Consider the following 60948-nt stretch of genomic DNA (forward strand, 5'->3'; position numbering starts at 1 on the left):
ATCCTGCAACCAGAGTCCAGCAAATTGGTTAAATTACAAATTTTTCTCTGCATCTTTCAAAAGAACAATTGCAAAAGCCAAAAGGACTGTAACCTAAATTTGAACACTTATCTTTCAAATCCTCGTAATCCAAAGGCCCTGTATAGATTTATGGAACGGTAACACGAGTTCTCCAGTCCCTCACCTTACTTCTTCAACAGTGTTATCACCCCAACAGGCTCAGGAAACCCTGGATAGTATTGCTCAGGGACTAGCGGTACGTTTCCAGACTCAAAGAAATGTCCCTCTGCGCGCAATCACACCCACTTCAGATTATACCAAGGTTGATGCGTCAGAGCTCCTTTCAGTCCTGGCAATGATGCACCCTGCAGCTCCCGGACAAGATGGTGTCACTGTTGGTATGATTAAAATTTTAGCCCAGGATTTCACAAGAAACCTCTTAGATATTGTCAATACTTCATTGAACAATCCATGGATTCCAACCATTTGGAAGATAGCGAAAATTATTTTATTGAGGAAAGATGCAGGTAAAGGGTACGTTTTAGATAATATTCGGCCAATTGCGCTAACTTCAAATTTAGTCAAATTAATTGAAAGGGTAGTGCACAGTCGTCTAACAAAACATGTTCAGGATGTTAATGGCCTTAGCCCAGCACAGATTGGCTTTCGTCGCGGATGCTCTATATGGACCGCGCATGTGGATCTAGAGAGTAGAATCCGGCTCTCGATACGCAGAAGAGAAGTTTCAGCTTTGGTGACTCTTGATGTAGCAAAGGCCTATGATAGTGTAGAACATACTATTTTACTTGAAAGACTTGCGCAGTTACATCCTCCAACCTACATTTATGCATGGATATCTGAATTTCTAAAGGACAGATACTTTTACTGCGCAGTTGGGTACCCTATGTTCTAATACTTACCATCAATCAAGAGGAGTGCCGCAAGGTTCGGTACTATCACCGCTGCTTTTTAATATTTTGGTCAGTGACATCCCCATACGTCCTGATGTAAAAGTTATTGTGTATGCAGATGACATAGCTTTTTTCGCCTCGGCCATGGATATCCATTCCCTTTACCAGATTCTGCAGGGATATTTGGATGCTCTTGGAGTTTGGTTGCACCGTATTAATTTATCCCTGAATGTTAACAAATGTGGCACACTGGTATTTCCTCCAGACACGCCTTTGTACATTTCATTAGCCCATAACTCTAATCTGATTCCACAAGTGGAATCTGTTACATATCTAGGTGTTACTTACCATCCAACCTTAGATTGGAGCCTTCATATCAAGAACAACGTGCGTAAAGGAGAACGCGCTCTAGGCCGGCTGACAAGAATCGCCAATAAAAGATTTGGGATGCGCCGCGAGACATTATTGTTACTATACAAAGCTTATGTAAGACCTATACTTCAATTTGGTTGCATTTTGCTCTCGGGTAGCGCAAACTACAAGGTTCAACCCTTAATCTTACTGGAAAGGCGTGCTCTACGTCTCTGCCTTGGTCTCACAAAATCAGTTTCAAACTCCCTGCTTTATCTCGAAGCCAGTATGCGCGATTTAATTTCCCGCTTTCAAATACTCACGGTGCGAACTTTCCTCAGGTCGTTGGACCCGATGACTAATGTCAGTACTCCTATTTTTGTGTCTCAGCAGGCCTTATTTTTTACCATCATTGGCCACGATATCAAATGCCACAAATTACCTTAACGCAGAAACTTTTAACACCGATTGGTGTTGATCTCAGTTTTTTGCAGTGGGCTGACGACACGCCGGCAGCAGTGGAATTCCATTTTGACCACATCTTCCCATCTCATGCGAAACACATGCCCACAAATATTTTAAGCGGCATTCTTTCTGGTCATATAGCGGAAGTCCCCCATCATGTGGTGCTTTCTACTGATGCCTCCGTCAGCTGCCAAAAAGCTGCAGTTGGCATCTTTTCGCAGGATTTGGCATGGAGCTATTCTGTCCGCATCCCAGATTATATCCCCATATTCTTTGCGGAATGTTTGGCTCTTGGAATGGCCCTGCACAAAATTCCGTGCCATGTATCTCACGTTATCATCCTGGCTGATTGTTTGTCAGTTTCAGTCTCCCTTGAAACTTTCCAAAAAGATTTTTTGTGCCGCTTCCTGCGATTTTTTGCCCCGTCCACTTTAAAGGAGGTCCGTTTTGTCTGGGTTCCTGGTCATGCAGGCATTCATTCCAACGAGGTGGCTGATTATTTAGCAAGGTCAGCTCTTGACGGGCCAGTAACGCACCCCGTCCCGAATTTCAGCCTGCTGGCGATCTCCAGGTTTCAGCGGTTCCAACACATATCAGCCTGGTTACGCGATCCCTTACTAAATACTACTGATTATCAGCACTTACCGTATAAATGGAACGTCCGTTCGTGTAAAACCAGGCAGTATGAGGTATCAATGACGCAACCGCGGTGCAGGATTCCCAGTTTAAATTTATACCCATGCAGATGTGGGTGGTCTCCGACATACCTATGTGACTCATGCGGGGACGTTGAATCTGTGGACCATTTCCTGCTCTACTGTCCAAAGTTCGCACTTCAGAGAAAGATTTACCTGGAGGCCCCTCTCTCCAGGTTAGGGCTCCCGTTGTCTCTGCCAGTGTTGTTATCGTTCGGAGCGAGCGCCAAAGGATTTGCATTGTGTTCAATTTCTGGAAATCCCCATGATTACATAATTGCAACTGGTAGGTTGATTTGCTAACTCCTTTAAAAGTCTCGGAGTTTTTTTATTATTATTATTATTCTCGCCAAAATGTTCTTTGTTATTTCACTTCAACTATGCTTCTATCGTTTTTCATGAATACATTTTTAAAAATTCACGTTTGGCTCCGATATTTTGTCGTAATCCTATGAAAATTTTCTTATGTATACCACTATATCTTGGCCAATCCCCCCACGTGGGTATGTGCCATTATAAAGAGGTGAAGAAGAAGAAGAAGAAGTTCGGTCGCGCTTCTGCTGCGCTCCGTCGTTTTTTTTTAATTTTCTGTCTCTCAGTCGTTTCGTGAGCCCACTAATCTTCGAGTGGCCGAGAAGAGTTCCAGCAGGATTTCGATACGCCGAGTGGAAGGTACGGAGTGCACTCTTTTTGATTTCGCGCATCCGCAGCCATCGCGGTGTTTGGGTACCAACCCCCCAGTATCCACATTCTCATGTTTGAAGAGGTATCCTGGGCATAATGAATGCGATTCTTGGGTTCAGTCAAGTGCCGGGTGGCCATCATGCGGTGAACAACATCCTCGATCCGCCATTACTGGTGCTTGGCGGAGCGGGAGCTATGATAAGGCATACTCCAGCAGAGGATGAAGAAGAGGAAGTGGAGAACAGAAAACCACGCCTCCAGGAAAGTGCCAATTGTATTTCAAGCACGTTACAGGATGTGCAGAGCGAGCCGGAGGTTATAGAGTGTGATGAAGTCCCGTTTACGTTCGTCTCCTACAAGAAAAAGCGACCGGAAGTTATTTCGGTAGTGATCCGTCAGTCTCAAGAGGACCGAAGCTTTTGACAAGTGAACCCAAACAGAGGTTCGTCATAAATTGTTTGTCAGAAAGGGGAAAGTTACGTCATTCAGGGTAAATACAAATTACAGCTTCTCTGTTACTTTTTTAGCATCAGCTAAGTGGCTGGATTAGATGTGATACCTTCCATTCCCGAAGCCTACACAAGAAAAGTTGGTAAAATCCACCACGTTCCTCTCCAGTAGAGCAATGAGCAACTTCTAGAATTTCTGAGGAAAGCCGGAATGATCTCGGCCTACCAACCAACAGACTATGTACCGGCGTCAAGAGGATGGAGCGGTAGAATCCCGTCCCCTATACTCAGCGATTCTCACATTCAGGGAGGTCCGTTCTTAGGCTTCACTAGACATCTTGTGCAAGAACACCTTAGACCAGCACTACGCTGCTTCAACTGTAAGCGATTAGGCCACATGGCAAAGAACTGCCGCGCTTCGCGCCGATGCAAGATTTGTTCGGAGAGCCATCAGCACACCCAGTGCAAATAGCTCCTGCAACCGAAGTGCGCGAACTGTGGTGGTAATCATGCCGCGTCTTTCTCGGGTTGTCCCCAAACTTAGCTGCTTGAAACCTCTGGCGCCACAAAATACTTCATGGCAGGTCGCCTCGCAAAAACGCTCCTCCTCCAAACCCAAAAGCAGTCAATTCAACGCGCCAGAATCAAGTGCAGCATGACAAACACAAAACTTCGAAATCCACAACGTATGCGTCCGCGCTGAAGTAGTGTGCTCGACAAAATTCAAGCATTCAAGTGCAGAATTCTACCTCCAATTCTTCAACCGTGCCGCCCGCTTCCGCGATTAAGAGGCCTACTGGGGAGCCTTCTGGCAGCCAAGTGCAAGGTACTATTTCGGAACCCCCAATTGCCTCAATTCAGCGTTCTTCTGCGTGGCCAGCGCAAGTGGTACCTGAACCAGCCCCAGTTTTTGGAGTCAACTCTTTAATCTCAGTGGTGCAGCTCATTCTACCTATGCTGTTTTCTGCATTTCGATCTACTCTTCCAGAAGTGAAGGCTTTGCTGTCGGTGGAGCCTCTACTTGCTCAGCTTCCTAGGTCCACTATTGGGCATACTTTTTATAACCGTTACCAAAATGTCGCCGTTTTTCAGTGGAATGCAAACAGCTTAAGAGCAAGAAAGTGCAGACTTTCGCATACTTCTTGAGCAGAAGAATTTTCCTGTGTTGTGCATACAGGAAGCCTGTGTGGGAGACGTTTTACGTCTCCCGAACTATGTGTCATACAAATCATCGCGTCCATCTGGTCTGAGTAGAGCGATGTGTGTGAGGAAGGTCCTACCCTCTTACCTGATCCAGTCCAGTGATTATGATGTCCCGGAGTTCTTGGCCTGCAAATTGTCCTTTGATAACGTCTGCGTTACTGTTATAAGCATTTACTTGCAAGCATCTTGTCGCGTCTCGATTGCCGCTCTATTGAATATCTTTAAAATAGCGGGTTCTCATTTACTCTTTTGCGGTAATTTTAACGCTTATAATACTACTTGGGACAGTGACCACTCTGACGCCCGTGGAAGGGTTGTTGAGTGCCCCGCAGAGAAATGTAACGTGTTCTGAACGGCGGTTCTCCGACCTTTCTACGCGGTTTTACTTATTCGAGCTGTATAGATCGGACTTGTACACTCAAGATCTGGTGTCTGACGTGGAGTGGGACACATACATTAAGACATATGGAAGTGATTACTATCCTCTCCTTGTAAATTATCCGAACTTACGTGGTTAGCGTGGCCGACGAAAATCCATACTTACCAGTTGGAAAGCTTTTCGTCACAAGGTAACTCAACACTTTTCCGTGGACATTAGTATTGACGACTTCACTTTGCTGGTGCCAGATATCCTGAGTCGTTGCGCCAAGGAAGTCCCCATACCTGATGAGTTCACAAGTATTGATCGAAAGGATGAGCGACTGACGGCACTTCCAAGAAATCTGGAAAGGGCTTACCGTCTATCCGGGTCTTTAGAATTGTATCCTGAGGCCCAAAGATTCATTCGTCAATGCCTAAACATCAGCAGCAATTAGGAAGGAAAAAATTGCGTGACTTCTGTAGTACCTAGGATATGGATGATGGTTTGCTCCTTATAGCAGGCCTGTTACTCAGAATAACCCTTTCAGAGCCCTTGAAATGGCAGAGGAAACTGTAGAAACGGAACTGGTTAATGAGTTTTGTCAGCTTATTCATCGTCCCGGCGTTTCATTAGACTGCGAGGTATTTAGGAACTCAGCTATATATGCGCAGCAAAAAGTTAGTGCTTGCTTCAATTGGCAACGTGCCTATTTGGATTCTTTATTCACAATCGGTGAACTTTAAAGTGCTCTTGCGTTGTGCCGCCTGAAGACTGCTGCTGGGCCTGACGCAATTTTTTATGGAATGCTTCAAAATCTTGGGCCCAAGGGCATTGCAGTTATTTTGGGGATATGTAACAATGTGTGGCTCAGTGAGTTTGTTCCCAGACATGGAAGATTGCGCATGTCATTCCTGTTTTAAAGCCCTGTAAGCCCCCTTTGATTTTCAATCCCTTTTGCCGAGTGAGCCTGACTAGGTGCTTATGCCAATTCATGACGAAGATGATTGACGCGAGGCTTTAGTGGAGGTGTGATGAAACAGAAGTGTTTTCTGAGTTCATGACTGGATTTCATAGACGTAGATGCATTATGGATGCAATTATGAACTAGTAACATGTGTGGACCATGAGCGTAGCAAAGGCAATATCACTATCGAAGTATTTTGGATATCAAGCTTGCATTCTATACTGTAAGTCATATTAATATCCTCTCACGTTTGCTAGACCACGGTTTGAGTTGAAGACCGCTACGTTGGATTTCCCACTTTTTAGATGGCCGGAAAGTATTCATGCAGAGGAGTGCCCAAAAAAGCGCGGAACATAGCCTAATGCATGCGGTGCCGCAGGACAGCGTGCTAAGCCCTTTTCTTTTTAACTGCGTGATGATGGATGCGTCCTGAAAGCTCCCTTCTGGTTTACACTGTTCGATATACACCGCCGATGGCGGAATTAGGGTTTGTGGCAAAACTGCAGGCCTCATCAGTCTACCTTGCAAGAAGGCTTAGATACCATTGATTGCTTTTTAAAAGAACCAGGGATGATGCTGTCTCACGCAAAAACAGCCGTTCTGCCTTTTACTCGAAAGACTGAAAGATTTCCGACTCTGCCTCAGCGGTCAACCTTTAGTGTCTGTTAAGTAGCACCGTTTTCTTGGTGTAGTTCTTGAGAGACAACTTTCTTGGGCTCCTCATAGAAATCTATTGAAGACCTTGTCAACAGTGTTGTGAACATGCTTCGCAGGATTGCAGGTACGTCTTGTGGCTGTTCTTCGTCATCTCTGCTTACAGTTCACACTGCATTCATATATAAAAAAATTGCGTACTCTTCGCCTATTCTTCACAGTCTAGCGCGAACCTCGGAGGAACGCCTGCAGAGACTGTGAGCTAGGGGTCTACGTAAAATCATGGAACGTGACAAAATTAGCCCCCGAATTAACCCACTATTTAAGACACCACGTGACATTGTTGTAATTCCTGATTTTGAACGAATATTACTCTATATTAATGGCCCAAGTTTTCCTGCACAGCTTCAGGTTACTTTCGCTCATCAGAGGCGCATTATTGGATTGCGCAAGATACTGCAAATAGCGAGAGCGCTCAAAAGTAATCATCAGCGAGGCTGATGCGACAGTTATCCACGAATTGGATTCCACGAAATAACGGATAATGATTCACTATTCATGTAATAGCGGATCTTTCCACGAATAACAATCCCTGCAGTGAATCATCCTCCCAATTTTGACTGGAGCATATGCTTAGAGGATCTGCTATCAAGTTCAAAAATTTGCTCTTGTGTTGTTGCTTCCACTCTCCTAAGAACGAAATAAGACTAATGGTCTCAAATTAATAAGGAGGAGGAGGAGAATGAAAGGAGGAGAATAAACCGGTTTGCTACCTTGCACTGCGGGAAAGAGATGAGGGGATATAACGATGAAGGAAACTAGGCAGTAGAAAGAAAATAAAGTCAGCATGCAAAGTCAGCAAGCGTTTGGTAAAGTCACAACCAATCGTGCAGGCCAGATGTCCTCATGAAGCGGAGCAGTGCCTTGGAGGCCTTCACGGCCGACGATCGCCGCGGCCAGTGGCCGAGAATCTTCATTGCCGTCAGTGGGCGTGGATCTAGACGCCTCGTCGCACTCGAAAACAGGCCATGCAGAGCTATTAGCCATACCGATTACCAACGAGTAATGGTTGGCGAAAGCTACACCGAACCACAGGCGACACAGCAGAGTTGTTTCACTTCGTGGTAGGCCGGATAGAAGCAGGAGGTTCAGATCAGGGTCCAGGGATTTTGAACCAAATTAATAAAATTTGTAAATACTCACAGAAGAAGGAATGCTTCTTGCCCCTGGATAGGCATAAATAATTGATTAAATTGTGCAACATTCAAAGCAGCCTAATAAAAAAAGTGGCTGGGTGACGTTTGTTTCTACTTTATTGGGAGAACAGTTTATGCGTATTGGAAACAAAATGACAGTCACAATTGGAGCAGACACTTGAGCTTTGCTTTAAGGGTATGAAGTGATAGCGTTAATGTGTTAATGCTCATAAATGAGGATTTGCACTCTTTTCTGTACAATCACAGATCCTTAATTTTACTGATGCCATTCCTGGCGCAGTGGTGCAGCGGTTAAGCGATGAGCCACTGTCCTGCGATGACAGGTGCTGCCACTGATGCGGCTTGAGCGACGCAGGTTGCTGTTCCCGAGCAACCAATCCTTAATTTAACTGCCAAGGTGATCACTCCGACGACGCCGACGCTGACGACGCCCACGCCGACAACTCCGGATTCGTTGCAGAAGGAGAGCCTTAACGCTATCGCGTTAAAATAAACGTAGAAAAAAAAGGATATCAGTAGCAGCGGTTCACAAAGTGCCGCAAAAATGTAATGAATAATTGACATTTATAGCAGACGACGAGAAATGTAAAAAAGGTGTGCACATTGCAGTGCCAGGGCCTTTACGATTCGTCCGATCTAACTGCAGGTAATAATTGTAATAAGGAATCTTTGCACTCAGTGGTTGACATTCAGAATAAGACTACTGCTTGTTTTATAACTGCTATAAAACGCTTACTCGTCGCCTTTGCCGGTCATAATCAAAGGTGAATCAAGGTGTGTTTGACCAGGCCTCGGTGGTGGTGGACCAGGTCATTTTCGTCGGAAAACTTTGGGGGGGGGGGGGGAGGCTTCGTTGGGATAAGTATTGTGGAAGAGAAAGTTCCAAGAAGAATACGGTGTTTCGTCTCGCTCAGCTGGTAGAGAGCAGAGCAGTCAGCCACCATAGACAGAGAGCTGCTGGCATCTGTTCGCGTAGTATACTAATTATGATTAGTTCACGATGGGCTGGCTTGCTGCGTCGAGTCGTTACTTAATAGACGGCCGCAGCACTCTATATTAAGATACTGTTACCTCCCGCTGCCACCTCAATAACAGAGTAAGCACAGGATGCAATCAGATGAGCCGTCATTGCGTGCCACGTTTCCACGTCCACCTCTCTGCATCAAGAACCAAGAAGTCCGATTACGACCACCGACAACGGGGCGCCCAAATTCTCCACAGCGTCCCTCGTCCTACTCTCCTGTGGTGGCACTCTCGCCGCATCAGACTCTGAAAAGCTTCCGCCTCTGTAGACCGGCCCTCATCGCATTCTCCTCCAGGTGTCTGACATGCAGGTACCGGATTGGTCAAAAGTTCCCAGGCCACCATCATCGGCTTCCAGGCTTCCAGTTCCCAGGCTTTTCATCATTATATCCTGGCACTTCAGATCCCGATAAAGCTATCAAGGTACTCAGAGGTTACAATGATACTTCTTCCATCCTCTACACATATTTTGAGCTTCAGGGATGTCGTAACTGCTTGACTATACTGCTCAAAAGCAGAGCCTGTGGCCTGGGAACTTTTTACCGGCTCTGTACATGAGCAAAGAGCACCCGATACACGAATTTGCCTAGCCTCATCACCTCCCGCCCCCCTTGGCGTCACCCACTTTCACCCTTCAGAGGTCGGCGCAGCAGCGGCACGGAAAGGTAACCCTGAAATCAAATTCAAAGACGTAATGAGGAGTCGACCATTGTGAAGCGAAAGGCAAAAAGCACCCTGCTATTGCATCTTCACCGCATCAGTGCATATGGACCTCCGTAATTTCCTTTTTGTTTTCGGTGAAAGCCAGGCTATCTTGCAAAACGACTAAGGAGGAGCGGTTGCTTGGCCGAGCGCTATCATGAAATTACGGGGTGGGGGAATTCCCGTCCTCTTTATTCGCTACCCGCACCTCTTGGTTAGATACCTGCCATGCGTGCGAGCAAGTTTCACTGCACTTACCGCTGGATCTTACAGACATATAAGTTCTCACCCAACAATGCTGCGCACTACATATGGAGTTCAGCGACAGCGTTAGGCGGGTGCACCGGCCGAAAATCCGGCTTCGAAGGGGGGTCGTGTCAAGCCCCTTCATCCTCCCCCGTTAGTAGAGTTCACCTCAGGTCACTATCGAAAAACCCTGCCTACGTGCCTGGCGACACGACATGAACATAGCCCTCTCTATTTTCGTCGTCGTCCACCCGCCGTATGACCTCTGTCGTTGACGTTGCTAGGCTCAAATCATGCAACACACATACTGCGGTCTTTACTTAGCACCCGTCCGGGGCTTTTTGGGCCGAGGGTTTTGCCACGGCCTTAGTCTTAGACTACTAAGAGAACGAAGGGCAGTGGTCTTATTAGACGCCATTTGCCTGTCGTTATCGGCTCTTGTGTACATTTGTTCATTCCCATTGTGCAAATATAATTTCCCGTTAGATTACTGACACAAAACTTGTACTGAACTTTCTTTAAACGTTTTTTTTTTATTTCAAGCGCAGCGTGCATGAATTGGCAAGGCTTTTAGAGCACTCCTAATGGTAGATTAACGGCACATGACACGCCGCGGTGACTGCGTTGTTACGACGCTCGGCAGCTGAGCCAAAGGTTGCGTGTATGGATCCCTGCTGCGGCGACCACGTTTCTATGAAGACGAAATCTGAACGCGCCCGAGTGCTTTTAACGTGCATGCCCGCATGCTCGTTACAGAACTCCAGGGTGCCCGAAATAATTTGGATTTCGAGCCCCCGCCACACCGTCTCTCAGGGTCCACGTACAACTTCGGGACAAGAAAGGCCACTTGCCATGCAGTACCGTCGTACACCATACCATACCATACCATACCATACCATACCATACCATACCATACCATACCATACCATACCATTTCGTACCATACCATACCATACCATACCATACCATACCATACCATACCATACCATACCATACCATACCGTACCGTACCGTACCGTACCGTACCATACCGTACCATACCATACCATACCATACCATACCATACCATGCCATACCACACGTTACCGCAATATATGTTACCATATCTTCCTCTCGCGGTAAGTACATGCCTTTACATGTCTGGCAAGGATGTTAGACCACAGCATTCAGGCAGATGACGCCGCCTTTTTTCTTGTCAGTAGATTGCGACTAATAAAAGAACGTCATCTATTCTTGCAGTGCAAGCAATTTAATGTACCCAATTTTCTCAATTTAGCGTCGCACAATGACGACTCGTCCGTAATGTGATGTCATTCAATAAACTGAAAGCACGCAACTACACCCTAAGGTAACCTTGCCAAGATTACCGTAGGTGTCCGAACGTAACCTCATTGCCGTCATGCATGGCCACCTCTGATATAACGAATGTTAGACCCAGGTTTACTCTTCCCTAGCAACCTCTCGGGAGTATTCATTGTTTTTACTGCCACCTGCACGATGGGCAATCGCAGATGACGCGTGACGCGGTGCGAACCTTGTGACGTCATCACAACCTAGTCATCGTGGCAGTTGGCAGTTAAATTAATGGTTGGTCGCTAGAGGTCGATCGGGAATAACAACCTGTTTCTCACAAGCCCCACAGGGCAGGACATGGCGTCACGGGGCAGTGGCACATAGTTTAACCATTGCAGCACAGCGCCAGGAGTGGCGCGAGGACTCCCAGCGGTCGATGAATGCGAAGCAGAGAATGGACAACTTCGCATACATGACCATTAACCCGTTAACCCTTTCTCGTCATGCCCTTAAAGCAGAACTACAAGAGAATCAGCAGAAACAGAAAAATACTAGCGCATTCGAACGATCTACCAATGGTAAACTAAGATTTGTTATTTTGTTTATCGTTTATTGTCCATTTACTGTAGTTATGACAGCTCACTGCATATTAGTTGTTTCCCATTTACTGTTAACATTCCTGGCCTGCGCATTGTGTTCTCTAAGTTTTGTATTGCGCATTGTGTATGTCGTGTTTCGTTGCGCTCTAGATTGCCATTTTTGTGCGATTTCTTCCGCTTGCGATAAGCGGTAGCCGGCACAGCTCGCAAATCTTCCTTGACATTGCATGTAAATAACAATAACAAAAAATGGGAGCAGCGCATTTACTTCCTGTTTTGGCACGCCTTATAGGCGCCACAGTATCGACGCAGGTCAAAGTCGCTGCTTATCTGCCCGCAGTGAGGTATTCCATTTCGATCATAATTGTAATCGTCGTGTCGTAATCTTAAACCAGTCAAACTCATCCGAATCTGACCTATATTTCAACGAGCGTTCGATACAGATCTAATCTAACCAGCTATACTCGCTGACACGACATTTCGATAGCATCGCCCTTGGACCTTCCCAGTGCCCGCAGCTAGCGATACAGGCGTCCCGGCGCACGCGAAACCATCTTATACGTCAGTGGTGTGTGCAACAATGATTTTCTTTTTCCTTATGCGTCCAACGGGCGTGCACGGCTATTACACAATATGCGTGCCCCTGAGTGGCTGTGGTCGTTAGCGCAGCGTTAGTATGCGGCGGGTCTCGTACAAAATCGATCCCGCGTCTTTTGTTTTGACGCTTTGACACGCACTTACAGCCGGGATACTGCGTCCGTGTGGATGCTCGTGCGTGCGCATCGAAGCAATCTGCGCGCGTTCACGTAACGCATGGCCGTGGAACTTTCGATGCACGTGCCCACCGCACCGAGATCGGTGCCCCGTTCGACGCCGTTTCGAGAGGAAAAGGATACTGCATGCACGCGAGGAAGGTCCGATTATGTTTTTTTTTCTTTTTTTTTCCAGACGTTCGTTGATCTCACAAGTACATCAGGGATTTCGCTGACGCATGTAGAGCACGTGTGTTCCTGCCATCGCGTTTTCTTTTTAACTTTTTTTTTTTCTGAGTAGACCTTGTTTTGTTTGGGACTCATATGCGTCATGGAACACGTGTTCGTGGGAAAATGATGCCTTGCTTTCTGTTGTTGTCCTTCACTTGCAAAGCTTAGTGGTTTTTACTGTTTTAGTGCACATAAAAGGATTTTGATGACTTTACATATCGTGGCTTATCTCGCCCGTGTGGAATGTGTTTGCGTGCCTCGCAAGGCGAACGAGAAAATTAGAGACAAGGACGGTGATATCCGTAAACGATATCTTCCTGTTTTTTTGTCGGCACGTTTCGATTACCTCAGCCATATAGGCGCCATGAGAAGGACAAGCTGACGTACGAACTGACGCGTGTGGCACCAGTGACGCTAACAGCGCGAGTAAAAGGAGCGTAGAAAATCTGCCATTGACACACGTGTGTTGTTAGAACGTGTGCCGTAGGTCTGTTTCCAGACTTGAGCGGCTGCGTTCCGGTGATGGCGACCTGCAAATGTTCACCTGCTGGCATTGTACTAGAGGGGACATGGAATGGTATAACTAGCGTTGTAATGAAAAAGTTATAAAAAAAATTGTTACACGTAAAATATTTCGGATGACTGTGCATTTAATCTCAGAGAAGCCGGCTAGTAGAGTCGAAGCGACCGAAATAGCTTGGCGCATCAGTTTGTTTTTTAGTCCGATGTAAGTAATACTTGAGAGTCTGAGAAGCATGCTCAGTTTCATTTCGTTCTTGCCAGAGATGCACAGTGCCCAGTTTATTCGCGGAGCAAGAGAAAGCGTTTGCAACAGGTGACCTCTTAGCATCTCCCACTCGCTTCACATCGTCCAGCTTGTATGCATGGGGTTCATATCATAATGCTGGAGTTGTGGTTTATTTCCGCCAACATTACTACGTAAACTGGAAATACGAGCTCCGCGGTTCGCAATAATCAGCGCAGGATACCTCCTATACCGATAAGAGAAATCCGATGCTCTGGGTTTCTTCTAAATCTTAAACTATCAAATTTTTGCGGCGTCCCTAGTTTGGCGCTTAAGCTTGGTCGAGGAAAACGCTGCGGTTAGACGCCAAGAAACTGACCAAGAGAAATTTGGCGAGCAAAGTCTGGGCTATATGTCGGTTGTACATCACAAGATGTCACGCTCATCGAATATCTTGCCGGATGTACGACACCTTCAGCAAGCATGTCACCCGCTTACAACACTGTCTTATTGAAACCCTGTGTCTCACTAAACCGGCCTCAATAACTGCGTTTCGCTCCTGCTTGCGCATTTGAGGCAAATTCGCGAGGCATCAACTAGCTAGCTAAGTATGCCAAGTATAGTCTAGCTAGCGACCATTTAAGTTGAGGAAAACGATGCACTTGCCACGAAATAACGCTGCCTAATTTTGTTTTCTCGGTTCCTTCGCTAGTTGTTTTATTATACGCAGACGAACTGCTTTGGAAGTTTTCTGACTGTGACAAGCTGTGGTCTGTGAGCAGTAGCTGAAAGCTCTTCCATACTTTCGGTAAAATTAAGCGCACTGTGTCAAATCCAGTTCAGGGAGGCTTATGCCCAATTCCTTCCGAGGCACGCATACACTAGCTCCCTCGATACTCGTACTTCGTGGACAAAGTCTGCGAGAAAGAGACGACTGACGTCTTTCCTGGTGCACCAGCAGCAGATTTATATTCAACGAACTTCCAGAACCGGTGGGGCACATGAGAGGCAACACGAAAGCGCAGAGTACACCGCGGCTGTACCGGAAGGCATATGCAAAGAAGCATAAAAAATAAGCTTTTTTAGTGAAGAGTCGCAATATAGAAGAGAGCATGGCAATTTCTTCAAACTTTCCTACAACAAGCACCATTTCGCAGGTTCTCCGAAGGGTGGCGCCAACTGCCAATAGCTGCCTGCGTGCGCCTCTCTTCTGGAACTTAAGGGAAGCTGTCTTCAAAAAGAGAAATGGAGGGGGGGTGGGGGGGGGGTGGGGGACAGAGGTTAAAGAGTCGCGAGCCGCACTTCGACCAGCTAGGAGCCGTATGCTGCTCACGAGTCGCAGCTGGTATACGCATTCTGATCCGCGTAAGACTGCAAACCTCATGGTCGCCGAGCTGCTGTGCCGGCATCCCTCAAAAGAGGGCAGCCAGTGCTCACTCTGAATTCTAAAAGCAAATATATAAAGAAGAATCGGCAACGAAATTTGTATGGCATGGCGAAAAAAAAGGGGCAAAGAAAGAACCGGTTCACTTAAGGATTGCAGATTTCTGCCCAACGTCTCGAAATAGAGCCAAACACAACCACTTACATAATCTCTTTATTCACAGCACACTACGCAACTAGCCCCCGCTTCGAGTCTGCTCGCTACTGATTACGGCATGGATTACGGTAATATGCACCACCGAAACGCCTCGCCTTCTGCATGAAAAGCAGCCGAGATTACATTACAAATGTACGGTAGGGTCACCTTCGGAGTCGGATATAATGGAGTAGGGAAAGCAAATTTTGTTTCCTCGTTTTCTGCTTTGTAATCATGTGTAAGAAGGTATAGATGGACCACCACGAGTTATTCGGTTGCGATCGCTGAATAGCTTACAATTGAATTTATCTCAAGCTGTTTCGGTTTCGGTTCCAACTGTCGAACCTACCGTACCTTTCAAGCGAAGGTCAATTTCTGGAAGCTGCTCTCCTCTTCAGTGTCCTTTCTTGGTTACTACCAGCAGTTTGGGCTTCTCCGCTACGCAGGCTAGACCACCGGCGGTGGTGTATGCTTTTACTGTGTCGACGACTTTTGGGCGCGCGACTTGCGTGCTGCTATCTTCCGTGACCGAGATCGTAACGTCGCCTGTATAGAGAGCGTGAAGAATCCGGGGCATGTCCCATTAAGGACGGGAGCTTTGCCTTTTCCACGTTGATGAGGGTCGCTGTGGGAAGCGACTCTTGTAGCATTCTTCGGCTCATGAGAGCGGTCACGTAAACATGGGGAGGAGGCGGAGTTCAGGTCTAATCCCATACACTGTTCAGGTTCCCAGAGGACATGCATTGCAGGGCGCTGGAAAAATTTGAACCCCCCCCCCCTTTCCCCCGCCGCTTCATTCACCTAGGGCGGGGGTCTTTATCGGGTATCCCCGCCAAACAATTTACGCTCTCAGGTGGACGCTACTCAGTGTGACTGCCATGTTGCTGCGTGCCATGGTTGCCTGCGCAGTTGCGCCATACAGTTGACGTGACATGAATAGGGTCTGTAGTTTAAGTGAGGCTTGAAAACTGCGCTATAATTGTTAATTCGTCGTTTTAATTCATGGCAACGCTTAAGCCAGCCTACCTGAAAAGCCGGAATGACAACAAATGAGTAAGCAGCATATGTGTCTCAGGTTTTCATGCCTCACGTGCCTTGTACAAATGCAGACCCCCCCCAGGCAAGGTTTCGATGTTGAAGCCGAGAACGAAACGGGATGAAAGAAATATATTGAGTCGCAAATTACCTACTGCCATTGACGATGCCACTTCGTGATCCGTGTATACTCAGTCTTGCACATCATTACAAAGAAGTAAACATAGAAAGAAGATTTAGTGTCTGTATTCCTTTAGGTTCTGTGTGAAATTAGGTCTTAAGGTTCTGTGTCATTGAATTTCAAACTGGCAAGAGCGAAGAAGGTCGCGCATTGTATTGAAGACCTCTCGTTATTTTGATGTGCGTTGGTCGTCGTATTATCACCGTAGCCTTGTGTGACCGACCAAGACAAATCGCGGCGCTTGCGTGCTTAAAGCTACTTTGAAAGGCTTTCGCACTACGCCGTCTTACCGCGGCTGTGGCTAAGAAAACCTGACAGGCTGATTAGTACGCTTTCAGGCTACCACGTGCTTTATTACTCCGCCGTTAAAGATAAATGAAGAACCAAAGGCTCCGTGAATGACCGACTTGATCGGGAAGATATGGAGAAGCACTCACGTACGGTGCTCAGCACAATCGGTCCGCTTTAACCCCCGCGCACCGAATGTCATGTCTTAGCTTTCTTGCAGCCCCCTTTTTTTTAGCGCTTCCACGGTCTATCTTAAGTGTGTTTCCCGCGTTGTTTTTGCGCCATAATTAACGAATGGCCTTGGGAACTTCGAGAACTGGCCGTGGAGCAGTGCAGCTCCACAAGCTGATTCAGGATAGACTCAATCTATAGACTAAGGGTTACGGACGGTAGATTGCAGAGGTAACGGAAGCAGAACAGTAGAATTGTGTCTGGGTTTATGAAGTACTACCTGCAAAAAGGGAACAGGAAGGGAATTTCATTCTTTGTTTGGGAAAAATTGGACAGCTGCTAGCCGTGAGCCAGACACGTGATTCAATATGTGTATGGTGATGAAATCATGAGAAGTTGCTGCCTGTGTATAAAAACCGCGCTGGTGCTTCAAGAGAGCGGCACGAACGCGTTCAGCGTATGTCCGGGATTCAGTCAACCCCAGTTCATGTAGATGTATATTGACACCAAATTGAAGAGGCACTTACCTGAGTCAGCTGGATATCGGTCGCCGTATGTGTTACGCTGCGCGAATAAGAGGAAAGAGAAATCAGAAAGCCACTCCCGAGGCTCGCTGGCAGACCTGTGCGATCACATTGTTGGCGGTGAAAGCGTTTATTGTTGCTGGACCTGCTCACTGTTTATATAATGCAGGTGGTCATAGTGAGAGCCCGTGACCGTGCGCTGTTCCTTGTGTGACCCAGCGGCACTCTTCTAGAAGACATACCTTTGTTTCCACAGCAGCGAGTTTCCATTTATACCTGCCATCGCCTGGGGCCAGCCAAGTGCACCCTACGTCTTTGCCGCAATGCTCCAGCTACAGCTCTCAAAGAGAGACCCGCTTTCGGAAAGATCGAGGCTCCACCGAATGGACCAATTTGGTGTTTGTCGTCATTCTACGATAGATGTACATTTTACCGGTAAAGCACGGTGCATGTACACTCACTTTCGAAACATTATGTACCTACCCACCACAACTTACACGCACCCAGGGGACATAGGGATATCAGGGTACGGGAGGAAGTTCAAAGGCGCTGACGGTAACCCGCGCTGCAGTTAATCCCACATTAACGTATCTCACTCCCGTCTCTGATCATTTGGCCTGCACCTTCGAATGCACGACAACATCGCAACCAAGTACATAACAAGGACAGCTATTCTCTGACGTATAAGATAAAAGCTTTACCATCAAGTGCGAAGAGAGGGCGATTTTACGCGGCACGCAAACTGTAAAAATTTCCATCACGCACTGCGTTCAGAAACTGTCTCTCTTCTCTTCCTGTTTCTAATCCCGAGATCACCCAAACAGTGTATGCGAACATAATATTGAACGCGTCAACAGTCCCCCTACCCGCCCCCCCCCCCCCCCCTCAGGACAATTAATATTAGGGTCGCCGAAAGCGGCGTATTTGGAATCAATCAATCAATCAATCAATCAATCAATCAATCAATCAATCAATCAATCAATCAATCAATCAATCAATCAATCAATCAATCAATCAATCAATCAATCAATCAATCAATCAATCAATCAATCAATCAATCAATCAATTAATCAATGAATCAATCAATCCCGCTGCGGGGGGCACGTGGTTTGAATACTTACCTCTATGTGGGAGGTGGTTCGGTCCCCAGTGCCGCCGGATACCCATCGGCTTTACAATGAGTACAAGCTTTCTCTGGTTTGGTGATGGCCTTTTTTGCGCTGAAATGCTTAAGGAAATGAATTTTTTACCTGACGTTGAGTAGAGCAAAGCACGTGGTGGCTCTTTTTGGCCAAGCTTCCCTTACGCCACTAATATAAAATCACTTCATAACATTGGCACCATGCCCATCACCTTCAATCAGTCTGGGCACTTCAGTGCACTTTACACTCCTACTTGTCTGGTAACTGTGGCCAAGAAATCTTGGCCCCCATTCGATATGATGGCTGTCCACAGCAAAGTCAGCACAATGCAGGGCTCTTGACATCGGTTTTGTGCTTCGGCTTCTGTAGAAAAAAAAGAAGAGGTAGTGGGTCAGTTAATTTGATGGCTGTCAATGCACTAGAAGTAGGGGTGTGTGAAAATCAAAATTTCGAATACGACTTCAATACGTGCAGCTGCACATACCGATTCTAATGCTGAATAATGAAGCGCTGATACAGTAATTAACAGCAGCTATTCATTTTGACATGCTGCAACATCAAAATCTCTTGCACAATGGTCCAGTAAGCCTTAATGCTAATGGCACGATTTCAGTCAGTAAGATCACAGGTAGAGACAGTGTTGAAAAAAGTTCCGCGTGCGGAGTTTCGTAAGTCTCGAGTGAGAAATAGCTAGGTGAATATGATTCTTAGCTACCTTAGCATGCGATATTTACATACTTCTGGAGTAACCTTCAGAGCCCTAGCCTATCTCCGCTGTCATGTGACCACATTCGCCTGTCTCTACGTATGGGCAACACAAGCACATGCGGGAGTTTAGATTTGGATGACAGGTGATTGGAACAACTCCGGTCACCAGTTCGTGGAATTGCGGCACTCGACAACGCTGTAAGCTTGAATATCAAGCAATATTAGAGCAGCCATTTTGTGAGTTCATTTTCCTGAGGAGACCTCCTTTCACATCGTGCGGAGATGGGAAAGCCTTACTTGTTAAAAAAATGATCCACTTCTTGTGAACGCACTCAGGGATATTTATTTATTTTATTTATTTTGCCCTCAGGGCCTTGGAGGCATTGCAGAGGGGAGTGGGCAGAAAATATGGAGCGAACAATGGAGAAAAGGAAACGGGTACATAAAAGATTAATCATGTGTATACATTGTCAGCTAAGGCAAAAATACACTTGTCTCTATTATTATACTGTCTCTATTATTTATATCGTTTTGAATTCGAATATTCAAGGCACAGGGTAGATTGACCTTACAAATCTAATATGAATATTCGTGTGTAATTATCACTTCCTATCAGAGAATTTTGAATCTTCGCACACCGCTAACTATCGTCTTAATACAGTAAATGCGCTAGATGCAGCAGACAAAAGTTATACACGAGGAGGGTCAGAAATCAGAACACAGTAATGGGGAACCAACTTTTATCTTGTGAGTGATAAGAGATCGCACATTCAGGCTACGCACATATTACGTCTGGGCCGCGCTCTCACTCGAAGGTATTGTGGAGAATAGGCCAAGCTAAAAGTGTCACGTGCTACTTAGTCAGGTTACTCCAGGAAGGATAAAAAAGAGAAAAATTTTGAAATCTTGGTTGCGAACTAATTTGCGAAAAGAAAAAGGCAATGCAATGCGATAAATCGCACATACAGAAAACAAAATAAAAAGAGACAATTCCAAAACAGTGCACTTATTCCCATTCTAGATTTGACAATCCTTCCAAAAAAACGTCTAAAGAAATACAGGTGACAACATCATTCGGCAACGTACTCCAATCTCGGCTGGCTTGCTGAAAGAACGAAAATCTGAATGTGTGACTATGAAATCTGTACTATCTAAGGCACTTTGTAAGATATGCTGCCAAGTTTACCTAGTTAGAAAATGATACTTATTTTTATCTACCTTGAATGCATCAGAGAAAAAGGTTTAATATGAAGATATGAAGAAAGCCAGCGATGAACACCAGCGATGAAGCATAGGTTTGGTTTATTGGGGTTTAACGTCCCAATTCAAGAGAGCACGTTGTTGGGCGAGTCCGTCGTACATACTTAAAGAGGAGAATTGCGCTAAAAAGACACGGACGAGAAAGGACATGGACGGGCGCAAATGTCCTTTCTCGTTAGTGTCTTTTTAGCGCAATTCCCTTCTTTAACGTCCCAAAGCGACTCAGGCTATGAGGGACGCCGTAGTCAAGGGATCCAGAAATTTCGACCCCCTGGGGTTCTTTAACGTGCACTGACATCGCACAGCACACGGGCCTCTAGAATTTCGCCTCCATCGAAATTCGGCCGCCGAGGCCGGGATCGAACCCGCGTCTTTCGGGTCAGCAGCCGAGCGCCGTAACCACTGAGTTACCGCGGCGGGGCGATGAAGGATAGAGGAATGTTTTTTTCAAAATTTAGTAGTGTTCATGAATGGGACATTAGTATTGTAATAATTTTTTACCTTAAATATAACTGATTGGAGACCGTAACAAAAACAACCGCATGTCGCCCATTGGATCTGAGCCTACGAACTCCGTATGCCACACACCGTGCTCTAAAGCTCAGCAATGCAGGCGACTGTCCAATATTCCTCGATATAAATTCAGTTACTTATCTCGAAGTGCTATTCGCAAAATATTGGAGGTTTTTTCGCGTAATGAAAGAGTAGAATCTTTGTGAAAAATCTCGTCCTACAGAGTCTTCCCTTGATAAGTGTGGTAACTAGGGCACTTTCCAGGACGCAGCTCAAATCTGTGGCTTAGGCGTGCCGTTAGCACCCCATTACGCTGATAAACGGCGAACGCTTTGGGCGGGACGCGTTTCCCATAAGTGGCGGATTTGTGTAAGTGGCGGGCACGAAATAAAGATGAGATATTACTGAGCCCTTCAAGAATCCTATGTCCAGCCGTGCTCTGAGATTACAGCGCGGGATGCATAAGAACTGCCAGTGGGATTGCACTTAGTATACTGTTACTCTAAATGCACAAAATATGTGCTGCCATAACAAAGTGGGCTGCAGTATATCGCAGATATTAAAAGGAAACGAGGTAGAAGCCCCGCCATCGTCCTTTGCTTTATCGTCTTTTGAAAGGACTTTTTTTAAAATTCATGTAAAATTAGTAAACATCCGGCTTAGCAATTATAGCCCGCTTTTGAAAAGAAGCAAGTATTTGAATCCAGAAGAAAAGAGCATGACCGCAAAAGGAATTTTGAACGCGAAATGTTTTCATTACGTGACTACTTGGTAATTTTGCGCGATAAGTTTGAAAGAGACAATCCACATGACGTCTGATCAACACACTTTCACCAGCAACTGGTAAATTAGGGCCAGAGTTAGCACGTGAAATCGAGGACTGTTGAAATGCTTGTCCGCGCTCACTGAAGGCTTCGGATGACGAAAATGATAAGGGTAACATGGAGTAGACCTTTTGCAGCAAGACATCTACCTTCCAAGCCGACATTAGTTGTCTTCAATATGCTCTAAATACGCGTCAACACAACCCCTGTTAAAAGCGATAGCATGTTGCGAAGTCTCAAAACGAATTTTACTTGCTCCAAGCGTCCCTCCACATGCCAGGTCTGACGACGGCTAAAGAAGCCGCTGCACCGTTGGTTCCCTGACTACGAGGAAGTCAGGTCTTTCATGAAATGGAAGAGGAGAAAACAGGAACTGCAAATTGCATTCCGTATGTTGCTTGAAAACAAAAACATAAAATGCGTTTCAAAATGCTTTGCTCGTAGTAGTCCCCTCATAGCTAAGGCCATAGAGTTTCTTACTATTACCTAGAGGGAAAGCTGGCAGCCCGTCTATGGGAGTTTGCGTGGAGATCCCTCGAGACCACTTCAGCCACCATGGGCGCTCAAAGCATCATGGGGCGGTGAGCTACCGACTGCAGAACTTCAACTTTTGGACAAAAAATAATGGAAAAATAAATGCTATTCGATAATCAAGAATGTCCTAACATTCAATATCCTGTCTGTAAATTGCAACAAACGAGCAGAAAAGCATTTAAGTGCAAAGTTAGCCCAAAATAAGGGATGGCTAGCTCTCCTATTGGCCAAGTAATGAACACTACAAAAACTAATATTTCGTAATTAACAGGCGCACTTTTAAAAGTAAATATGTTTTAAAAAAAATGTTGTTGCTTAAACACTATAAGAGGTTTTTAGTAGCATTTCAGAACAGTGAAACCTTTTATTGGAGTCGTGTGTCGTTGCGTTTTCACTACTATGGGTTTTGCACACTGCGTTCGCGCGAAAGTCGTCTGCGCACACACGAACAAGCGTTTTCGGAATGTATGTATGTTATTCTATGTATGTATGTATGTTTGTGTATGTATGTATGTATGTATGTATGTATGTATGTATGTATGTATGTATGTATGTATGTATGTATGTATGTATGTATGTATGTATGTATGTATGTATGTATGTATGTATGTATGTATGTATGTATGTATGTATGTATGTATGTATGCATGCATGTGTGTGTGTATGTGTATGTATGTATGTATGTATGTATGTATGTATGTATGTATGTATGTATGTATGTATGTATGTATGTACGTATGTACGTATGTACGTATGTACGTATGTATGTATGTATGTATGTATGTATGTATGTATGTATGTATGTATGTATGTATGTATGTATGTATGTATGTATGTATGTTATTCTATTGTATCTTGAGTTGTGCCTTTTGCATTGTATTCTGCCTGCTCAGTGATTGATGTTTCTAATAATGGCGTCTTGTACAGCATCTTTCTGATTGTTTTGTAACTGCACAGTTTTGCTGCCTCCTCATTCTTTCTTGTTCTTGGCGCGACCGGCCACTTGTATATATCCTGATGCAATATTCCGGAGACGAGGCCTCGTCAGGCGTGCATTAAACGCCTTTTGCCTCGTCTACCTTGGCAGTGCTTTATGCCAATGTGTGTTATTCGGTCTTGTATTGTAACCAGTTCTGTCAAAATAAAATGATCAAACAAACAAACGTCTCAGTAGTGCCACTCCGTGTTCCCGAAAAATTACGACAGTGCCGCACAAAGTAGCTCACCGCCCCATGATGCTTTGAGCGTCCATGGTGGCTGAAGTGCAGCGCCGCCAGCTTTCCCTCTAGGTAATAGTAAGAAACTCTATGGCTAAGGCAGCAGCGAAACAATGCGCGCTGCACACTTCACGACGATCGCCACCTACATCCTACGCCGAGTTTGGAAATGTGCCAGCGTGCAGGGCGACGCGTTATGACGCAACTAGAGCGGTAGCAAGCAACAGCATCGAAAATACGCCTTTAGAGTTTCTTTCGTGACCAGGGCAATCAATTTCTGGTTTCGAGAAGTGCGTCTTTAGCTTTCCTCTGACGCTTATTAGTCCGCACTACGTGTGGCGCAACAGCATTAGAAAAACGAAGTGGCGCAATAAGCTTTTCCACTTTTAGCAAGACAACGTTGCAGTGTCTCTCTCGCTCGAATGCGGCTAAGGCTTTTTCCTTGGCTGTTTTTTTTAAAGTGAGCACGTTTATCCGCTTCCGTGTGGTCGAAAAAACAAGGAAAGAACCGCTGCAAGCCCTTTGCTAGGGATGTCCGATGAACTCGAACCTCAGGGATTACGAAACCTGGTGACTACATCCAGCGGCTACTGAAATTGAGATTTCCGAAGCCCACTTGAGTGTGCGAAAGGGGTTGGGAGCTCTCAATAGCAAGGGTACGTACTCACAACCTCCAGCGACAGCCTGTGAAGCCGGCCGACGTCCTGCGATTGTAAAGAAGAAAATAAATAAATAAAAGGCACGCTACCTCGTCGCGTTCGTCTGCGGATTCGTCTGCGCTTCCAACACGCTCAAGATTTCAAATTACAACACCACAGTCAAAGAGGCGGTTTTATACCGTGAATAAGTGTACGAGCTGACGCTACGCTGGTGATGATGATGAACAGGCACATTCTTTCCTGTGGATGGAAGAATTACTCACCGGGAGCGAGAGAGTTTTTCTGGCAACGTTGGCGAATTTATCCCAAAATACCACTCGAAGCAACTGCTAACCCGATTCGGACCTTAGTTTTGGGTTAAGGTTGTTTTAATTTATAAAAGTTTTTTTACTTGCTATTGCGAAAAATATTTTGCTGTAATCAAGAAAGTCGCTCTAAAAATATGACGCGGTTACCAACTCCAAATGTTCTAGGATCTTCTCCAGCCATTCGTTAGTTTGTAGAGCGCGAGCTACGGCAAATTCATGCAGAGAAACAAGCGGCTAGAGCTTTCGTTTACGCCGCCATTATACCTATAGTGCTATAGCTTTGGGTCGTCACTCCATCTTTCCCAAAATGAAACTAGGTCAAACGTGGATCGAAAGCGCCTAGTGCTCTATGGATTGTGCGCTTGCTATGAGATGTGCTATCTGTTTCGGCCTCGTATCCATAAAATCTATCATATTATCAGTGGGCGCATCGTTTTGGTGGCCGAATGACTCGACTGGTGCATAACAGCGGTCTTGTATATTTGCCAACAAGCCGACGAGGTTATAGTCCCTGCTTAGGCAGCGGTGTCTGGCTTTTCTTAGACTTCGTAGTCAACGATCGGTAACGAATCGTTTCCGATCGACACTTCGAGCTCCCGGAATTTGGCTGAAAGCTGGTTGATGCTGGTGATAAGCGTCTCGCGCGGTAAATCGGTGTGGTCCATTGCTCGAGGGTACATAGCCCAGCACAACGCTGCCTACCTGCTCATATACCAGGTATAGCTGGCACGCACGCGCACACACACATTAATGAATGGATGAAAAATCGCTAATATTGATTGGGTCGCTCAGCGCTTGGCTTCGTCCCCGTGAGAGCCTTGGAAATGGCTGGCTTACCAGCGTTAGTGCAAGTACGTTTCTCAAAAGTGGCAATTTCCGTGTCTCTACCTAAAAAAGAAGCAGCCGCAAGATCAACAGTTCTGCCTCTGAGTTTTCACCATTCCCTCTGCTACGGACCTGCGTGCCTACACAAAAACGCAACGAATTATCGTCTTATGGCGACGTACAGTCGGGGACAAAGGTCTCTGGACCGCACGTTCTGTAACCAAAGCCCATAGCTTTGTTATTAAACTTCCGGCTGGAGATAACACTTCCGGAGTTGAAAGAACAAAATTTTGACTTTCCCATCCACAAGCGTGGTCTAGAGCCGCCACAGATAATAGTAGAGCTATTGGTTTCGTTTGTGGTACACGTGGTCCAGAGACATTTGTGCCCGACTGTACACTTAGTTGAATACATGCAAAACAGAATCGGTATTTAAACCAGAATTACAAATTCTCTCATGTGGTTAAGCACGAACAACTTGGGATCTACCTCGCCGCAGGGCGCAGAACTTTGATTTAGATCAAGCAACCAACATGAAAGGCTGCTCAGTGTGTCCTTGTTGTGAAAAATTTTCTTCAAAAGTTAATTACATTGGAGCATACTGAGTACTTATTTGCAATAAATAGCAGAAAATGCTGCTGAGGCAATGTGTTTAAAAAAATTCGTGAAAGGCAAATCGAGATTACAACATACGCGGCGTCTCATGATTGGTCTTATGATTGGTCTGACGTTGAACTATCATTATCCTAAGTGCAGGCGCGAAAAGGGGCCTGTGACGGGAACAAGAATACTGTGTCGTAAGACCGGCGTGGTCGCTATATTTTGCGTATGCAACTCGAAGAAAATGTCGCCTGAGGCGAAGTGGCTTCGGTGCGATTGGCGTAACTTGAGAGACTCATCTCGCCAACTGCATAACTTGCGCATTATGCAGGAGCGTCCGGAAACGTGGCATGCGTTCCCGTCCAGCCTGTTCTATTGACGTCAATGACAAGACGAATACGAGCTGACCTTGCGGTCAAACCGAGTGCCGACAAGAACTGTGCCGAAATATAGCCTCTGCTCTCTAGTACATATAACTAAAAAAACAAAATTGTATGCGTTCCAGCATGTGTGTAAAACTGGTTTTGTGCACGTCCTACCGCAAGGACATAAGTAGGAAGACAAAGAAGAAAAAGAGAGACAAGAGAAAAGCGCCTACAGCAAGCGAGACAATCTGATCACAGAACTTTACATAATGCTAATCTGTGCTCTCACGTAGCATGCTTCGACATTGCAATTAGTGCCCTCGTGTACATTTCTTCGGCGTATCGGCATAAAAATACTTACAGCCTAACCTGAAACTCAGAAGTTAACTGACTTGCACGTGACGTCAAACGTACCATGATGAGGGACCTCGTTCAGTTTCCACCAAGATTTCGCAATGAAGGCGAAGGTAACGATACGCTCATAGATATTATTCTTGCTCCTCGCTCGTCAGATCAACGATCATTTTGACGTCGTCGGAAGCTACTTAAATTAACAAAACTTTAGCAACCACATTAATTATCATCAATTTCCACTGGTATGCCAGACTCAACTTCTGCTCGTCGAATCGGTCCGCCCGCATGAGAGACTGTGACACGGCCTCTGCGTGCCATCTCGTACGCTAAAGGACACATGACAATTCATTTATCATTATCATCTTCATCATCATAATCAGCCTGACTGCGCCCACTGCAGGGCAAAGGCCTTGCCCATGCCTCTCCAGTTAACCCTCTCCTGTGCCAGCTTCGGCCACCGTACCACCGCAAACTTCTTAATCTCATACGCCCATTTAACTTTCTGCCTCCCCCTGCTACACTTGCCTCATCTAGGAATCCACTCCGTTACTCATAAGGACCAGCGGTTATCTTACCTTCGCACAATATGCCCTGACCAAGCCCAATGGTTATTTATTTCGACTAGGATCGCATTAACCTGCGTTTGTTCTCTCACCCACTCCGCCCCTCTTCCGATCTGTTAACGTTACACCTGCCATCTTTCTTTCCATATCTCGTTGCGTTGTCCTTAACTTAAGCGTAACCCTCTTTGTTAGCCTCCACACTTCTGCCACATAGGTGAGAACCGGTAAGATACAGCTGTTGTATACTTTTCTCTTAAGGGTTATTGGCCAATTGGAATTGATTTCTATTCCTACAGAAGGGGCGCAGTAATCGATTGCACTTGAAGGACACACCGTCTCATCAAGGTAAATAATTTGAGCGGTAGATGGGCGAAGAGATGGCCGCAGATATTAAGTCATTCCGCAGCCGTCGCCTCGTCTCTGGAGAGAAAATCGTGTTCAGAAGCTAACCTTAAGAAAACGGGACGCAAAAATGCATTTCGTGAATAGGCTCCACTAAATAAAGATGGTCACGAAAGGAGCACAATGGCGCAAGAAAACGAGAACCAGGACACTCAAAAGATAGGCAGTACAAGCGCTTGTCAGGCTCCTGTGAGGAAGTACAGGCGCTTGTCCTGTCTTTTGCGTGTTCTGATCTTCGTTTTCTTGCGCCATTGTATTCCTCTTACGATGTCTGTTGGCCAACTAGCTCAAACTAAAGTCTTGCTGTCACTAAAGGCAAACGAAACAATCATGGCCGGAAAAGCGCATAGCGAACCTTGATTAGCACTTATTCACTCATGCCAACTTGCAAGAACGCGCCAGTTAGCGAGTGTGAAATGTCTCGGAAGATGAGGGGTCTGCCTTTATGGGGTATAACGTCCTAAAGTGACTCGGGCTATGAAGAACACCGTAGTGAAGGGCGCCGGATAATATCAACCACCTGGGTACCGTACCATTCACTGTATTCGCACAGTACACGGGCATCTAGCATTTCGCCTCCATCGAAATGCGGCTACCACGGCTGAGATCGAACAAGTGTCTTTCCAGTCAGCAGCCGAGCACCACTGAGCCACCGCGTCGCGTCGGCGTCTTGGAGAGAGATGGAGCGCGATATCGTCAGCAACTGCGCATACTAAATGACAATACCAGGCCTACTGTGTTCGTATACTTTGTATAAGCTGTACACCACAACCTGTGCCATGAAAACGCGGCTTCAGGAAAGGGCTCTTTTATTGCGAAAGCAATACTAGTTGCACTTTCAGCCCGTCGCGTAGCGAGGCCGGTAGCTACCATATTAGCATATTGGATTGGATTGGATTGGATTGTATAACCGATTCATCACCACAAGTCTAACCACAAGCACCACCACCAGCTACACTACCAGCTGAACCGTGGCGTAGCTACGGATATTGCTTTCGCAATTACCGGGCTTAACCAAGCTAAGCCACAGCCATTTTTTGTTTCAGCCCACAACTGTGGTCTTTGAAATAATCGATGTCTACTTTTTGTGTTGTAAAGATGATACATTGTCTTGAGATATTCTGTGGAAGATTTTCAAGGGAGAGGTAGATCCATTTTACCTCATACCTTGTGTAACCTTATTTTGGTTGCTTGCACCTTCAGACATGGTCCATAACCACAAGGGGAGGGGGTTGACCCTAGGTTTGTTATGAAAGCCAAATAAAAGCTGCTCATGTTTTTTAAAGGAACAAGAAGGCCGTAGCCTCTAGTATCGTGACTAATGTAACAAAACACAACTGAAGAAAACAGAATGTATCCAAAACTGTCTGGGGATGACAATAATATCTGAAAACGTTGTAGACAGAATTCGGGAACAGTTTTGGGTGCAGGTAAAAAGAAACCCACCGGTTGTAATAATGAAGTAGTAAAAATATTCACAAATCAAATTCGATGGTTGTCACGCATTTGGCCTGCACCTCCTTAGTTTGCATATACACTGCAAATCATAATTGAAACAATAAAAAATAATAAAACGCACAACCCCTGGCGCTCGCATCCAAAGAAAACAGAAGGGGAAGCGAAAGATTAAGCCGCAACATTGTGAGGGGAGATAAGGAAGATAAGACTCCTCCGATTTGCGAACAGCCAGCGAGAAAGCATGCAATGCTAAAAAGATAAAACTTCCCGCAGAATTCACAAAGGCTTTTCGTTGTGAACTCACTTCTGCATGGATACCAAATTAAATAGGGGATTCTGCATCGTAAGAGATTCACCGAGAGCTCGCATTTCCCAGATATTCATGAACGGAAATTCCAAGGATACATTTAGTGCTGGTAATCCACTCTAGTAAACAACGTACCACTGCTTCGGGTGGCAATACGCTGGTGGCGTCTAAAACGGCCCATTGCTAAAAAAATTGAGGCAACGGACGCTGTATACAACAGATGCACGGAGAGCCCCATTCAGCCAAGAAGTCGTCTACCTCACTTAGTAAAAAAAAACCGCAATGTCCTGGGATCCAGTGAAAACGCACTTCTTTCACATAGAGGGGAACAAAAAAAAAACGAAAAGAGAAGTCCAAAAGAGCATTCCCTCTTGTTTCGAGCGGAACTAAAACAGAGAGGCAATCTGCGAAAATGATAACCTGTGACACAATCCAGAGCACTCCTCGAAGAAGCAGTCCAAGTACCAAAAATTCAGCAAAGAATGTTCGTATGTAATTAAAGGCGCAAACGGAATAACTCCGATGAGCAGCCTGTGTGAATTGACCTCGATCACCTCATTCCGGCTGCTGCAAGAGGCATCAGTAGTGATAACAGTATTAAGGGGGTATTTTTTCTGGGTGTTCAACGGGAAGACCATTCAGGATATCAGCAGGCAAGCGCGTCGCATTAGATTGAAAGTTATGGCGGTGAAAGAGATCCATATCAGCCTTTGAGCAAGCAACGAGTTGTAAAGACGTGAGCGAATGACTGCACTGCGCTTTCATGCTTTTGTTTTTAATTTGCCGTGACAGAAATGCTGTTCATCCTATTTCATGCTATTTTTTTGCTGACTTTATGCGAACTGCCAGGAGGAGGGGGCCTGCGGCCCTGTCAAGCTATCTTTTCCGCAGTTTTTTCAGCAGTTTTACTGCATCATGCAAAATGATGTAAATAAATTAATATTACTATTAGGTTTAAATCAAGTTTTGAGCTCTGCATAAATACAACATGGTGAAGCCGAAACCTTGCCCAATGGTTAGTGAAGAAAAGGTCTAGTTATAAAACAAAAATCATGATGGCCACACCCGGAGGAAGGTCGGGGACGCGAGATGCAGGAAGCGGGAGTTTGTTTCGGGTATACGAGCTTCCAGGTAAAGCACACCGATGAAAACCGATTTTGGGAGCCCGAGGCAGACACGCAGGGCGCACCTTTCTAATAGAAATTTGGGCAACCAGGGACTGTAAGGTACAACGAATTCAGGTTGGACTAACAGGCTATAAAGAAGCAGTGGCGTGTTTTGACGTGTACAAAAATTTTTTATTGCCTATTAGTGTCAGCCTATCAAGAGCACGTTCACATTACTCCTAAGGTGAGTCTCAGTCCAAAATAGATTCGAATAGGACACCAAAATGTCACAGATTTCGCCTGTGGTATTGGATCGGAGCGATACATTAGCGAGATGTGCTATCGGGGACAAAAGTGGTATACTGCACGCGACCGGAGCCGGAGCAACGGAAAACTGCGGCGTTTTGACGAGCTAAAGCACGAAACACTGAAACGAGCCAAGCGACATGCCTGCTGATAATAAAGGCCACGCATTGGCTGTCTCGATCCCAGATGCCGCCTGTAGATGGCGTACCCAAGCATTCAGTTAGCATTGGATATTATATGCGCGATGTGAACGTTCCAAGTTAGATCAGAGCTGATGTGAAGGTGAAGATATTTGTAAGTAGTTACCGGATCCAGCGGTGCGTTAAGAAAATAAACAGGAAGTTCGTTAGCATTTCTTGACACAAGCATATATTTACACTTGCTAACATTTAGTTCCATTAACCATAACTTACACCGTGCATAAACAGCGTTAAGGTCTGATTGGAGCCTGGTTACGTCTTCATCACAAGTTATTTCGGTGAAAATTACACAGTCATCAGCAAATAAGTGAATGTGGGAGGAGACGCAGGAAGAACGAAACAAAACTGCGCTTTGTGTGTGTGTATTCGTGCCTTTGTTTTGTCCCGTCGGCTTCGCGCAGTTTTGTTTCGCTCTAACCATGAACCGACTAGCCCAACATCATGTCTTACAGGAAGGTAAGTCGTTAATATAAATGAGAAATAAAAGGGGCCCAAGCACAGAGCCTTGCGGTACACCCGAGTCAACTGGACATTGCTTCGAGGTTACGTCACTAACTGAGGCAAACTGTGAGAGGTTAGTCAGGAAAACCTCAAGCCAGTACAGAATTTTGGTATCAAGGTTTAGTTGATGCAGTTTGTAGATTAATAAACTATGACACACCTTATTGAATGTTTTTGCAAAATCTAAAAATATTAAGTCAGCTACTGAAGAGTGATCAAGTATTACGTGCAGTTCATGAGTGAACGATACTAGTTGGGTTTCACATGAGTATTTTTTGCGAAAGCCGTGCTGAAATTGTGAAAAAAATGAGTTCGCTTCTAAAAAGTTGGCAGTCTGAGAAAAGAGGATATGTTCAAAAATTTTGCATGATATACTGGTTAAGGAAATGGGCCGATAGTTAAGTGGGCAATGTTTCGTACCTGATTTGTGGAGTGGAATCACCTTCCCAACTTTCCATTCAGCAGGCAGTGAACCTTTGCCAAGTGCTTGCTGAAAAATCTTTGAAAGTATGACGGAACAATATGAGTTAGTATTTTTCAGAAACTTTGGATTAATTAGGTCGCAGCCAGGAGCAGACGGAAGTTTCAGTGATGTGATTACTTTTTCTACGCCGACTGGTTCAATAGATAAAGGGTCCATTACAGTAAAGTCGTAAAAATGTGTAGTTGGATGAGTGGCATAGGTGTGTTTCTGAAAGTTGCGCGTGAAAACCTCATTAAAAATTGATGCAGAATTGGTAGGGGGGATGACGTTTTCAGCGTCATCAACAAGGGTTATTATATCGTCATGCTTCGGGTTAATGGTGCGCCAAAACTTTTTCGTGTCAGTAGATAGCATAGATGGCAATGTGTTTTTTAAAAAGTTATCTTTTGCATTCTTAAGGGCTGTGTTTTATCCTTAATATAGTGTTTTAAATCTGGAAGACAGTACTGTGAAGCGGCATTTCTGCTTTAATACCTTTAAAAGCACCATGATCAAAGTTCTAATATAGACGCTGCAACAGCCTCTCGCAGCACATTGCAGAATTTTGCGGGACCATTTTCGCCTTCACGTGCTTAAGGACAGACTTTGAGGCCCGGGACGAAGCTTGAAGCTTTTGTAGAGGGCATGAAATTTCGTTGTCGATATTGGGAAAAAACACTAACACCTCGGAAGAGATGTTAAGCATGATCTCACCGCAACCGAAAGTGCTTCCTTCACTACTGCCACCATCGATGCTGACAAAGACGCCTCGATACCAGCAACAGACGAGCTCCCGAGGTCGGCGTAAGAACCTATTTTCCGGTCAAGTAGTGCATATGTGTCTCGCTTGGCAAATGTTCGCTCCACACTTTCTTTCTTAGTGGGTTGAAGACAGTGTGAAAAACGCTTATGTTAAAGCAGAGTTTTGAATGTTGTTTCCGAGAAATCCACTTCAGGCAAGTATTTGTTAACATCACAGAACTGTAAGGCAGAGCTCCCTGGAAAACACACTGGCACTCCTTCCTCTTCACTTAACCTTTCCTGCATTCTGGTGCGCAGTTAGACCGAGGTATTTCGTGTTGTCGAGACAATTTATTGCCACTCCCTTATTGACAATGCAAACTGAAAAATGGTTCCAGGAAAGGAAATGGCGCAATAACTGTCTCCTGCATCTCGGTGGACACCTGATCCGCGCCGTCAGGAAGGAATTAAGGGAGGAGTGAAAGAGCGGGAAAAAAAAACACGTGCCGTAGTGGAGGGCTCCCGAATAATTTCGACCACCTGGGGATCATTACTGTGCACCGATATCGAACAGCCCACGGGCGCCTTTTGCGTTTCGCCTCCATCGAAACGCTGCCGCCGCGGTAGGGTTCGAACCCGGGTACAGCGGCTCAGTAGCCGAGCGCGCTAACCACTGAGCCACCGCGGCAGGTCCTTACTGACAATTTATTGGCACCCTCCCCGAGGAACAGGCGCCATGCTTGAAACAGGAGAGGTTGTGCATTGAAATGACACTTATGCCTATCCTTTCCCCTCACAACCCTCCCCCCCCTTTTTTCCACCCCCCACCCCCTGGGCCCATCTGTATCGCCTCCGTAGATCTGCAACAGCAAAGCTTAAAGCTAGAAAGCAAGCTAATAAAACCCGAAGCTCAAGGAAGCTTCGCTGGGATCTTCACGAGATAAGCTTGTCTGGTTAACCTTACTGCCTATCGCTTCTTCTTTCTCTGAGTGGCAGGCGAAATAATTAAAGAAACAAAGATAAAAGTGCATTATGTAATTATATGCCATGTAGCGAAACGATTGCTTTACATCCACAGGGCAAATGACTACGAAGAACATTTTGTTACAACTCGAATTTTCGAGCTAAAAAAAATCGAAATAGAGATAAAGAAAGCTAAACAGGTACAAATGTGCTAGTGCGCCGAAGTCGCATTTAGCTTAACCGGGTAAATCGGGGCCAAATTTTTTTTCTCAGTATTATTTCGAACTGGTGCGTAGCCTACATACTTACATGGATCGGAGCTCACGAGGTAATTGCATGCTTAATGCGTTCGGCGTAAAAGACTGCAGCGGACAGTAAGCATGCGGAACTAGCGATGTCTTCTACTTGCGCTGTGATGCGGTGTGCTTAAAATATCACGTCAATGCATCCCCTATTACTATCACTCGCTATCCACCCCCCCCCCCCCCTCCCCGTCTTAAGCCCCAGCCTCACCGCTTCTGCGCGCGGCGCAGACAGATACCGCTTGAGGTCTCCCTTTCCACTTGGCATTTGCGTCATACTACAGGCGACACGCGACACCCGTCGCATGGTACTCGGTGCTTGCGCAATAACTCCGGTAGACAAGAACAGAAGCGCGATTGAGGGGGGGGGGAGCAGAAGCGGGCCCCTATTCCTGTCGCTGCCTCGTTCTATGGTAAGACTTTACTGCGCCTCCTTTTTCCTCAAAAAGCAATTCTTAATCCCGGCTCGTAGGCGCATTAACGGACGCGGGTGTTAAGACTGCACGCGAAAATGTGATCCGCATTGACGTCATTGTTGCGCGCATATCAATAGGGAAGCGCGGTCGAAGAGTATGCAGCCTGGAGCATGCCCATTTTCATCTGCGACAGTGAAGAAGGAGCGGCACGATTGTTCCAAGAAGTGGTGCTGGGCACTTGAAGAGTCGGGTCATTACAGAGAGCCTGGCGCAATCTTGGCACGGCAGCACAGCACGTGCAACTCGGGCGTTTCGCGCCTCCTCTCGAGGCTATGGGTCCCAATCCACAGCTGACGTCATTGCATAAGGGAGAATTCATAATGAGCTGCTCTCGCTTCTGAAGAGTGTGCGATCGGGGCTATCGGGTGGCAATATACCTTACGTATTGATACTCTCGGCACCCTTTCTGCGTACCACCCTATTTGCGTGCGCAAGCTAGTCAGGTAACATTAAGTTTAAGTCGTCGCGAAAACCGAGACCCGGATGCGGTACGGAGGGAGCTGCCACCGACGTCAGTCTGGTGGCTGTGCTAATGTAGCGTTACTGTGAACTCTGCTGACAAAAGTGATGAAATGAATTCTTCGAAGCACATATAATTATTTATAGGGTAAATGTTTATGCATGATACTGCTGTTTATATATGTTCAGTTGCAAAAGGTTTATAGAATATATTATGCTTTTTATCCCAAAAATTGTGACTTATTTCAAACCAACGGGGCTTACAAGACTAGCGGTCGGCCTTAATTGGCGAACTTCTATACACATCGTTGGGGGAAGGTGTTTGGCGTTGTAGTGGCCTTTCGGTCGGTGGCCTTTATTTTTGTGATCTGCTTTTGCCGATTATGTGTGCGTGCTTGTTCACTGCAGTGGCCACAGTTCCTCTCGCAGGTTCTGGTCATGATGCCCGTGAACCACATCAAGTGGTTTTGTACGAAGAGTACGGTACGGTAATACTGTCTGCTTGGTACTAAGTCATCGTGGAGGGTACAGCGCGAACAAGACGTAGGACGAAGCAAGAAGGCTGCACAGACGAGCGCTGTTTATAGTCTTCTTGCTGCGTCCTTCGTCTTGTTCGCGCTGTACCCCCCCCCCCCCCCCCCCCGCCGATGAATTATTACAAACTCGCCCAGCTGTTTATCCTTCTTGGTACTGAATACTTTTAAGCCGTTGCCACTAGGTGTCTTGCAATTCAAAGAAGCTTAGAAAGCCTATGTGCAAGATGTGGGATGTTAGTTTAGCATGATTGCTTAGTGGTTTGACCAAAAAAGCGCAACATATAATCTGGTAATTTTAGACTTAATGCGCATACGTGCCATTGGCGATGCTGGGTTAAATGAAATAAATGTTTGTGTTGAAAGGGAAGTTTATGAAAAGGGAGTTGTCGTGATCGATGTAAATCAGGCACTGCTTTAAGTCCTAGGATTTGACGCTCATATCTTGCTTGCTTTGTGTCGCCTATCGGTGATGTTGAGAGCACACATTTTACGTACACGCTGCATGTAAATGTTGGCGAATGCTTTGGTCAGCAGACACGTCTATAACCCCACCTCTTCTAAACACGAAGTGAACGCTGCCTTTTTCTTTTACACTGCTTCTCTACGGCCTCTAAAAGCCGTGAATGAAAAATTTTCCACACTATCGGTTGTTTCGTTTATATTTCACTAAAATGATACACCCCTTGCAATCCATCGTTATTGTCCTTGGCTAAAGAAGATATTTTGGAAGGTCATGCGCCGCGTTCCGCTTCCTTTTCACAGATCCCGCTTTTGGAACGTACACAAATCCTTTTAGTGGATTAGGCACACACCACTAATCATTGAGATATATTTGTTACTTCAAAGCTTTGTTCTGGGGTACTGTTATAGAAAATACTCATTTGAGCGTTTCATGCCAAACCTTTAAAGCTTTTTGTACACAGTTGTGTATTTTGTGAACTTAGGCTTTTCTCGGATTCTTTCTGCTCAGCGCTCTCTGGGCTCTTAGCGCTCAGGGAATTTAGCACCCTTCATCTTCCAGACAGATAACTTCAGAAAACTGAACGTGGTACCACGTCCTTCGTCATTTTCTTGCTTACAGGTTTTATTACGGGTACTGATGGCGATTTTTTTTCTGAATTTTTTTCTTCATGCATACTTTAAAAACTGGGAATGACTTTAAGATCCCTGCCGTATTTCCCTCTTAGATTCTGGTGCTTTAATGTTAAAGCACGCGACTCGTTTTAAGTTTCTCAGAAATTTTTTGCCTGCCTATAAATAATTATACATTGGTGTCTTGTGGTGGACACCTTGGGACTTGGGTTTAATACTTCGGTAAAGTATGTATATATACATATTTTTTGAAGTGGTAGAATACCCGAAACTGACAGGGTAAATACATGATGACCCATAGTCGCATTTGCCTATTTTTCTATATATTGGTTCCTCGTTGCATTGGGGCTTGGTCAGATGTTCCGTTTCGTCTGCGCAGCTTTAAATCATCTTCAAGAAACTTTGTCTCACAAGTCTTCGAAAAGGCTGTCCTGATTGCAATAAGAATTCACTGCGCTATTTGCCGCAGCCTTATACCTCCGACGCATTCTGGGCCACTGGCTTATCCAGCTAGCTTGTCTACTTATCTACGTGTGCTCGTGCAGATGTTTACCCTTATCTCGTCGTGTAATTCTGCAAAGTGCTTGTGCATCTCTATTCATCGGTCAAGTTGTGTGCTACGTTGTTTCAAGCGGATGAATTACGACTTTTATTAAAATTTTGCATTACTGCTTCCTTCGTTCATATGCAGAAAACCTCACCAGCACAATATTGTCAGAATCCATTGATCTGCAAACTGGGGCACCTGAAAATAGCTCCTTAGCAAGTAATTTTCTAGGACTGTGCCACTCGGCTTTAAAAGCAATGGGTGGACATTAAGATTCGTTAACGTCTTGAAATTCAGCGCGACACATGGCAGGGGGAGAAAAGATCAAGTCTAGTCCAGTCTAGTCTAGTCTAATCTAGTTTTTAGACTAGTTTTGTGAACTTTCTTCACCCTCATTTCGTGCGCTGCGCAGCATTCTAACTTGTCTGAGCACTTGTTCTCGGCGTAACAGCACCTACATTATGATGCCTGTGCTTTTTTTAAATGACGCCACCGTGTATTTAAATACGCGTAGACATAAGAGATACATATTCATAAAGAATGTCGGAGAGGGGATGGTTCTCTGGCCTGCTGTTCTGCCCTGTGGAAGGCGGAGAGGAAAACAAAAACAGAAACTGGTTAGGGGTGGTGGTGGTACATCTGAGAGGGGGCTCTGAGTGAGCCCCATGAGCCGCCATGTATTTATCGCATGGGCGTAATGCAAAACAGTAGATTGCTCATCGATACGACGACACGCGTCGCGCAAAAAGTGGCGTTACAAAACTCGCGGTTGGTCGAAATGGAGTGAGTCATTGAAGGAGAGAAAACAGGATATGTTAATAGGGAGATTTATCAAAGCGGAGACGTACTTGCGTAGACGTTTACCGTATTACTGGGCGCCTCTTGCGTGCATGCTTCCCCGGTTTAGAGGACGATTCTTGTGCACATGGGCGGAGTGTGTGTGTGTGTGTGTGTGTGTGTGTGTGTGTGTGTGTGTGTGTGTGTGTGTGTGTGTGTGTGTGTGCATATATATATATATATATACACGCACACACCCCAGAAGTGATGCGGTTTCGTGCCAAAGGTTATGGCTCCCCAAATTGCCGCACAAGTGCGGGGCTGGTTGCGTTCAGATTTGCGTGAGACGCAGCACAGGATTGCAAGTCGTAACTTGAGTCAGCCGTCACTTAGGAGTAGACCCCTCCACCAAGAAATTCTACTGTGTCTATAGGAGCGGAACGGCTCCGTATCGCAAGCTAGTTGGTAGACACAAAGCGATTCTACTGCATTGTCACACGTATTCGGCTATTAAAATGTCGTGACTTCTCTCAGATGCTCATACCGGGGCTCCTGATTTCTGGCATCGCCTGCAGCGTCACGTCCAGTGCTAATAAGTTTTGGGCCGGAGCAAAAGTGCTAAAGCACGCTTTAAGGCAAGGTGCACACAAAGTCTGACTATAACGTTCAGCAAGGAAGTCGGAACTCCACCTGCTGAATCGAACACAATATGCAAAAAAAAAAAAACCAACGCCCTGTCATAACTAACCCTACTCTGCAAACAGGCACCAAAGGTGACGTCGTGCGGAATACTCGGACTCATAATACCCAACAGTGCAAACTCTAACGTTGTACGAATTCAAAGAGACTGCCGAAATCTCACACACCTAATCCCAGGGGTCCTTAGCAAAAAAACATTGGCTTCGAACAAGCAACGCATCTCGTCACTGCACTCGTGCATAACAGAGTTCTGTACAGCGCCCCGTATCTAATGTTAACACAAACTAGAAAACTCGAATCATCACGTAACACTCATGTAACACTGCCATTAACTCTCCTTTCTTCCCTTACTCTCCCGCTACTTCCTAGAGTGCTTGGCTTCACCCGGCCTCGGCAGGCCATCAGCGGGCTTTGGCGGTGCAAGCTCTTTTCTTCTCTGGGCCTCAGTGAAGGCCCAAATAAAGTTTTTCCCTTCTCCTCCCTCCTCCTAACTCTGAAGAAAGAGGCCGGTTCGTTTCAAGGCAGAGTTGGGTCTACTTCCCGGGGAAGTCCCGGAGTATCGACACGTTCGTCCTCTGGGAGTACAGCGGCGCCAGGGTCGACTTACCTCAGCCGAAGTGTCTATAGGCCGGCAGGAAAATAACCGTATCCGCGGTTTGTTTTTAGTTTCCTTTTTGACCTTCAGGCTCGGTGCAACGACCATGAATCAACGTCTGAAAAGAAAGAAGAAAAGCCTAGCGTAGTAAACCGACAAGAACAGTTCCCGAATGAGCGCCAGTGCGGGGCAATGATATGAATGATCACAAAATACTGGCACGTTTAAGAGAGCAAGCAAAGGCGGAAGACCGACCGCCCTTGTACTGTTGTGGTGTTGGGGATATCAGACTGCTGCGGTGGCGTGAATTGCCGACGCCGTTCGGGGTGTTGAGCTCTGGGTAGGGTTGTGCTACATGTGTAGCGTTTATGTCTTTGCGCTCGCATATAAATGGCACGGATAAGCCATGGGGGGGGGGGGGGGGGTTCGTTGACTCGTAGGAGGTGGGGGGTGGAGGGGGGTATGGGCGTTACTAGGGGTGCGTCATGCGTGCGACTGTAAGCCGCGCATGGTCACACATAGTAGCTTATCCACGCATATAAGCTGGGCGTCTTGCATGACGTTCACAGTGAGGAAAGCGGGCGAGGCGACGAGGGAAAGAGAGAGAAGGCAGTGAGGAGGCAGAGGGCGCGAATTAAAGCAGAAGAGGTCCTGTACAACTATTTCTTCAAATAAACACGCGATGACGGTTGAACAGATCACAGCTAAATTAGAAATTAAACTCGTGCGTTGCGTTGGAGACGATCTGACGCATAAGGGCAGCGTGATCTTTCCGACAGGTAGAGGCGCCTTTTTTGTGTCCATTACCAGACGCTTCTTGCGCAAGGCACACACCGAACAGATCACGTGCGAGAAGCGTCTGTAGTGTACAGCATCGGGGATGAAAATCTCTAGGACGCGTGAGTGAGAATTGAAGCGGACCACTTTCGTATTAGCCGCTGACTCGTGACCGCATTAGTGGATGTGAACATGAGATTTTCTGTCTCTATTTCGGGGCAGTCAAACGGCGTCATCGTTAGGAATCATAGCAACTATACCACTGGATATTTTTTGGCATGTCCTGGAGATGTTTATCCTCGCTAGTGCGCGGCGTTTTTATAGGACGGCACAACCTTTCTTGATTTACACAGCGCTGCGCGGCAATAACGGGTGTCATACTACTCTGCGAATTTCTGCTTACACGATTTCATGCCTTGCTGAGAAATTGGGACATCGAACGTTTTCCACTCTCTATCTCACTATTTATTTTTTGCACAGCCCATACTACTAAGGCAGTTTACAGTAAACAGGAAAGCCCTAATCATGACGCCCACCTATCGGCATCCATCTTTAGCGAAGCAAACGAGAGCTTCAGAGAAGCCAAGTCACAGTCAAACTGAATGCACGTGAAGTTCGTACCACTGGTTTATCCTGTTCCAACGGCCTCAGATTTAAAAGGAAACTACACAGGCATGAAATATAACTGAAATGAAAAAATTAAATCTTGACCACACCAACTGTACGCACTTTCCCGCGCTTTAGTTTTCCTTTCGAGTACCAAAAGCAACTCTTCCGTATTTCTATTTAACACTTCGGCCAAAGCACCTTGGTTCGTTAGCCTTGGGCGCGACTCGTGCGCTGTCCCTTGCAGATTTTTTTTTCCAAACGGCTCCAGTATATCCGACCCTCACTGAGACTACAGTAGACCACGCCATGAGCGCAGACAGCCGTGAGAAGTTTGGAGGCCGGCACGCTGCCACAGAGTATCATGAACTATAAGCGACCCCATCTTCTCAGCCTCCGCGTGTGGCTTGCCATTAGACGGAGGCTGGACGCTGCGAATCCTATTGCATTTCTTTCTTTCTTTCTTTCTTTCTTTCTTTCTTTCTTTCTTTCTTTCTTTCTTTCTTTCTTTCTTTCTTTCTTTCTTTCTTTCTTTCTTTCTTTCTTTCTTTCTTTCTTTCTTTCTTTCTTTCTTTCTTTCTTTCTTTCTTTCTTTCTTTCTTTCTCTCTTTCTTTCTTTCTTTCTTTCTTTCTTTCTTTCTTTCTTTCTTTCTTTCTTTCTTTCTCTCTCTCTCTCTTTCTTTCTTTCTTTCTTTATTTCTTCCTTTCTTTCTTCCTTTCTTTCTTTCTTTCCTTCTTTCCTTCTTTCTATCTTTCCTTCCTTCCTTCCTTCCTTCCTTCCTTCCTTCTTTCTTTCTTTCTTTCTTTCTTTCTTTCTTTCTTTCCTTCTTTCCTTCTTTCTTTCTTTCTTTCTTCCTTCCTTTCTTTTTTTCTTTCTCGTTCTTTATTCCTCTCTCTCTTTCTTTCCTTCCTTCCTTCTTTCTTCCTTTCTTTGTCTCTTTCCTTCCGTCTTTGCTTCTTTCTTTCTTTCTTTCTTTCTTTCTTTCTTTCTTTCTTTCTTTCTTTCTTTCTTTCTTTCTTCCTTTCTTTCCTTCTTTCCTTCTTTTTTCTTTCTCTCTCTCTTTCTTTCATTCTTTCTTCCTCTCTTTCTTTATATCCTTCTTTCTTCCTTTCTTTGTCTCTTTCTTTCCTTTCTTCTTAGCTTCTTTCTTTTTTACTGGAGACAATTTAATACAAAATGGCTCAGGAGGCAATAGCAAAAGGCCCGGATGGGACCTGACTAGGCTATGCACCCTGAGAGCATAGGCTGCACATGTGTAGATATGATTATACATCACACGCAGACCCATATATAACACATCAGTACATATACAGTAAGATACACAGCGTCGTAGGTTACACTCTAATCTCTCCGTAGAAGGAAAAGGAAAATAACTTATTTGAATATGTCTCACCTACTGCATTAAGTTCATCAGTAAATAAAAATGTTTCACCAAACAAAAATTGGCAACATGCAATGTAATCCATTGTACATACGTAACGAAATATGATCTACATAGTGCACGATGGTAGTATAACATAATACAGGTTAATAGCACCAAGAGTTGCCCGCTTTATTAACACCATGCACCGTGAGCACGGCCAAAGTACGCGAGTAGACGATTTGTATGGGCAATGAAGTGTGCTCAAGAAACGAGCCATACGAGGAAGTCAAACATCGGCAACAAGTTAGTAGGAAAGGGCGCTGAATTTGGCAGCCTTTGGCAGCCTTTCGAACCCCCAATGTGGGACAGCGAAGTGTTGGTGCGCTCTCCTTAGTTGCGTATTTGTCGTGCAAGCAGATGACGAGCTCGTTGTTACGTAATAGAAGAAAAGAATAGGCGGCGCTAACTAAATATGCCAGCACCTGCTCACAAATAACTGTATTTAGAAAAAGTACATAAAAAACACTGGGAAGATGTCAGTCATTTTTCCCCTAGGGCTGCGAAGGAAATGCAAAAAGAAATTGCCTCAGACTGCCCTCTAACACGCATGTTAAAGCAATCAGTAACTTGACTTAAGCAATACGAGAGGAGAGTCAGTGCTTGCCTGTAGTTACACTACAGCAATGCAAACATTTTGAGTCCAATGTTTAGGGGAATCCAACAAGGTGGAGCAGATCTGTATTAATGGAGTAATTGCGCGTTAGCAGCCATATTACAGAAGCATATTACACTATGCCAAGGCTTCGAGGGCTGGAAGTGTTACAGTGGGCCTGTTTTGGTATTTCGCAACAACAGAGACCAGCAATAGAACAGCACGAGAGATCGAAAAGTGCTTAAGAAAAATAATGAGCCTGCAAGCTGTGTCGTACTGTTCTTTTTTCAAATCACGCAAAGCGCCTACCTTTCACCGTTTTCTTTGGAGTAATGGGTAGTATTCAGGGCGAATGTTGCTAGCGCGCACTTATAGACCGTGCGTATCCTGCTGATTCTCTAGCATAACGTGAAAGAGGCGGTGGGTCTAAGTAAAAGGCAAAGAAAGTGTAAATTATGTGGTTCAGCACCCCGAGCTGACATATGGGCTATGAGGGACGCCATAGTAAATTGCACCAGGTGACTTTCGACCTATTGTGGTCATATACCGGGTCCTGACATAGCACATAACGCGCCGTTTTTGTATTTCGTCGCCATCGAAATACGGCCAATGCAACCGGGATTGAATTAGCGAACTTAGAATCAACAGGCGAACGCCGAAGGCATTGAGCCACCGCGACGGGAAGTGGAAGGAAAACCGAAGGCACAACAAAAGAAGACGAATTAATTTGTCTTGTGCTTCCACAATGGAAAGAGCTCCCAATTAGAGAGTTTAGCACAGGGGCGAGCCGCGGTTATCTCATTGCTACCTCGGTCTGTATTTTTAGGATGCATTCCTTTCCTTGTCTGCATTAGTTTGAACTTCGGAACAACGCGTGTTTGGTAGCTTGGCCTGACCTAGGTTAAAGGCTTAGTGGTTCTACGGTAGACCATCGCACTTGTAGCCTTCTGAAGGTCCGGGCTTTAGCTCCAGGGTTTCAGCACCAAGATTTTGAAGACAGGCCACGAGACGGTGGCCAAAGGCTGAACATGATTACCGCAGATAGAAAATGGACTTTAACTCGAGCTGCCTAGACAAATAAAAGTGCGCGAAAGGGCTAGTTAGTTGTGCATGATATATGCACATGCACTATCGGGGACAAAAGTGGTATACTCCACGCGGCGGGAACCGGAGCAACGGAAAACTGCGGCATTTTGGTGAGATAAAGCACGAAACATTGAAACGAGCCAAGCGACATGCCTGCTGATAATAATGGTCACGCATTGGCTGTCTCGATCCCAGGTGCTGCCTGTAGATGGCGTTGCAACGCAGTTTTTAGTACATATGCGTAGTACACTATACATACACTTAACTGACGACTACGAAACACATGACAGTGTCCAGTCATTTGTTTCGTGGTCGTCAGTAAAGTGCACAGCGGGTTGCATGTATGTGGCCTAGACAGCAATGCCTGCTAGAAACCAAGCGCGAGAACATGGACGCTCCACTGCCAGCGCGCTTTCTTCTCCACTGGCGTCGCAGCGAAGACGGCGTTAAGGTTTTTATCCCCTAAGGAGGAGCAAAGTGAAAACAGATGGGAAATAACGTCGCGCCTAGCAATGTGAACAATAGCGCGAGGTATAGAAGGACGTGTGACCGGAAAATCGCCTAAGTGGAAAGGGAAAGTGTTGCAAACCTATAAACTGACCTGTGATGAAGCATGCGTAGACGCAGTGGGCGTGCTCCGTACCCGTCGTCTATTGCGAGCATGAATAATTAAGAAACTTCTTAAAAAGGCCACAAAAGGATAGCAGTTGTACGTCTATGTAATCACTTCACTCATGCGCGGTGGCGATGGGCTATTTGCGCAGGCTGAAGAAAAAGAACGTCAGCTGCTTAAACATGTGCGTGCCCATCATAGGAAGCTCTCGCTCACAGCCTGTGGCAGTGCCTCACCGAGACTGCGAATCACGGTCAAACATAAGCTTCCGCATAAGTGTACGCTTTCCAGCAGATGATTTAAGCGAGTGCGGCCGTGTTTGCCGAGTTTCCTGTTTCTCTGCGACTGCGCATGCAACTTGGTAAACCGACAGTGATAGCAAGAATAATCGTCCATAGCGTGCTTCCTGGAAACCTAAGCCTGAGTGCATAAAATAAAGTAAAATGTGTGCGACTGCTGCACTCCACGGTAGGGAATAGCAATCTGCAGCAGTAGCCCTTAGGTGGCTACGTAATAGTATACGCTACTTAGTGCGTGAGCGTCGTGGCTGGTAACGCAATAGGGGCTTTACTCTCCGTTAAATGGCACAAAAAAGCGCACACACTCGTCTGTACCGAGGTAGTGCCGTCGGCATTGCTAAACGCAGCCTAACAGGTTTCCTGGAGTTCGAGGAAGTGCACGCAGGAGCTAATAAAGAAGTCCTGCGCTCTTGGTTCTTTTCTTCTCTTGATTCTCTCGCAGTGAATTAGTCTCCGCAGCTTGATTTTCTGTACGTCACCGTTTCTCGCAGTCTATGCCTTCTTTTAGTGCGTGGGGAAATTCCGCTTACGTGGGGGTAGTACTAATGGACTGCAAGACTCGCACGACAAAGGCTCGTCAAGCGTGGACATCGTTCTGCTGTCTAACCTCTCAGTTGTTCCACCACCGCGTCGTGCGCACCCTGTTTACAGTCAGGCGATTATGTGATGCGCGGCGAGGTGTTGTGACGCACGAAATGACAATACGCAAACAAAAGCGTTCTCAAATGTCTTCCCCTGTAACGGCTAAAAAACAGAGAATGAAGACGTTAGCGTCTCCGTCCGGTTTCCTGGTAAGTCATTCGCTCATAAGCTTACCTAGTGATTTGGAAAGGCAATCACGAGGTAAGGCACACGCAGTTTATCTTTAAGTTAATGGCTTGCAATGTTTGGTTTGGTTTGGTTTATCGGGGTTTAACGTCCCAAAGCAACTCAGGCTATGAGGGACGCCGTAGTGAATTGCTCCGGAAATTTCGACCACCTGGGGTTCTTTAACGTGCACTGACATCGTACAGCACACGGGCCTCTAGAATTTCGCCTTCATCGAAATTCAGCCTCCGCGGCCGGGATCGAACCCGCGTCTTTCGGGTCAGCAGCCGAGTGCCGTAAGCACTGAGCCCCCGCTGCGGGGGGCTTGCAATGTGTTTAGTGGCAGGGGACTTTAACTCCGGCGTTAAAGAATTGCTAACTAATCTCATTAATTAAAAACAACGAGACGTACCACACCCAACAGTTTCCGATTGCATATAGAAACTCTATCAAGTAAATGTGGGAAACGTATGCTCTGTTATCAGCCTCCAATATTACTCGGCATACTATATAATAAGTTGGCAATAACACTGATTCAAGTGTGATAACTATACCGGAGCTTTTTGCATTGCGTGTGACCTGAATGCGGGGTTTTTTGAGTTGTAGTGTAATGCGTGAAAGTATTGTTATAATACAACGCATGAAATATTGTTTTCGTATGAAAATGTGAATTTTTTTTTTCATTTGGTGAACTTCGGTCATAAAGAGCCATCGCTGTGCAGAAACCCTGCATGCTGATATCAGAGCCAAATGGGCGAAGGGCCTGTCCAGCTCTATGTAGCTTTTGGCGCTCGACTTGTTTTTGCACCTTTTGGTATGCGTTGCTTTACGAAGCGTTACTTTACTTTTCTTTACTTTATTTTACTTTGCAGATTGAGACGGCTGGCGGAGAAAACTTGGCGACACAGAAGACCAAGATAATTTCTTGCTATTTAGGAAAATAAATCCTGGCTTAAGACGAAATGACGCTGTCTGATCGGCGACGATATTGAATGCACCTCTTTCAAATTTATGAAACATGAGTGACAGCTTTTAAAGTATTGTTTAAAACAGTAATTAAGCTTGAGCCCACTTCTATTGCAGAGCCTGGGCTGCTGCACTAACGTGATACCACACCGTTCTTGGTTTCCATTTTTATCCAAAGAACACGCATCTGCTTCAGACCATGCTACCAATCTGCGAGCAAATGTATTGCAGCAGGGCAGAAAATTGAGCGAGTTGGTAATCGTTCACTGTGGAAATCCTTGAAGACATTCGAGGGCGCTGGCGCAAAATTTAATAACCCTTTTGCTGATTCTGGACGGTAAACAAAACAAAGACGGACCAGGTTCCTTATGAACCATACATCGAGAAACTAATTCGCCTTCGTTTGCAACTTCATGCGCAAATTTGAAGCCCAGCGCTGTGTCCCACGCTTTAAGCCGTTGTTTGCTAGGGCTTCAATTTCCCACAAAGACAAAGTATTTGTGTTCATAGCTATAGCATGCAGCCGCAGGCAAGATAGGACGAAACATATGCGTTAATGTATGAACACAGTCGGCTACAGGACCCAAATCTGTTAAACGGCGCACGGGAGCTGCGTTTGGGGTGCTGCCGGACAGAAACTGATGGGAACTGTGAGCATGAAATAAAATTGGCCTGTCTCGGCCGACCACCGCGTTATAATGAAAAAGAGGTAACTTTTAGTGTAAACAAAGTTTTTATAGGGTAGAAATTAAAAATTACATTTACATGCCGCCACAGGCGATAATGTTTATGTCGATGCTGACTTTTTTTTTTAACGCAGATCTCTAAAGCTAGGTTAAAGCTCCATTCGCATCCAAATGTGATCAAGAAGTGTTTCTTGCTCTTGATGCCAGGAGGTTGAATCTAGTTGGCGCGAAAAGAACAGTTGTTTCTTTAAACTCAGTCATTTCACCACTAAATGCGGCTTTTGCTTCCCGACAAACATAAAGATAGCCACAAAATGGCAAACATTATATATTTATTATGAATGTTAATTGGAAGGAGTTTCGTCATTTTGTCTTTAACGCTAGGTAAATGTATCGCCGGACGGCACTTTGTACTTAGCGAAAAGAAAACAAAAAAAAAAACTCAAAAGGAATAAAAAATTTGGGCCACTCTTAACACGCTTTAAAAGTGGAATGGGATAGCATCAACGATCCCCATTGTTGCTACTTTGGTGTAGCTGAAACCAAGAACTGATCCTAACCAAATTGTCCCGCCTTTTTTTCTCGCTTCTCTTTGTTCTCTGTCGCGCTCATTCCGTCTTCTTTCCTTGCTTTTCTTTTCTCTTCTTTCTTCTTTGGCAGGTTGTGATGACGTCACCAGGCAAAGCGACCGTTCTCGACCAGTCAGCGAATTTCGTGAAACCAGACTTCGGCGGCGTTTTGGTCTGACAACAACAGTAATGATATCGCATCAAAAGTGGACGGCGCCAATGCAACTGGCAATGCTAATAATCAACGCTAGCTGGCATTGCATAATGATCGCGCACAGAAAGATGCACCAGTGCGGTGGGCCCTCCTCCTGACCCACCCCCTGTCAGGCTCGGCTGCAGGAACGTGAATGACTAGCAATACAAGCGTGCCTCCGACGGGGAACCTTCCTCCCGCTTTTTTTTTTCTTTTGAGAAAGTTAACGCGAGAAACAAGGTAGAGGCTATGTGCGCGGCGTGCCTCCATGCCCCCTCCCCCTTTACCCTTTCTCGGTCATGGTTCGCTGCTCTGACGCTCTTAAACTATTACTACTGCTACGACGATAGTGACGGCGGACTCGTTTTCCCCGGGAATCTTTGATTTAACAGATAGTGCGGTACAATCTCCGCAAGATGGGTTCAAATAAAGTCGTTAGTTCAACGTAAGCGCTGTGTCCTTGTGTCTTCACAAGTGCGTTTTCGCTTGCTAAAGCGCTACGGAAAGAAAAAAAATACGCTGTTAGGACTTGTTTCTCTTTAGTCTTCTGTTCACCCTTGCCCCCGCCAGAAAGTGAAAGACGGCAGAGATGTTCCTAGCCCAAATTACCGAGCGGGAAATTAAGGCTTCGATCTTGTGGCAACTTCATGCCGCAAGTGCTACGGGGTTATCACCAGGCCGATCCCATGCTCCTTCTCTTCAGCCGGTTTGGTTGTTGTCAGTTGAGGTGCCCCGCCCCCTGCCTGTTACACGCAGTGGGTTAACTCCGTCCGCCAGAGCTCGACGAGGAACGCAACCATTTTAGTGCGAATGCAATACATAACTCGGACAAACCCAACAAAGAATCGTGTGGCTTGCATTACCTTGAAGTTGTCCTTGGACAACCTGCAGAAATAAATAAACATTACCACGACTGGGTTTCAAGCCAGCGGCGGAGTGAACAGATCAGCTTCGCTTGCCAGTGCACGAGAGCACTCTGCTATCGCCGCAGCCGATCACCGTGTTAAACTGCAACACACTTTCGTGCTTTACATCAACTTCCATCTGTGCACAAATGCTTTCGCACGTCCTACTCGGTTTAAGTGCGTTAAAACGCTGCCAATTTTTGCCTACCGGAAATGTTACGAGGAAGAGATAAGCGCCGCTCAGGAAGTCAGTTCTTTAAAGGTCGCTGGGGATAAAAATGCGTTGCCGCTATATGCACACACCAAGTTTTCGGTCCTGGACCGTCAGCACGAAAAGACGCTGACGTACACAATATTTTTCAGCCTACTCTTGGAAAAAGAAGCATTTGTTTATGGTTTATGGGGTTTTTTAACGTCCCAAAGCGACTAAGGCTATGAGAGACGCCGTAGTGAAGGGCTCCGGAAATTTCGACCACCTGGGGTTCTTTAACGTGCACTGACATCGCACAGTACACGGGCCTCTAGAATTTCTCCTCCAAAGAAATTCTAGCCGCCGCGGCCGGGATCGAACCCGCGTCTTTTGGGTCATCAGCCGAGCACCATAGCCACTGAGCCACCGCGGCGGCAGAAGCATTTGTAGATGTTTTGAAGAGTAAAGGGCAACGCTCTTCCTGTAAGGCACAGCTACTGAGTCCCAATAATGTTTTTCCGTAGCACGTCTGAGGTTGAGGACTTGTTTTCCACTGTTAGAAATCAAGACCTGCAGCGGTCAATATCATCTGTCGCCTGAACTGTTTATCTGCGAACGATCGTCTTATCAGTGCCGTTTGTGGCGTGACGCTGGCCCTTGTACGCACTACGATTTTTGCGAAGATAGATGAAACGGGAAGAGTGGATATTTTGGAGCTTTTTATCGGATATTTTTGAAGCTGGCTCTTTGTGGTAAAGTAATTAATGAGGAAATAGAAGATGAAGTTAACTGATTGGCGCAGTGCTAAAAACGGTGCCGTGAGATGCTTCGCAGATTCGGCAAAGAGAGTATGAAGAAAAACCATAAAGGTCACAAGTAGCTTATGCAGAAGACGATGGCGGTACAGATAAGGAGCGGGTTCTGCTGATAACCACCTTAATGAGGCACTAAAAACAGCGGGCTTCAATTTACAACGCAAAGGTAACAATCGCTAGGAAGAATTAAGGCTTGAATCTTGTTTTCGAATCTTACGTAGGGTTTCGTCTTCCTTAGTTTGTACTCTTGTATACTAAAGTTGCAATAGTTCCGCTTAGGTGTTTTCGGTTGTGGGGAGCTTCAACATTCGCTCTGAGGTTGATTGACAACTTCATTTATCCCAAAAGGGAAGGGGGCAGCAGAGGAGAGAGGGGTCCTGGGCTTTTTAGCCTCCGTTACCCTCTGAGCCCAATCTAGTATCTTGTCCTGGAGACCAGGCGCTGGGCTCCGTAGGGCAATTAATATTCAGGAATTTTGGCGGGAGGGGGGGGGGGTGATGAACACAGCCCCACATGATGTGGTCGAGTTGGCTCTGGCCGGACAGAAATTACAACCAGAGGAAGAATAGACCGCTGGGTGGATAAGTGGCGGAAGGTAGGAGTTGAAGAAGTCTGAATCTGCTTTCGTTGTTTTGGAGCGTTGTCCGCATAATTGGATTTTTAGGGAAGGAAAGGCACAGTAACTGTCTCAATTTTCGGTGGCCACTTAGACCACGCCGTGAGATAGATGTAGGAAGGCGGAAGGGAAAGAGGAAAGGAGCAGGTGCCGTAGTGCAGTGCTCCGGAATAATTTGGACCACCTAGGAATCTTTAACCTGCACTGACAGAGCACAGCACACGGGCGCCTTTTGCGTTTCGCCTCGTTCGTCGATATACATGCTGGTTCGCGTAACAGGGACGAAGAAATAAAAAAGCAGTAGAATGTGGTAGGTTTAAGCCCAGCTAAATCGAGTAGTCGCACGAAAGCATGAGTTCAGCTAGGTTGTCTCGGGGTTTTTTGGCTTTTTTTTGGACGTCGGTACACCTGGCGACAATATTAGTTTGATAGCATTATTAGTCGATGAACTTTTTTGCTTTGTTGGGTCGTCGGCACGCTGGCGACAATATTAGTTTGACATATCATTAGTTGATGGAGACGGTGATGTACAAAGCACAGCGCGAGAGTGGGTGGCAGTTGAACACGTCGCGGCAACATTTCTTTCATTTATTTATTGTTTGGCAAGGTTACTCTCAAGGTCAAACTTCACAAAAATTCGATGTCCTGGTTAGACCTTGGGGAACAGTGCATTAGCACTAAAAGAAAGATGCACTTTGTGTACATATACATTGTGTTCGGCGTGATCTTTTGGTTTTTCCTTGTTGCGATGTATTTTTATTGTTTTTGTGAAATTGACTATGCTAAGACCGGGTAATAAAGAAAAAAAAAAAGATTTGCGGCCTATGGGTTGTGTACTCGCCTCGTAATCTGAAGAATCTTGGGTCAATTCCGCCCACCTTCTGAAGCATTTTTTTTTCTTGCCTAGCTAAGTCAGGGGGGTTTTCTGGACCCTTTTCCGGTATGCTACTGACTTCTCCAGGTTTCGTTACTAATTGGCCATACAAGGGATTCAGCTTAACAAACGAACAGAAAGTTCGGGTGAAGTTTCGGGTTCGGACGTAAAAGAAGTAGTTCTTATCTTCGATATCACGGCTTAGTGAAATGCCACAGTGCTTCAAGGACAACAGCACCATGTTCTCGGACACAGATACCCAAGCCTCGGAGACAAAATTGACCACTTGCAGACCCCGCGGCGTCTTCAGATTTTCTTGACAGTCAGCCAATTATTTCTAGGAGGAGGAGGTATTCCTAAAGGCGACCTCGAAAGGTTTTATCAATCTGGAAGCAGAATGTGGTTCTCGCTCATTCTGGATTCATCCAGAGGACATCTGATGGCTGAAGGAGAGAGGAGCAGCCGCCAAGGTTTTCTCCCTTGGGGCATCCGCTATCAAAAATAGCGCTTCGGACTTGTGAACAGATGCCTACTGAAGAGTTAGGAGTCGTTGGGCGTCATCTTTGTTCGGCACCTAACTTTGTTTCACGCCTTCGGCCAGAGAAAAATGAAAACAAAATGGTTACCCAACGAATCTTTGAGCAACCGGTAAGAGAGAGGAAAGTTCCTTAAAATAAAAAAATTAATAAGAAATAAAGCAAAGGGAACGTTCACAGGAATAAACTGAAAATCAGTTGCAAGAGCAGAAAATTAATCACGATGAGGGCAAGAGAACTGTAAGCCATAAAGAGCAATAGTTTAAGTATGCCCGGGAACCGATTTTCTTCAAGCGTTTTCTAGTGCCGTAGCCATTGTTGGTGGTATAATGAGCGTTTAATGTGGGCTTTTCTACATGTGGATGTAGAAAAAAAAAGTAGGGTTTTAACCTAGCTTAACCGAGTAGGACGTGCGAAAGCACTTGAGGCAACAACGCCGCAAAAACAACCGCATGCAAGATCAAAGTGAAAGGTCAAGATCAAAGGTCAAGATCCGAGGTCAAAGGTTGATGTTTCACACATACTACAAAAAGTGCACAGAAACTAAGTTATCGTTCATTTACAAGCTCAAGACGACAATATGCTCAGAGTGTCAGGCTGACGAGGTGTTGGTGCGCTGCTTAACTTTGTTCTCGGAGTCCGGCTTCGATCCACATCCACACCTGGCAGACAGCGATGCATTGTAACTTCTTTTGCAAGAGGCACCGCTCCAATTCTATGCCCAGTGCGTGGCCGAACGTAGCTTTTTCTCCACTGGCGCTTCCCTCAGCTGTTGTAACGCCTCCACTTTCTTCGGCTTCGTCCGGCCACACAACTGCCTTTCTGTTGTTATCGCAGCGGCGTTCTTCTACAGTCGGAGAGTCCACGACGTTGTAAATTCAATAAACGGATGCTGAAGCGTTTCCTCGAAAAACCGGCGAGATTCAAGGTTTCCACTTCATCGAGCTTTTATGTAAACCAGGCCAAATTTTTTAGCGCTCGCAAATAAAACGGCTACGTAATCACCGTATAAGTCGATAGCGATGTGCAGGCTTTTCGTCGCAGCGTTCTTTCGGCGCACAAGTCTTCTGGTGATGCCATCAGAGTACAATTTCAGTTTTACGCTACCTTCACTTACGCACTGTCGTACCTCGTTGAATGCCGTCAAGCAACGCTCCGTTGGGTTTACAGTGCATTGCGTTTGTTTCTTCCTTTCGAGTATGCTTTCCTGCGTTAGAAATGTGACACCACTTTAAGATAACGTCACAGTGCACCCCCCTCCCCCTTTTACCCACACCGGGAGATGCGCACTTGAATGAGCCCTGAACGCCAATGCGGCCTTAATCGGTCAGTACGTGACCATTATAAATGCTAGCACAAACCGACTTCGTGTACTTCGCCTGAAAGGCCCACACATTAGACCCCGTTAAGCTCATCGAATTCTAAAACACCGCCACGTGCCCAACCTTGGGCGGTTGCGTTTCTGACGTTCGGCGCTATCCCATCACGGCCTAGCAGCTGCGTTTAAATGGAGACAGAACGCAATGACATCCGCATGCTTTGCGATACCAGGAATTAAAGGGCCTCGCGTGCTTGAAGTTAATCTGGAGCGCGCAACATTGGTTGCTCTCTCCCATTGCCTCCTTTCACTCTCTCCCGCATTCTTTCCCTCACGGTTCAGATCACCGTCGAGAGGGCAACAGTTGCTGCACCTTCACTTTCCTGGTACAAAATTTGTATTTCGCAATCTTTCGCACAGCGCTCATAAGAAATCAATTTCGGCCTGATACACGTGTCGTGCTCTCGCCACAGAAGCCGTATGCAAGTAAGGCATTGATTTATTTAGCATTCATGGAATTTCAGGATGTTTATTCGTGGTTTCAGTTGAATTCAATTGAGTTTATTTCTCAACAAGCTAACCGGATGGTGTTCTGAGCTATAACCTGCATGAGCAGCTTGAGAGAGACCGCAGAGAGGCCATTACATGAAAGTTGGAGGATAAAACAAGTTATATTTACAGCAAATAAGCCACAAATAGTTTGCCAACTGAAATCTTAAATAACAAGCCCATATAGAATGCAAATCATGAAATGATTGATGTAGTAAGAATGTGAATCAAACACCGCTGAGCAAGACATGCTTAAAAAATAAACCCCCAAATGAAATGGTCAATTGGTAGAACAGCAATTCAAAAAAGAAAAAAATAGTGTGCATCACAATTTTACAAAATGAGAGGTAAATGCTTTTGATTTAAACCTAGTGTGTGCGTGAATTTTTAAGTGGTAATAGGAGGTTGTGCGCTAAATCTTGATGTTTTTAAATTGCCTGGAAACACGGGGCTTCCTACACATCCTGATTTTATGTGTGTACATTAATATTTCAACGCAGTAAACATGCAATAAATGGCGGTATTGGTCGGAATTACAGCAGTGGAGGTAAAGTACTTTATCTTTATTGAACGTAATTCATAATATACTCAACAGGAATTATTTCAAATGACCTAAAAGCAATAAGTACTGTAGCGGTTGGTTTCATGTCCCCAATATGGTGATAGGCCACCGCGGTGGCTCAGTGGTTACGGTGCTCGGCTGTTGACGCGAAAGACGTGGGTTCGATCCCACCCGCAGCGGTTGAATTTCGATGGAGACGAAATTCTAGAGGCCCGTGAACTGTGCGATGTCAGTGCACGTTAAAGAACTCCAGGTGGTCGAAATTGCCGGAGCCCTTCACTACGACTTCTGTCATAGCCTGAGTGGTTTTGGGACGTTAAACCCCACAAACCAAACCAATATGGTGATTTATTTGCTTCTCTATTTTCAGGACCGCGTTTAAATTGGTTCGACGATGCAACTCGTTTTTCTTTGTTCGCCAGCATAGCCTGGTCACCGGATACTTCCTCCTACCATTTCCTTTTAAAAAGGTCGGTGGTATGTCACAAGCTCTTGGGGTGGCTTGTGACCCCAGGAAATCCACAGAATGCACCGTTAACCTTTTAAATATGTACTCTTATAGCAAGCAATCCTTCGGCCGCAGATCTGCGGCTGTTCTGTCTCCAAAGCCTACCCATTTACCAACAATTTTAAACTAGAAGAGTAACGTTGGTTACTCTACCAACGTAGTGACGTCAGTGTTGATCGCTCTAGCGATGGGTCTAGATCGTGACAGCGAGCATTTAGGTAATCTTTGCAACCGAATTAAAATATTTTTTAAACGTTTGTTGTGTCCAACACCCGGCTGTGAGTGCCCTTGCGTACAGAAGAATCCCATAGCAGGCTTTTTAAAGACTCAAAATTTGGTATCTTCACCACTTTAACATGTACTGACGGCGCACAGTACACGGGCCTTTAGAATTTTGCCTCCATCGAAATTCAGCCGCCACGACCGGGATCTCGATGGTGGCTTTTTAAAATTAAAATACATAAATTTGTTAAATTTCGCTATACAGCTATTGTTTACAGCTATTGTTTAAAAAAATAAATTTTTCCTTTTAAACAACGGCGCCATTTTGAGCTTATATGGTTTAAAACAGTGGCATTTTTAGCAGCCATTTTTCAGTACACATAGGTTGTGTTAAACATAAGCTAGTAAAGTGACGGCGTAGCAACCAATAACAGGATTGCTTGCATGAGAATAATTGCTTGGGCAAATGTTACGCATCGCCAGTTACAAGTCCGCCCCCTCATAATGCTGTGCTTATTAAGAAGTAGCCCATTCTTTTGCTCAAAACCTTTATGACAGTATTTATTCAGCAACTTTCTAACCATTCGTGCGAGCTTCTTTGTGAGGGAAGAAAATGGCGCCGTAATTGTCTCACATCCTGGTGGACACCCGAACCGCGCCGTAAGGGAAGGGAGGATATGTGGGATTGAAAGAAGAAAGGGAGAGAGGGGTGCCGTAGTGGAGGTCTCCGGAATAATTTCGACCACCTGGCGATCTTCAACAAGCACCGACATCGCATAGCACACCGGCGCCTCTTGCGTTTGCTGTGCGATGTCGGTGCACGTTAATCTCCAGGTGGCCAAAATTATTCGAGTCCTCCAGTGCGGCCTTTCTCTCTCTCTTTCTTCTTTTACTCCCACCTTCTTTCCTTCCCTTAGGGCGCGGTTCGGGTTTCCACAGAGGTGTGCGACAATTACTGCGCCATTTCCTTTCGTCAAATACCAGTTTTCTCCTCTGGAAAAGGTAGAGTGAAAAAGATAATTAATCATGGCTGCCACGTGTGTACGCTTCTGTCGCGACTGCACAGGATTGTCTTAGTTATGTTTGCTTTCCCCCAAATAGAATCACATACGAACAGACAGAACAGACACTTACGCATGCTTCCTCTGCGCCTGCCTAACTGCGGCTATTATGAGTAATTCTAATTGGTTTGGTTTGGTTTATGGGGTTTAACGTCCCAAAGCGACTAAGGCTATGAGAGACGCCGTAGTGGAGGGCTCCGGAACTTTCGACCACCTGGGGTTCTTTAACGTGCACTGACATCGCACAGTACACGTGCCTCTTGGGTCAGCAGTCGAGCACCATAACCACTTAGCCACCGCGGCGGCAGTAATTCGAATTCTTTTTTGACATTATAAATGGTTGTTATGAATAAGCACACCTCATTTTAAAAATGTGCGTCGAAGTGGATGGCATCAATGTGAGCTTCCTCAGTACTACTTCCAAAACCCAGTTTTGTCACTGGATTGAAAGCAATCCAGGATGGTCGCCATTCTCTTTCCTCTCATCTTTAAGTTCTTGTACGAGGCAGGCACTACGTAACTGAGGCTATAACGTTTCAAGTCTTTCACTGCATTTCGTATTGGGATTATCATTATTCATTCTAATTAGACTCACGTCAACTATTCTATTTCAGTATAGCGGTGAACGGACTTGCCAGTAATGGAAGTGAACGACATCAGCGTTTTTGCGGGGGTTTGCTGGGCGCGCTTGATGACATTACCCCTTGCGCATGCAGTGTTGTTTTCTGCGGACACTCTCGCCACCGTATACTGCAGATATACAGGGTGTTTCACCTAAGACTTTCTGCAATTTTTAAAAATAAGCTATTTGAATTAGATGCGCGCTTTTTCTGGCATAGCATTGTCAGTGGTGTAGTGCATCATAATGCAGCTAAGACGTGCTAACTAGCAGGCTTGTTAACCAATATTTAATAGTTAACTTTTAAACTATTACCGTTGGGCTCCTTAATTATTGAGAGGCATGTAGCCCACCGTAAGTAATGTCGATATCCGTTTTTAGAATTTCGAGAACTCGATTATCCTCGGCGCTGCGGCCCAACAAATTTTGGCTATCTCGACGAGTTAGGTTCACTGGAGAGGTTGCTTTGCCTGCAAGCTTCTCAAACCGCGTGTATTTTGGCGCGATGTAGGCGAAATTTGTTGGGCCACAGCGCCGAGGGTAGCCGCGTTTTCGAAATTCTAAAAACTGATATGGGTATTACTTACGGTGGACTACATGCCTCTCAATAATTAAGGAGCCCAACGGTAATAGTTTAAAAGTTAACTATTAAATATTGGTTAACCAGCCTGCTAGTTTGCACGTCTTAGCTGCATTATGATGTACTACACCACTGACAATGCTATGCCTGAAAAAGCGTGCATCTAATTCAAATAGCTTATTTTTAAAAATTGCAGAAAGTCTTAGATGAAACACCCTGTACGTGCTGTCGCTGCCTGCTGCTTCCCTCGTAAGCAATGCTTGCGAAGCCTTCCACATGTCCGATTTGGTTACTACCTGTATTTGCATTTCTTTTAGCACAAGTCTTCATAGCGGCCGCCTGCCGTGCCTCCTGTGGTCGTCTTTTTTTTTGCGCTATCTTTTTATTCATGCCGTGTTAGCTTAGTTGTTGAAATTCCGCGCTAAATATTCTCCGATATCCTTACAACGCAAAGGTTGTGGCTAATAACTTGCCTCTATTATGGTATGTACCGTACCTGTGGTTTCTACCCGTGCTATTCTTCGCATTGCTGCCTTTTGTCATCAGTCCAGTCACTTCCGCGTTCTACCTCCTGCTGTCGCTTATTTTTCCATTTTGATGAGCTTTGACCGGTGTACAAGTTTTTCTGTTGTGGAAAGAAAAGTTGGGCTTGATTATTCATCAAAAACAGCGCAGAGGAAAAACGCAAGGAAAAGTAAACACCTTAGCCGGCGCTCTATACATTCAAAACAAGAATTACCCTGTAAGGGAGTAAAAAGGAAGTGAACGGTTCCCTTGCGCATTCTTTAATCAGGCCAAAGTATATTTTGTAATGTATGTGGTAGATTTTTATCCCTAAAATTACGAAAAGTAATGCAAACAGATTCCCTCTTCAAAACATGCGAAGTTCTTGCAGTTACCATGATTGTGACCGAGGTTTCAGTCCCCTCCAATTGCTAACCTGACTTGCGGTTCCGCGTTCAAAAGCCTGACTTTGATAAGACTATCATGTTGCTATGCTTTCAGAGGAAAATATGCATCCGTAGCCAATAGTAAGCATTGCGTATAATTTATGACCGAAACCTTCCCCGGTAATCGAGCAGCGCACCCTGTCTTTAAGAGGGAGTACGCTAGGGGATGGATAGCTTGCTTCTTTTTGTAGCGAGAGCTACACTACCCGTAGTCTAGCCGTTTCGCTGTGGGCCTTCGGCGCCACTTGTGCGCGTGCGCGAGAAGCCGACTGACGTGACAGCAGCGGAGCTGGTGCGCCGCTCTTCTCCGGCCGAAAGGAGACGCCGAGTGACGTCACAGCTGCCGGCGGCGCCGCTCGCCTCCGACCGAGAGCACGCTGTCATGGCGGCGAAGGAGAGCAAGGCCGACGCTATTCGGCGTAGGAGACGGGCAGAACCAGAGATATACCGTACTTCTCGCTACGTATATTCTGGTATAGCTGAGCTAAGCCAATGCGAAAGTTTTGCTCCGTTTTAGGGCACTTTATGTTCGCAATGTAGTCAACGCCGGTCCTGACTACATGCCCGGTCCTTTATCCTCGCGCTGTTTTCGGTGAAGAGTCCAAGTCCTTGCATGTACCCCAGATTTTCATGATCTAGTGATCCTCAGTCCGCTCGTGTGTTTCTTAGGGAGCTATCTAGCGTTGTTTCCCAGTTGCTTTAAGCACATTGTTGCATCCGTAGTGGCGACCTCAACGGCGAAGCTGTTCGGTTTGCACATAAACGCTGTTGAGACTGCGTTGTGAAGAACTAATACTGCTGTAAGTGCAAGTATTCTCGCTCGTAACCTGAGCTTTACTTTGTGTTGTACGTCTTCTTCTCATCGGTCCTTATAATTACTGCGAACACACATCCTCTCCCACTGCGGTACAACTCACCTGCGTCGCCTGTGGCCGCTAATTATTGAACTAATTTATTTACACGAGATATGGAGGGGACGATGTAAAAAGCAGCATTTCTGAGTTCGACTAGACCTTACTCCCTACAAAGAACAGGAGGCCACTCGACAAAGTGCCTAAACACAACTTAAGCAACGCAAAATAGGCAGACATAATGGAGCAATACGTTTTTGTTTCAATTTTTACAAAATTACTCGGTAAGTAGGCCACACAGAAACGAAGTCAAGAAGAGGAGTGTTCGACTAATATATAGATAGAAATGGCAGCTACCAAAGAAATGGACGAAAAGTAACCTAGAGGAAGATAATGACACGTGAAACACATGTGAGAGAAAAATCTAACAGCGTCTGGAGGTTGTCGGATGATAAAACAAAAAAGAACATTTACCCCAACAAACACCTGCTCCCGATACAGTCAGTGGTGTGTGAAAACTGAATTGATTAGAGTAGCAATATTTTATAATATTAAACTGTAGTATGGTATAAAAATAAAACCTTAAGTTGCTTCATACTGAGCTCGAAAATACCAATGTTGTTATTTCGGGTATTTAATAGTTGAGGAATGTTGTAACGTAGTGTCCGTCGCGTAATTTGTGCGGTGAGGATAGATCTTCCAATGTTCTGGATTTTGTATCTCGTGACTTGTGTGTTCTTTAATAGATAGTTCTGCTAGGCTCGTTAGCATATTATTGTTTGCTTTGAGTTCTTTTATCAGTGCTGAACATAAATAATACCTATAGATGTCTTCCACCCATAGTTTTGCTAACTTTAAGAAAGCGTTCATTTGTATTGCTCTCATATGGCGAGCATGTTATAACTCATAATCTTGCGCTGTAACATGGGAAGTTTTGTATGGAGTTTGTTGTAGTCGTTACCCAGACCAAAGCGCAGTAACTTAGTGGGGTAAGAAGATAGAATTGAACAGAAGCGATAGAAAATCTGTGTTTATTTAGAGGATGCCCATCACTAACCCAAGTTTCGACGATATGAAATTCATGTGCAAGTCGCAGGACATACTTTCAGTAAATACAGCGTCCAAAGTTCTGATTTTACAGGCACGGTTTCTATCTTAATGTTGTTGTAGAGCCGGTGCAACCTGCCTTCCTTTAGAACGAAAGACAATCGCTTTTGTTTTAGTGTGGTCAATTAATAAACAGTTTTGGTCGGCCTACACACCTAATTTCGACAACACTCAATTAGCTATTCAGTGTTCTAATTTGGACAAAACTTAATTAGCCATAACAGCCACGGTGGCTCAGTGGTTATGGCGCTCGGCTGCTGACTCGATAAACGCGGGTTCGATCCCGGCCGCGGCAGTCGAATTTCGATGGAGGCAAAATTCTAGAGGCCCGTGCACTGTGCGATGTCAGTGCACGTTAAAGAACCCCGGGTGGTCAAAATTTCCGGAGCCCTTCACTACGGCGTCTTTCATAGCCTGGGTCGCTTTGGGACGTTAAAATCCCATAAACCCATAAACCCAAACTGAATTAGCTATACACGTTTTTAGTTTCGATACCTGGGCGCCGCCATGTTTGTTTTACTCGAGCGCCGCCTACCGCTGAGCTATCGTGGGCGGATAATCTGCAGCCGGTGGGTTGCAGACGAAGTAATGTGCGATCTCTGGAAGTGTCATCCGTCCATCTTATTCCTGCCAGGTCTATAAATCGTGCGTGGGGGTTCGCCTCGTGTTCATCCACGTGTGTGCTATGCTATTAGCGCCTGCAACAAGCAAGCGGGAACAGGCGACCATTCTTCGAAGGAGCGAACGATCAGCATCGGTGAGTGCCATGAGCGCAGTTGACGCGTGTAGTTTCTGTCGCCGGTTGCCTCTAGGGCAAACAGGGCATGGTGCTGTACGTTCGAAAAACGCAAGCAACGTGTGTTCAATCTCAACATCGCGGAGAGCAATCGAGTGTCTGATTTTTCGTGGAGCACAGTTTCTCATGAACGCTCACGCTGCCTA

The 60948-nt window shown here is 45.6% G+C and overlaps 1 long non-coding RNA gene across 2 annotated transcripts; it reads right to left on the reverse strand.

Annotated features, from left to right (window-relative positions):
• Nucleotides 1-18283: 18283 nt before the first annotated feature.
• LOC149370688 (uncharacterized) lies at nucleotides 18284-57653 on the reverse strand. Of its 2 annotated transcripts, XR_016291551.1 has the most exons (5): nucleotides 57595-57653; nucleotides 39138-39243; nucleotides 24186-24225; nucleotides 22023-22094; nucleotides 18284-18828 (listed from the first exon to the last, which is right to left on the reverse strand). It is a non-coding gene; the product is annotated as an uncharacterized LOC149370688 (long non-coding RNA). The 2 variants fall into 2 exon arrangements; XR_016291550.1 differs by lacking the exon at nucleotides 22023-22094.
• Between the last annotated feature and the right edge of the window lie 3295 nt (nucleotides 57654-60948).

This window comes from Amblyomma mixtum, chromosome 1 (genome assembly GCF_055824585.1).
Source record: "Amblyomma mixtum isolate Tamu chromosome 1, ASM5582458v1, whole genome shotgun sequence".
In the NCBI taxonomy this organism is placed as follows: domain Eukaryota; kingdom Metazoa; phylum Arthropoda; class Arachnida; order Ixodida; family Ixodidae; genus Amblyomma; species Amblyomma mixtum.